The sequence below is a fragment of the Oncorhynchus gorbuscha genome, unplaced genomic scaffold, assembly GCF_021184085.1.
Source record: "Oncorhynchus gorbuscha isolate QuinsamMale2020 ecotype Even-year unplaced genomic scaffold, OgorEven_v1.0 Un_scaffold_1476, whole genome shotgun sequence".
In the NCBI taxonomy this organism is placed as follows: domain Eukaryota; kingdom Metazoa; phylum Chordata; class Actinopteri; order Salmoniformes; family Salmonidae; genus Oncorhynchus; species Oncorhynchus gorbuscha.
Genome location: NW_025746245.1, coordinates 81,579 through 142,654, shown reverse-complemented (window position 1 = coordinate 142,654; position 61,076 = coordinate 81,579). Strand labels below are relative to the sequence as shown.

Here is a 61,076-nt window from a genome sequence, read left to right as displayed (position 1 = left end):
CGATGCACCGGCAGGATAGAACAGAGGCTGGTTATACGATGCACCGGCAGGACAGAACAGAGGCTGGTTATACGCTGCACCGGCAGGACAGAACAGAGCCTGGTTATACGCTGCACCGGCAGGACAGAACAGAGGCTGGTTATACGCTGCACCGGCAGGACAGAACAGAGGCTGGTTATACGAAGCACCGGCAGGACAGAACAGAGGCTGGTTATACGAAGCACCGGCAGGACAGAACAGAGGCTGGTTATAACGGGCACCGGCAGGACAGAACAGAGGCTGGTTATACGAAGCACCGGCAGGACAGAACAGAGGCTGGTTATACGAAGCACCGGCAGGACAGAACAGAGGCTGGTTATGCGAAGCACCGGCAGGACAGAACAGAGGCTGGTTATGCGAAGCACCGGCAGGACAGAACAGAGGCTGGTTATACGAAGCACCGGCAGGACAGAACAGAGGCTGGTTATACGCTGCACCGGCAGGACAGAACAGAGGCTGGTTATACGCTGCACCGGCAGGACAGAACAGAGGCTGGTTATACGAAGCACCGGCAGGACAGAACAGAGGCTGGTTATACGCTGCACCGGCAGGACAGAACAGAGGCTGGTTATACGAAGCACCGGCAGGCCAGAACAGAGGCTGGTTATACGAAGCACCGGCAGGCCAGAACAGAGGCTGGTTATACGAAGCACCGGCAGGACAGAACAGAGGCTGGTTATACGATGCACCGGCAGGACAGAACAGAGGCTGGTTATACGAAGCACCGGCAGGACAGAACAGAGGCTGGTTATACGAAGCACCGGCAGGACAGAACAGAGGCTGGTTATACGAAGCACCGGCAGGACAGAACAGAGGCTGGTTATACGAAGCACCGGCAGGACAGAACAGAGGCTGGTTATACGATGCACCGGCAGGATAGAACAGAGGCTGGTTATACGATGCACCGGCAGGACAGAACAGAGGCTGGTTATACGATGCACCGGCAGGATAGAACAGAGGCTGGTTATACGATGCACCGGCAGGACAGAACAGAGGCTGGTTATACGATGCACCGGCAGGACAGAACAGAGGCTGGTTATACGATGCACCGGCAGGGAACGGGGCGTCTGGAATAAATAAATACACATTAAACTCCGGACCGGACCGCCTGTACTCCACACACAGAAACACATACAGCTCTCCCTAGCCCTCCATTTGGCAAATCTGACCATAATTATATTCTCCTGATTCTTGCTAAAATTAAAACAGTAAGCACCAGTAACTAGATCAATAAAATAAAAAGTGGTCAGATGACGCAGAGGCTGCAGGACTGTTTTGCTACCAGACTGGAATATGTTCTGGGATTCCTCCGATGGCATTGAGGAGTACACCACATCAGTCATTGGCTTCATCAACAAGTGCATTGATGTCGATGTCCCCACAGTGACCGTATGTACATACCCCAACCAGAAGCCATGGATTACAGGTAACATCCGCACTGAGCTAAAGAGCTAACACTTTCAAGGAGCAGGACTCTAACCCGGAAGCTTATAAGAAATTCCGCTATGCCCTCCGACGAACCATCAAAATAGGCAAATCTTCAATACAGGACTAAGATCAAATCATACTACACTGGCTCTGACACTCGTCAGATGTGGCCATTACAGACTACAAAAGGGAGCACAGCCCGAGACCTGCCCAGTGACATGAGCTGAACTAGTTCTATGCTCGCTTCGAGGCAAATAAGACCGAAACATGCATGAGAACACCAGCTGTTCTGGAAGACTGATCACGCTCTCCGCAGCCGATGTGAGTCAGACCTTAAAACAGGTCAACATTCATTCACAAGGCCGCAGGGCCAGACGGATTACCAGGATGTGTGCTGCGAGCATGCGCTGGCCAACTGAAAAGTAACTTCCTCACCATTCTAGATAAGCATGCTCCGTTCAAAAAATGCAGAACTATGAACAGATACAGCCCTTGGTTCACTCCAGACCTGACTGCCCTCGACCAGCACAAAAACATCCTGTGGCGGACTGCAATAGCATCGAATAGCCCCGTGATATGCAACTGTTCAGGGAAGTCAGGAACCAATACACGCAGTCAGTCAGGAAAGCTAAGGCCAGCTTCTTCAGGCAGAAGTTTGCATCCTGTAGCTCCAACTCCAAAAGTTCTGGGACACTGTGAAGTCCATGGAGAACAAGAGCACCTCCTCCCAGCTGCCCACTGCACTGAGGCTAGGAAACACGGTCTCCACCGATAAATCCATGATTATCGAAAACTTCAATAAGCACTTCTCAACGGCTGGCCATGCCTTCCGCCTGGCTACTCCAACCTCGGCCAACAGCTCCGCCCCCGTAGCTCCTCACCCAAGCCTCTCCAGGTTCTCCTTTACCCAAATCCAGATAGCAGATGTTCTGAAAGAGCTGCAAAACCTGGACCCGTACAAATCAGCTGGGCTTGACAATCTGGACCCGCTATTTCTGAAACTATCTGCCGCCATTGTCGCAACCCCTATTTACCAGCCTGTTCAACCTCTCTTTCATATCGTCTGAGATCCCCAAGGATTGGAAAGCTGCCGCAGTCATCCCCCTCTTCAAAGGGGAGACACCCTGGACCCAAACTGTTACAGACCTATATCCATCCTGCCCTGCCTATCTAAGGTCTTCGAAAGCCAAGTCAACAAACAGGTCACTGACCATCTCGAATCCCACAGTACCTTCTCCGCTGTGCAATCTGGTTTCCGAGCCGGTCACGGGTGCACCTCAGCCACACTCAAGGTACTAAACGATATCATAACCGCCATCGATAAAAGACAGTACTGTGCAGCCGTCTTCATCGACCTCGCCAAGGCTTTCGACTGTCAATCACCATATTCTTATCGGCAGACTCAACAGCCTCGGTTTTCGGATGACTGCCTTGCCTGGTTCACCAATTACTTTGCAGACAGAGTTCAGTGTGTCAAATCGGAGGGCATGCTGTCCGGTCCTCTGGCAGTCTCTATGGGGGTGCCACAGGGTTCAATTCTCGGGCCGACTCTTTTCTCTGTGTATATCAATGATGTTGCTCTTGCTGCGGGCGATTCCCTGATCCACCTCTACGCAGACGACACCATTCTATATACTTTCGGCCCGTCATTGGACACTGTGCTATCTAACCTCCAAACGAGCTTCATTGCCATACAGCACTCCTTCCGTGGCCTCCAACTGCTCTTGAACGCGAGTAAAACCAAATGCATGCTTTTCAACCGATCGCTGCCTGCACCCGCATGCCCGACTAGCATCACCACCCTGGATGGTTCCGACCTTGAATATGTGGACATCTATAAGTACCTAGGTGTCTGGCTAGACTGCAAACTCTCCTTCCAGACCCACATCAAACATCTCCAATCGAAAATCAAATCAAGAGTCGGCTTTCTATTCCGCAACAAAGCCTCCTTCACTCACGCTGCCAAGCTTACCCTAGTAAAACTGACTATCCTACCGATCCTCGACTTCGGCGATGTCATCTACAAAATGGCTTCCAACACTCTACTCAGCAAACTGGATGCAGTCTATCACAGTGCCATCCATTTTGTCACTAAAGCACCTTATACCACCCACCACTGCGACTTGTATGCTCTAGTCGGCTGGCCCTCGCTACATATTCGTCGCCAGACCCACTGGCTCCAGGTCATCTACAAGTCCATGCTAGGTAAAGCTCCGCCTTATCTCAGTTCACTGGTCACGATGGCAACACCCATCCGTAGCACGCGCTCCAGCAGGTGTATCTCACTGATCATCCCTAAAGCCAACACCTCATTTGGCCGCCTTTCGTTCCAGTTCTCTGCTGCCTGTGACTGGAACGAATTGCAAAAATCGCTGAAGTTGGAGACTTATCTCCCTCACCAACTTCAAACATCTGCTATCTGAGCAGCTAACCGATCGCTGCAGCTGTACATAGTCTATCGGTAAATAGCCCACCCATTTTTACCTACCTCATCCCCATACTGTTTTTATTTATTTACTTTTCTGCTCTTTTGCACACCAATATCTCTACCTGTACATGACCATCTGATCATTTATCACTCCAGTGTTAATCTGCAAAACTGTATTATTCGCCTACCTCCTCATGCCTTTTGCACACATTGTATATAGACTGCCCATTTTTTTCTACTGTGTTATTGATTTGTTAATTGTTTATTCCATGTGTAACTCTGTGTTGTCTGTTCACACTGCTATGCTTTATCTTGGCCAGGTCGCAGTTGCAAATGAGAACTTGTTCTCAACTAGCCTACCTGGTTAAATAAAGGTGAAATAAAAATAAAAACTGGCAAGTGTCTTCACAGACATTTTCAAGCTCTCCTGTCCGAGTCTGTAATACCAACATGTTTCAAGCAGACCACCATAGAACCTGTGCCCAAGAACACTAAGGTAACCTCCTAAATGACTACCGACCCGTAGCAGTCACGTCTGTAGCCATGAAATGCTTTGAAAGGCTGGTCATGAATCACATCAACACCATTATCCTAGAAACCCTAGACCCACTCCAATTTGCAGACCACCCCAACAGATCCACAGATGATGCAATCTCTTTTGCACTCCACATTGCCCTTGTGAGAATGCTATTCATTGACTACAGCTCAGCGTTCAACACCATAGTGCCCTCAAAACTCATCACTAAGCTAAGGACCCTGGGACTAAACACCTCCCTCTGCAACTGGATCCTGGACTTCCTGACGGGCCACCCCAGGTGGTAAGAGTAGGTAACAACACATCTGCCACGCTGACCCTCAACACAGGGGACCCTAAGGGGTGCGTGCTCGGTCCCCTCCTGTACTCTCTGTTCACTCATGACTGCACAGCCAGGCACGACTCAAACACCATCATTACATTTGCAGATGACACAACAGTGGGAGGCCGGATCACCGACAATGACGAGACAGCCTATAGGAGGTCAGAGACCTGGCCGTGTGGTGCCAGGACAACAACGTCTCTCTCAACATGATCAAGACAACAGAGATTATTGTGGACTACAGGAAAAAGAGGACCGAGCACACCCCCATTCTCATCGATGGGGCTGCAGTGGAACAGGTTGAGAACTTCAAGTTCCTTGGTGTCCACATCACCAAAAAAATAACATGGTCCAAGCACACCAAGACAGTCATGAAGAGGGCACGACAAAACCTATTCCCCATCAGGAGACAAAGGATTTGGCATGGGTCCTCAGATCCTCAAGAGGTTATTCAGCTGCAACATCGAGAGCATCCTGACTGGCTGAATCACTGCCTGGTATGGCCTCCGACCGCAACGCACTACAGAGGGTTGTGAGTACGGCTCAGTACATCACCGAGGCCAAGCTCCCTGCCATCCAGGACCTCTATACCAGACGGTGTCAGAGGAAGGCCCTACAAATTGTCAAAGACTCCAGCCACCCTAGTCATAGCCTGTTCTCACTGATACCGCACGGCCAGCGGTACCAGAGCACCAAGTCTAGGTCCAAGAAGTTTCTAAACTGCTTCTACCCCCAAGCCATAAGACTCCTGAACACCTAATCAAATGGCTACCCAGACATTTGCATTGCCCCCCCCCTCTCTCCTTTATACAACTGCTACTCTGTTATCATCTATGCATAGTCACTTTAATAACTTTACCTACACGTACATATTACCTCAACTAACCAGTGCCCCCGCACATTGACTGTCCCGGTACCCCCCTGTATATAGTCTCTATTGTTATTTTACTCCTCTGCTCTTTAATTACTTGTTACTTATATTTCTTATTTGTATTTTTTTTAACTGCATCGTTGGTTAGGGGCTCTTAAGTAAGCATTTCACTGTAAGGTATTGTAAAGTACTGTTGTATTAGGCTCATGTGACTAATACAATTTGATTTGAAGCTTGGAACCCTGATGACCTAGTATGATGTCATTACATTCGGTTCATCACCTCAGGTCAAATCAGAATCATTTGATCATGAGAATCAGTTACCTTGACATGTTCAGAGACATGTTGGTCATACTTGTCTTGGTTTTTGAAGCCTCGGTCACACGGGTCACAGAAATGTGAAAACTCGGGTTCTTTTTTATTTTTCTGCTGGAAAAGAAAAGAAAACATTTGAACCCATTACAGTCAAACCAGTCAGTCACCCTATTGGAGTGTTACACTGTCTAAGACGGGGATGGCCAACTGATGGGGGACACAACAAATCACCATGAGGGGCCACAGTGTGTCTGTGTACCACCATCCATGAGGGGCCACAGTGTGTCTGTGTACCACCATCCATGAGGGGCCACAGTGTGTCTGTGTACCACCATCCATGAGGGGCCACAGTGTGTCTGTGTACCACCATCCATAAATGGCATATATTATGAGGGGCCACAGTGTGTCTGTGTACCACCATCCATGAGGGTACCACCATCCATGAGGGGCCACAGTGTGTCTGTGTACCACCATCCATGAAGGGGCCACAGTGTGTCTGTGTACCACCATCCATGAAGGGGCCACAGTGTGTCTGTGTACCACCACCATCCAGTGTCTGTGTACCACCAAGGGGCCACAGTGTGTCTGTGTACCACCATCCATGAAGGGTACCACCATCCATGAGGGGAAGGTACCACCATCCATGTGCCACAGTGTGTGTACCACCATCCATGAAGGGGCCACAGTGTGTCTGTGTACCACCATCCATGAGGGCCACAGTGTGTGTACCACCATCCATGAAGGGGAGGTTGATGAGTTAAAGGGGAGGATTTTAAGCCTTGAGACATGGATTGTGTCTGTGTGCTTTTCAGAGGGTGAACGGGCAAGACAAAATAGTCAGTGCCAGGCGCACAGGTTGGTGTCAAGAACTGCAACGCTGCCGGGTTTTCACACTCAACCGTTTCCTGTGTATTTAAAGAACTGTCCACCACCCAACTTGACATCTATGGGTAGCATTGGAGTCAACATGGGTCAGCATCCCTGTGGAATGCTTTTGACCAACTGAGGCTGTTCTGAGGGGGGGGGGGTTGCAACTCAATATTAGAGAAGGGTTCTTCATGTTTTATACACTCTAGTGTTAGCATTATTTTTGCAGTTACCTGTGTTAATGGTTTGTTTATTGTTTACTCCATGTGTAACTCTCTGTTGTTGTTTGTGTCACACTGCTATGCTTTATCTTGGCCAGGTCTTAGTTGCAAATGAGAACTTGTTCTCAACTGGCCTAGCTGGTTAAATAAAGGTGCAATAAAATAAAGAATATATATCAGAGACCTGGCTTTTGGTTTGATGGTGGATTTACTACCTTTTTCCCAAGGTTGTTGGGACGACCATAGTCCTGCCTTCCGCGTCCACGATGGAAGTTCTGGCCTGTGGGTCAAAGGTCAAAACAACAATATTATGACTTGCCGACCTACTGCTGGGTGCAGTTCAGTCATCACCAATCTGACACTTCTGTTCTGTTAATAATGATGCAGGATCTCCTCTGCCCAGATACTGGTTCAACCCAGACGTGAACCAGCATCTCCTCTGCCCAAATGATATGTACATTACTAGGTAAAGCTCCGCCTTATCTCAGTTCACTGGTCACGATGGCAACACCCATCCGTAGCACGCGCTCCAGCAGGTGTATCTCACTGATCATCCCTAAAGCCAACACCTCATTTGGCCGCCTTTCGTTCCAGTTCTCTGCTGCCTGTGACTGGAACGAATTGCAAAAATCGCTGAAGTTGGAGACTTTTATCTCCCTCACCAACTTCAAACATCAGCTAGCTGAGCAGCTAACCAATCGCTGCAGCTGTACATAGTCTATCGGTAAATAGCCCACCCATTTTTACCTACCTCATCCCCATACTGTTTTTATTTATTTACTTTTCTGCTCTTTTGCACACCAATATCTCTACCTGTACATGACCATCTGATCATTTATCACTCCAGTGTTAATCTGCAAAATTGTAATTATTCGCCTACCTCCTCATGCCTTTTGCACACAATGTATATAGACTCCACTTTTTCTCTACTGTGTTATTGACTTGTTAATCGTTTACTCCATGTGTAACTCTGTGTTGTCTGTTCACACTGCTATGCTTTATCTTGGCCAGGTCGCAGTTGCAAATGAGAACCTGTTCTCAACTAGCCTACCTGGTTAAATGAAGGTGAAATAAAAATGAATAAATAAATTACACGGGGCCAAGCTTGGTCAGCCCTACTGACCTACCCCACTAACTGGCGTCATGAGGGTTTACTTCAACAGACCTGATTGGTATAGGTCATAGTAGACCACCAGGGGCTCTCAGCCAGGCACGTGTCAACCTAGGGACCGTGCAAAGAAGCCTCTTTACCAGGCCGCTGCTAGAACCATAACTCTCCTAGTTAGTATAATACCCACCATATGAGCCTCTGGGTCGACCTGGTCCGGGGCCGCAGTTCCAGTGTTCTCCCTGGCCGTTGTATCTCCACGGCTCGGACGGTGGCTCGTACCAGTTCCACATACCGGGCTGGAAGTTGCTCGGAGGTGGAAGGAACGTTGGCGGACTCACCATCGAACCCGGAGGAGAGACAAAGTTCGGCGGAGGGTAGCTTCCAAAATCATTCATGATGTAGCTGGCGCCTCTTCTTCAATGTTATGTGGATTCAGTTCGTTTGTATAAATGTTTGTCCAGCTACGACCTCGGAGGTATAATAAGAACCGCTACAACACATGTGTGTTTCTGCTTCCGTTGCCGCGTTCACGTGATAGTCGTACTTATGTACACGTGCCGCTTTCAACCAGTCAGCAAGTCGGACATTTCTGAGTTTCCTAGTTCCGACTGGCACATGAACGCCACAAATTTACATCCGCAAAGGGTGTTCACCAGACTGAACGTCATATCCGCTCGTTTACAAAAACCAAAAACAATTCAATAATATCATTATTTGAAGTAACAACGATTTAGGCATAATGAAAATATACCATAACTCGTGTAGTTTATGAAAACTAACTCATGTAGAATTATATCTGCCCTATGTACATAGTGATTGTACACTGGTCTAATAAGATTTACATACCGTTTTACCCACTTTTTATTTTATTTCGTCTTTATTTAACCAGGTAGGCTAGTTGAGAACAAGTTCTCATTTGCAACTGCGACCTGGCCAAGATAAAGCAAAGCAGTGTGAACAGACAACACAGAGTTACACATGGAGTAAACAATTAACAAGTTAATAACACAGTAGAAAAAAAATAATCTTTATACATTGTGTGCAAAAGGCATGAGGAGGTAGGCAATAAATAGGCCATAGGAGTGAATAATTACAATTTATCAGATTAACACTGGAGTGATAAATGATCAGATGGTCATATACAGGTAGAGATATTGGTGTTTAAAAGAGCAGAAAAGTAAATAAATAAAAACAGTACGGGGATGAGGTAGGTAAATTGGGTGGGCTATATACCGATGGACTATGTACAGCGGCAGCGATCGGTTAGCTGCTCAGATAGCAGATGTTTAAAGTTGGTGAGGGAGATAAAAGTCTCCAACTTCAGAGATTTTTGCAATTCGTTCCAGTCGCAGGCAGCAGAGAACTGAAAGGAAAGGTGGCCAAATTAGGTTTTGGCTTTAGGGATGATCAGTGAGATACACCTGCTGGAGCGCGTGCTACGGGTGGGTGTTGCCATCGTGACCAGTGAACTGAGAAGGCAGAGCTTTACCTAGCATGGACTTGTAGATGACCTGGAGCCAGTGGGTCTGGCGACCAACATGTAGCGAGGGCCAGCCGACTAGAGCATACAAGTCGCAGTGGTGGGTGGTATAAGGTGCTTTAGCACCAACAATATGGATGGCACTGTGATAAACTGCATCCAGTTTGCTGAGTAGAGTATTGGAAGCTATTTTGTAGATGACATCGCCGAAGTCGAGGATCGGTAAGATAGTCAGTTTTACAAGGGTAAGTTTGGCGGCGTGAGTGAAGGAGGCTTTGTTACGGAATAGAAAGCCGACTCTAGATTTGATTTTGGATTGGAGATGTTTGATATGAGTCTGGAAGGAGAGTTTACAGTCTAGCCAAACACTGTTAGGGTTGCGTAAATTCAAATCTGGTATCAGGATAAATATAAAAATGAGTCACCGATTTTATACTATGTATTTTAATAATAAATGGCAAATGCAACTTTCGTATATACGGGCTCACTGTAATACCACGCAGGGCAGAACAGAGAACTGACAGGATGTATGTAAACAGTATTCTTTATACTGTGATAGACAGTTCCAACCCGTCTGTTGGCCTATCACAGTAGAGACTGGGCGTGCTTTAAACTTGCTCAGCCTATTGCAGGCGCTCAGGCGGGTCCCCGCCTCTTGGCGCTTCTGTTGATAGATGTAACTTGCTTGTGAAGAACATCCAGGCTCTCATGCTCCATACCGTTATCTCGCACCTGGCTCCTGTTATTTTACAAAAGACCGCTTGTTCTCGCAACACCCCGCTCTGAATGTGCCCCCCTCCCAACTCATTGAACAGTTCCTGTCTTCATGCTACTTTTCCATCAGGAGAAAGGCCCATGGCCTTGAAACTGTTAACAATGTTTCATGTCAGCTATGTTGCATAACACATACATATATCCACACAAGCCAACAGCAGATAATATTCAATCATATATATGGTAATGGCTATAATGTAAAATACAGGATCCAACAACACCTAGGTACTTAGAGATGTCCACATATTCTAGGTCGGAACCATCCAGGGTGGTGATGCTAGTCGGGCTTGCGGGTGCAGGCAGCGAACGGTTGAAAAGCATGCATTTGGTCTTACTAGCGTTTAAGAGCAGTTGGAGTCCAAGGAAGGGCCGGAAGTATACAGAATGGTGTCGTCTGCGTAGAGGTGGATCAGGGAATCGCCCGCAGCAAGAGCAACATCATTGATATATACAGAGAAAAGAGTCGGCCCGAGAATTGAACCCTGTGGTACCCCCATAGAGACTGCCAGAGGACCGGACAAAATGCCCTCCGATTTGACACATTGAATTCTGTCTGCAAAGTAGTTGGTGAACCAGGCAGGGCAGTCATTAGAAAAACCGAGGCTACTGAGTCTAACGATAAGAATATGGTGATTGACAGAGTCGAAAGCCTTGGCCAGGTCGATGAAGACGGCTACACAGTACTGTCTTTTATCGATGGCGGTTATGATGTCGTTTAGGACCTTGAGCGTGGCTGAGGTGCACCCGTGACCGGCTCGGAAACCGGATTGCACAGCGGAGAGGTACGGTGGGATTCGAGATGGTCAGTGACCTGTTTGTTGACTTGGCTTTCGAAGACCTTAGATAGGCAGGGCAGGATGGATATAGGTCTGTAACAGTTTGGGTCTAGTGGCAGGGCAGGATGGATATAGGTCTGTAGCAGTTTGGGTCTAGAGGCAGGGCAGGATGGATATAGGTCTGTAGCAGTTTGGGTCCAGGGTGTCTCCCCCTTTGAAGAGGGGAATGACCGCGGCAGCTTTCCAATCATTGGGGATCTCAGATGATACAAAAGAGAGGTTGAACAGGCTGGTAATAGGGGTTGAACAGGCTGGTAATGGGGGTTGAACAGGCAGGTAATGGGGGTCGAAAAGGCTGGTAATAGGGGTTGAACAGGCTGGTAATAGGGGTTGAACAGGCTGGTAATAGGGGTTGAACAGCCTGATAATAGGGGTTGAACAGGCTGATAATAGGGGTTGAACAGGCTGGTAATAGGGTTGAACAGGCTGGTAATAGGGGTTGAACAGGCTGGTAATAGGGGTTGAACAGGCTGGTAATAGGGGTTGAACAGGCTGGTAATGGGGGTTGAACAGGCTGGTAATAGGGGTTGAACAGGCTGGTAATAGGGGTTGAACAGGCTGGTAATAGGGGTTGAACAGGCTGGTAATAGGGGTTGAACAGGCTGGTAATAGAGGTTGAAACAAAGGTGGCGGACAGTTTCAGAAATAGAGGGTCCAGATTGTCAAGCCCAGCTGATTTGTATGGGTCCAGGTTTTGCAGCTCTTTCAGAACATCTGCTATCTGGATTTGTGTAAAGGAGTAGCTGGGGAGGCGTGGGCGAGTAGCTGTGGCGGGGCGAGGGGGGCGGAGCTGTTTGCCGAGGTTGGAGTAGCCAGGAGGAAGGCATGGCCAGCCGTTGAGAAGTTTCATATGTAAATACTGTAATCTAGTCCTGGTTCATCCCATAGAGCCCCACTGTAGAGGTGTCATTATACCCATAAAACCTAACGGTCAAAGAGGGAAATGGTTCCAATGGAACGCTTACCCTGGCATTACGTTTTCATAACCATCTAAGTCTCTCTCAGACAAGGTGATTTTTATCAATATATTAGTCTCAATTTACTCTCAGATTCGAAAATACTAATTATCATCAAAACAGACATCATGCAACACTGCAAATGCCTGGAAGCTCCTGCATGTCATCTCTCGCTGAAAACTTTGCTAACAGGTATTGTGTCAATTTAAAATTGTACAAGACAGTTCACAGAATGGTCCATTTAAAAAATGTGGCCAAATTATTATATACTACATTTAGCTAACATTATATAGTTAATCCAGAGATTCTTACCTTTGCCTTGATTCTGCAGTCTGGTCCAGATCATCATGATATTTGGGGGGACGACGACTACAGGCGAATATATTGATAAAATTAATATTTTCCGAGAGAGATTTAGATGGTAATCAAAACGTCACACTAGGGTAAGCGTACAGGAAACACAGCCCTGATTTGAAGTGTTTCGAAAATCCCTATGGGAAAAATGAATGGTGGAAAAAACTATTGGAACCATTTCCATGTTTGACCACTAGGTTTCATGGGTATTATGACTCAGACTGTGGTACTTTATACAACTACTGCTGTACACACCTTTTCTATTTATATACTGTCCATAATGTATATATATATTTCGGTCTAGGTAGCCTAGTGGTTAATGTTGGGCCAGTAACAGAAATTTCCCTGTTTTGAATACCCAAGCCTCCAAGGTAAAAAAAAGTATGTGCCCTTGAGCAAGGCATTTAAACCTTAATTTGCTCAAGGGGCTCCGTACTACCATAGCTGACCCTGTAGAACAACTAACTGGTGTGTGACAGTAAACTTTTATATATACGTTTTTTATTTTGGATTCATTCCTGGTTTATTTTGGGGGGATTTGCGTGTATCGTTTTGTACTGCAAGGTTTTACTGTATGGAAGGAACATGCACTGTTGGCGCTAGGAACATAAGCGCGATAACAACTGCAAAATACGTGTACGCGGTTCGCGACCAAAATGTTCTCGTCGGATTTGTTTGTCTCCAAATAGTTCTCTCTGCCACTTCTCGCGATGTTAGAGAGAGGACGTACTTCCGGGTGAGGCACACAGATCACCTCGTGGAACACCTCGTGGAACAGATCACCTCGGTTGGAACTGCGTCTAGCGAAGCCTTTCTAGGAGATACGTTTGTTTCGGGTTTAAACGTGGTGAAAAAGCGTCAGAGATGCTTGTTTTATTTGAAACCGCTGCTGGTTATGCAATATTTAAAGTGAGTATTTGCTAAAGTTATATTCTACATTCTAATGATGTTAGATGGGTGCATGACAATTTTCAATCATTGAACCGGGTTCGCGGTGTAGCTAGCTAAATACGTTGTTTTATATTGTATTAAAATACAAAGTAGTTCCATGTCAAGACCTGTTTAACATTGTTTATAGTACACATGGCTTCTCTATTTAGGTCGTCGTGGTAGTTCTCGCATGCAAACCTTTACCGCAACGAGGCCTTCTCATTCAACACGCTGCAGTTAAGCAACCACGTTGTATGTTGCCTAGATCTGCTGGATATACAGATACTCTGCTACCTTGGACTTGGCTTTAGTTACCTAGATCTGCTGGATATACAGATACTCTGCTACCTTGGACTTGGCTTTAGTTACCTAGATCTGCTGGATATACAGATACTCTGCTACCTTGGACTTGGCTTTAGTTACCTAGATCTGCTGGATATACAGATACTCTGCTACCTTGGACTTGGCTTTAGTTACCTAGATCTGCTGGATATACAGATACTCTGCTACCTTGGACTTGGCTTTAGTTACCTAGATCTGCTGGATATACAGATACTCTGCTACCTTGGACTTGGCTTTAGTAATTATGCAACTATTTGAACCCGTTCTAGTTTCGAAGTTAAATAATTTATTTGTTGCCAATGTTTACCCAACATTTCAAATAGGCTTCTCTTCCAAGTTAGCATAACTGGTGCGTGGTACTTTGGAGGGACCGCGTGCTGGCTTTCTTGTCACACATTACTGACGGGTTATAATGACAACACATGTAAACCGAGTTGAGTTAATGCAATTAATGTATGGTATGCCCGTGTACTTGATAGAACTTTAAACCTTTTTTGTTTCAGGTCCTCGATGAGTCAAAGCTCCAAGAGGTGGACAGTTTATGGAAGGAGTTCGAAACTCCGGAGAAGGCCAACAAAGTGTGAGTTATGGCCCCATGTCTGGAGAGAGGAGTGTTTAGATTCGAGGGGAATACGTTGTCAATGAACAGTAGTATTACACATTATCAGCATAAGGAACATGTTTCTGGAGTTGACAAATAACATGTCGCCACCATTTCTCCTTCCAGAGTGAAGTTGAAGCACTTTGAGAAATTCCAGGACACAACAGAGGCCTTGGCAGGTAGACAGAATACTTTCACCTCTCCTGTTGTCGCTCACTATAGTTTACCAGTTCGTGCACACGGGCTGTCAGTCGAGGCTTCTGCACGCTTCAGCTAGGTGAACCAACAGCGTGTTCGCATACTCCCTTGATTAAAAGACCATTACTTGAAAAATGAGAAAAGCAGCAATAGTAGTGTTTGTCCAACTTGAGAAACCATAGCCGGTATACACTTCCTCAAACTAGTCAGAAATAATTGAAGATGGCTCAAGAAATGTAATTTTTATTTTATTTTTTTACATCTACGTCAGATGTTTGGTGCAGTATTTATGAAGTTTGAAAATGTGCATGGAAAATAAGTATCGTTTAAGTTTTTATTTCATTTTTTAAGAACATTCTTATAAATGTCGGCCTAGGAACAGTGGGTTAACTGCCTGTTCAGGGGGCAGAACGACAGATTTGTACAGTGTCAGTTCGGGGGTTTGAACTGCAACCTTCCGGTTACTAGTCCAACGCTCTAACCGCTAGGCTACCCTGCCGCCCCAAACATCTGGAGAAAACACCTGACCGAACACCAAACAAACGCGTTTCTTTTTTCTTAAGCACTAACTATTCCCAACTGTTTGGGATGGGAAGCATGCAGAAGCCTTTAGGTGTTCAGCAGTATTCCTCACTACAGCTGAGACCACAGCTAACCTTAACCATCATAACAAACACTGACAGCAGCCGGTTGTTGAACTCACCCCCTAACAATGTTGAGTCTATGAATAAATACATATTACTAATGTCCCGTGTCTAAATGTTGGAACTATAACAGTCCTTTGTATATGTAGTGTATGTGGACACCCTGTCAAATTAGTGGATTTGGCTATTTTAGCCACATCAGTTGCTGACAGGTTTATAAAATCGAGCACACAACCATGCAATCTTCATAGACAAACATTGCCGTCAGAGCAGCTCACAGATCACTGCACCTGAACATAGCCTATCTGTAAACAGCTACCTACCTCATCCCCATACTGTATTTATTTATCTTGCTCCTTTGCACCCCAGTATCTCTACTTGCACATTCATCTTCTGCACATCCACCATTCCAGTGTTTAATCGCTATATTGTAATTGCTTTGCCACCATGACCCATTTATTGCCGTACCTCCCTTATCTTACCTCATTGCACTCACTGTATATATATACTTTTCCTATTGACTGGTTTGTTTATTCCATGTGTAACTCTGTATGTGTCTAATTGCTATGCTTTATCTTGACCAGGTCACAGTTGCAAATGAGAACTTGTTCTCAACTGGCCTACCTGGTTTAATAGAAGGGAAATATATATATTATTTATATTGGCAATAGAATGGCCTTACTGAAGAGCTCAGTCACTTCCAATGTGGCACCGTCATAGGATGCCACCATTCCAACAAGTGTGTTAGCCAAATTTCTGCCTTACTAGAGTTGTCCCTGTTAACTAAGCTCTGTTATTGTGAAGTGGAAACGTCTAGGAGCAACAACGGCTCAGCCGCAATGTGGTAGACCACACGAGCTCACAGAACTAGACTCCCGAGTGCTGTAGCGTGTACATGTCTCTCCTGTCCTCATGTTGTAACCACGTCTCTCCTGTGTCCAGCGGCCACGGCCATGACGGAAGGGAAGATGGGGAAGAGTCTGAAGAAGGTCCTAAAGAAAGTGGTGGCTAAAGAAGCTCATGAACAGCTGGCCATCAGCGACGCTAAGCTGGGGGGCGTCATCAAGGAGAAGTTGAACCTGAGCTGTGTCCACAGCCCTGCGGTGGCAGAGCTGATGAGAGGCATCAGGACACAGATGGAGTCCCTGATCACTGGGCTGCCCCCCCGGGAGATCAGCGCCATGTCTCTGGGACTGGCTCACAGGTAGGGTGGAACACAGACAACGCTTGGTGTTTTGGATTTATTAGGATCTCATTAAATGACGCCAACTAGTCTTATAACAAAAGACATTACAAACACTTTATAATTTACTCACATCAATATGTAGTGTGTGTTCCCGATGATTATATCATGCTGTCTGAAACCTGGTGTGGATTTCCTCAGCATTCGTCACTACCCCTGAGGCAGCACCTCCCTCTGTCGTATTCATAGAAGACCTGAAAGGCTGCTATGGCAGATCCTGACCTATTTCTGTTTCCTCAGTTTGTCCCGCTACAAGCTGAAGTTCAGCCCTGACAAAGTGGATACCATGATCGTTCAAGCTATCTGTAAGTACCTCCTCTTAGACCAGGGATGAGCATCTTTGATGGGGGTGGGGGCCACAAAAACCTCACGCGGGGCCGCAACACATCTCACATCATTACCCCCCCACTTTGCAATAACACAACAAAATGCTGACAGGCCAATGAGATGAGTTCTCTCCCCAGTACAGGGATGTGTTCTCTCCCCAGTACAGGGATGTGGGTCCGCGGGCCTACAGGAGGTGGGCCAGTGGAAGCCTGTTGCTCATCCCTGTCTTACTCTATCCATGTAAAGGGACAACATAAAACAAGGATACTTTTATACAGACAAAGGAAACGCATAAAACACTTGATTATCTGTAGACAGGTGTGACTAGTATTATGGTCTGTAGACAGGTGACTAGTATTATGGTCTGTAGACAGGTGTGACTAGTATTATGGTCTGTAGACAGGTGTGACTAGTATTATGGTCTGTAAGACAGGTGACTAGTATTATGGTCTGTAGACAGGTGTGACTAGTATTATGGTCTGTAGACAGGTGTGACTAGTATTATGGTCTGTAGACAGGTGTGACTAGTATTATGGTCTGTAGACAGGTGTGACTAGTATTATGGTCTGTGGACAGGTGTGACTAGTATTATGGTCTGTGGACAGGTGTGACTAGTATTATGGTCTGTGGACAGGTGTGACTAGTATTATGGTCTGTGGACAGGTGTGACTAGTATTATGGTCTGTGGACAGGTGTGACTAGTATTATGGTCTGTGGACAGGTGTGACTAGTATTATGGTCTGTGGACAGGTGTGACTAGTATTATGGTCTGTGGACAGGTGTGACTAGTATTATGGTCTGTGGACAGGTGTGACTAGTATTATGGTCTGTGGACAGGTGTGACTAGTATTATGGTCTGTGGACAGGTGTGACTAGTATTATGGTCTGTGGACAGGTGAGACTAGTATTATGGTCTGTGGACAGGTGAGACTAGTATTATGGTCTGTGGACAGGTGTGACTAGTATTATGGTCTGTGGACAGGTGACTAGTATTATGGTCTGTAGACAGGTGTGACTAGTATTATGGGCTGTAGCTCAGTAACAGGTGTGACTAGTATTATGGTCTGTAGACAGGTGACTAGTATTATGGTCTGTAGACAGGTGTGACTAGTATTATGGGCTGTAGCTCAGTAACAGGTGTGACTCATGTTTTGATCTGTGCAGCTCTGCTGGATGACCTGGACAAGGAGCTCAACAACTACATCATGCGCTGTAGGGAGTGGTACGGCTGGCACTTCCCTGAGGTGGGGAAGATCATCACTGACAACCTGGCCTACTGCAAGAGTGTCCGGAAGATAGGCGCTCGTACCAACGTGGCAACCACCGACCTGTCTGAGCATCTCCCCGAGGAGGTGGAGGCAGAGGTCAAACTGGCTGCCGAGATCTCCATGGGAACGGAGGTGTCAGAGGAGGACATCGGCAACATCATGCACCTGTGTGACCAGGTGATAGAGATTACAGAGTACCGCACCCAACTGTACGACTATCTGAAGAACAGGATGATGGCTATCGCTCCCAACCTGACTGTCATGGTGGGGGAACTGGTAGGGGCACGGCTCATCTCACACGCTGGTGAGTCATGATCTAACGGCCAATCACACAGCAGGAATCATTCACAACACAAAACAAGCAGTGATTATGATGACTATATGTCACAATCCTGATACCTGATGCTTTTCAGTCACTACCTCATCTGAGCTTGAATTAAAACCTTTTACCTAGACACCTGTAATAGGCAGCTGGAAACGCCCAAACTGCTCCTAAATTCTCTGGTTCTCTCTGACAGGGTCCCTGTTGAACCTGGCCAAGCACCCGGCCTCCACAGTCCAGATCCTGGGAGCAGAGAAGGCCCTGTTCAGAGCCCTGAAGACGCGCAGAGACACGCCCAAATATGGTCTCATCTACCACGCCTCTCTGGTGGGACAGACCTCAGCCAAGAACAAGGGCAAGGTGAGGCTTTCGTTCCAGCCATCACTAGAAGTAGAATGTCTCTCCACACTACAGTACTGCTGTCATGTTCCAGGTGTGATCTAGTTCTAATCAGAATGTCTCTCCACTCTACAGTACTGCTGTCGTGTTCCAGGTGTGATCTAGTTCTAATCAGAATGTCTCTCCACTCTACAGTACTGCTGTCATGTTCCAGGTGTGATCTAGTTCTAATCAGAATGTCTCTCCACTCTACAGTACTGCTGTCGTGTTCCAGGTGTGATCTAGTTCTAATCAGAATGTCTCCACTCTACTGTTGTCATGTTCCAAGTGTGATCTAGTTCTAATCTGAATGTCTCTTCACACTACAGTACTGCTGTCATGTTCCAGGTGTGATCTAGTTCTAATCAGAATGTCTCTCCACTCTACAGTACTGCTGTCGTGTTCCAGGTGTGATCTAGTTCTAATCAGAATGTCTCCACTCTACAGTACTGCTGTCATGTTCCAGGTGTGATCTAGTTCTAATCAGAATGTCTCTCCACTCTACAGTACTGCTGTCGTGTTCCAGGTGTGATCTAGTTCTAATCAGAATGTCTCTCCACTCTACAGTACTGCTGTCGTGTTCCAGGTGTGATCTAGTTCTAATCAGAATGTCTCTCCACTCTACAGTACTGCTGTCATGTTCCAGGTGTGAGCTAGTTCTAATCAGAATGTCTCTCCACTCTACAGTACTGCTGTCGTGTTCCAGGTGTGATCTAGTTCTAATCAGAATGTCTCTCCACTCTACAGTACTGCTGTCATGTTCCAGGTGTGATCTAGTTCTAATCAGAATGTCTCTCCACTCTACAGTACTGCTGTCGTGTTCCAGGTGTGATCTAGTTCTAATCAGAATGTCTCTCCACTCTACAGTACTGCTGTCATGTTCCAGGTGTGATCTAGTTCTAATCTGAATGTCTCTCCACTCTACAGTACTGCTGTCATGTTCCAGGTGTGATCTAGTTCTAATCAGAATGTCTCTCCACTCTACAGTACTGTTGTCGTGTTCCAGGTGTGATCTAGTTCTAATCAGAATGTCTCTCCACTCTACAGTACTGCTGTCATGTTCCAGGTGTGATCTAGTTCTAATCAGAATGTCTCTCCACACTACAGTACTGCTGTCGTGTTCCAGGTGTGATCTAGTTCTAATCAGAATGTCTCTCCACACTACAGTACTGCTGTCGTGTTCCAGGTGTGATCTAGTTCTAATCAGAATGTCTCTCCACTCTACAGTACTGCTGTCGTGTTCCAGGTGTGATCTAGTTCTAATCAGAATGTCTCTCCACTCTACAGTACTGCTGTCGTGTTCCAGGTGTGATCTAGTTCTAATCAGAATGTCTCTCCACACTACAGTACTGTTGTCATGTTCCAGGTGTGATCTAGTTCTAATCAGAATGTCTCTCCACTCTACAGTACTGCTGTCGTGTTCCAGGTGTGATCTAGTTCTAATCAGAATGTCTCTCCACACTACAGTACTGCTGTCGTGTTCCAGGTGTGATCTAGTTCTAATCTGAATGGCTCTCCACTCTACAGTACTGCTGTCATGTTCCAGGTGTGATCTAGTTCTAATCAGAATGTCTCTCCACACCACAGTACTGCTGTCATGTTCCAGGTGTGATCTAGTTCTAATCAGAATGTCTCTCCACTCTACAGTACTGCTGTCATGTTCCAGGTGTGATCTAGTTCTAATCAGAATGTCTCTCCACTCTACAGTACTGCTGTCATGTTCCAGGTGTGATCTAGTTCTAATCAGAATGTCTCTCCACAGTACTGCTGTCATGTTCCAGGTGTGATCTAGTTCTAATCAGAATGTCTCTCCACAGTACTGCTGTCGTGTTCCAGGTGTGATCTAGTTCTAATCAGAATGTCTCTCCACTCTACAGTACTGCTGTCATGTTCCAGGTGTGATCTAGTTCTAATCAGAATGTCTCTCCACTCTACAGTACTGCTGTCGTGTTCCAGGTGTGATCTAGTTCTAATCAGAATGTCTCCACTCTACAGTACTGCTGTCATGTTCCAGGTGTGATCTAGTTCTAATCAGAATGTCTCCACTCTACAGTACTGCTGTCGTGTTCCAGGTGTGATCTAGTTCTAATCAGAATGTCTCTCCACTCTACAGTACTGCTGTCGTGTTCCAGGTGTGATCTAGTTCTAATCTGAATGTCTCTCCACAGTACTGCTGTCGTGTTCCAGGTGTGATCTAGTTCTAATCAGAATGTCTCTCCACTCTACAGTACTGCTGTCGTGTTCCAGGTGTGATCTAGTTCTAATCAGAATGTCTCTCCACTCTACAGTACTGCTGTCATGTTCCAGGTGTGATCTAGTTCTAATCAGAATGTCTCTCCACTCTACAGTACTGCTGTCGTGTTCCAGGTGTGATCTAGTTCTAATCAGAATGTCTCTCCACTCTACAGTACTGCTGTCGTGTTCCAGGTGTGATCTAGTTCTAATCAGAATGTCTCTCCACTCTACAGTACTGCTGTCATGTTCCAGGTGTGATCTAGTTCTAATCAGAATGTCTCTCCACTCTACAGTACTGCTGTCGTGTTCCAGGTGTGATCTAGTTCTAATCAGAATGTCTCTCCACTCTACAGTACTGCTGTCGTGTTCCAGGTGTGATCTAGTTCTAATCAGAATGTCTCTCCACTCTACAGTACTGCTGTCATGTTCCAGGTGTGATCTAGTTCTAATCAGAATGTCTCTCCACTCTACAGTACTGCTGTCGTGTTCCAGGTGTGATCTAGTTCTAATCAGAATGTCTCTCCACTCTACAGTACTGCTGTCGTGTTCCAGGTGTGATCTAGTTCTAATCAGAATGTCTCTCCACACTACAGTACTGCTGTCGTGTTCCAGGTGTGATCTAGTTCTAATCTGAATGGCTCTCCACTCTACAGTACTGCTGTCATGTTCCAGGTGTGATCTAGTTCTAATCAGAATGTCTCTCCACACCACAGTACTGCTGTCATGTTCCAGGTGTGATCTAGTTCTAATCAGAATGTCTCTCCACTCTACAGTACTGCTGTCATGTTCCAGGTGTGATCTAGTTCTAATCAGAATGTCTCTCCACTCTACAGTACTGCTGTCATGTTCCAGGTGTGATCTAGTTCTAATCAGAATGTCTCTCCACTCTACAGTACTGCTGTCATGTTCCAGGTGTGATCTAGTTCTAATCAGAATGTCTCTCCACAGTACTGCTGTCATGTTCCAGGTGTGATCTAGTTCTAATCAGAATGTCTCTCCACAGTACTGCTGTCGTGTTCCAGGTGTGATCTAGTTCTAATCAGAATGTCTCTCCACTCTACAGTACTGCTGTCATGTTCCAGGTGTGATCTAGTTCTAATCAGAATGTCTCCACTCTACAGTACTGCTGTCATGTTCCAGGTGTGATCTAGTTCTAATCAGAATGTCTCCACTCTACAGTACTGCTGTCGTGTTCCAGGTGTGATCTAGTTCTAATCAGAATGTCTCTCCACTCTACAGTACTGCTGTCATGTTCCAGGTGTGATCTAGTTCTAATCAGAATGTCTCTCCACTCTACAGTACTGCTGTCGTGTTCCAGGTGTGATCTAGTTCTAATCAGAATGTCTCTCCACTCTACAGTACTGCTGTCATGTTCCAGGTGTGATCTAGTTCTAATCTGAATGTCTCTCCACTCTACAGTACTGCTGTCATGTTCCAGGTGTGATCTAGTTCTAATCAGAATGTCTCTCCACTCTACAGTACTGTTGTCGTGTTCCAGGTGTGATCTAGTTCTAATCAGAATGTCTCTCCACTCTACAGTACTGCTGTCATGTTCCAGGTGTGATCTAGTTCTAATCAGAATGTCTCTCCACACTACAGTACTGCTGTCGTGTTCCAGGTGTGATCTAGTTCTAATCAGAATGTCTCTCCACACTACAGTACTGCTGTCGTGTTCCAGGTGTGATCTAGTTCTAATCAGAATGTCTCTCCACTCTACAGTACTGCTGTCGTGTTCCAGGTGTGATCTAGTTCTAATCAGAATGTCTCTCCACTCTACAGTACTGCTGTCGTGTTCCAGGTGTGATCTAGTTCTAATCAGAATGTCTCTCCACACTACAGTACTGTTGTCATGTTCCAGGTGTGATCTAGTTCTAATCAGAATGTCTCTCCACTCTACAGTACTGCTGTCGTGTTCCAGGTGTGATCTAGTTCTAATCAGAATGTCTCTCCACACTACAGTACTGCTGTCGTGTTCCAGGTGTGATCTAGTTCTAATCTGAATGGCTCTCCACTCTACAGTACTGCTGTCATGTTCCAGGTGTGATCTAGTTCTAATCAGAATGTCTCTCCACACCACAGTACTGCTGTCATGTTCCAGGTGTGATCTAGTTCTAATCAGAATGTCTCTCCACTCTACAGTACTGCTGTCATGTTCCAGGTGTGATCTAGTTCTAATCAGAATGTCTCTCCACTCTACAGTACTGCTGTCATGTTCCAGGTGTGATCTAGTTCTAATCAGAATGTCTCTCCACAGTACTGCTGTCATGTTCCAGGTGTGATCTAGTTCTAATCAGAATGTCTCTCCACAGTACTGCTGTCGTGTTCCAGGTGTGATCTAGTTCTAATCAGAATGTCTCTCCACTCTACAGTACTGCTGTCATGTTCCAGGTGTGATCTAGTTCTAATCAGAATGTCTCTCCACTCTACAGTACTGCTGTCGTGTTCCAGGTGTGATCTAGTTCTAATCAGAATGTCTCCACTCTACAGTACTGCTGTCATGTTCCAGGTGTGATCTAGTTCTAATCAGAATGTCTCCACTCTACAGTACTGCTGTCGTGTTCCAGGTGTGATCTAGTTCTAATCAGAATGTCTCTCCACTCTACAGTACTGCTGTCGTGTTCCAGGTGTGATCTAGTTCTAATCTGAATGTCTCTCCACAGTACTGCTGTCGTGTTCCAGGTGTGATCTAGTTCTAATCAGAATGTCTCTCCACTCTACAGTACTGCTGTCGTGTTCCAGGTGTGATCTAGTTCTAATCAGAATGTCTCTCCACTCTACAGTACTGCTGTCATGTTCCAGGTGTGATCTAGTTCTAATCAGAATGTCTCTCCACTCTACAGTACTGCTGTCGTGTTCCAGGTGTGATCTAGTTCTAATCAGAATGTCTCTCCACTCTACAGTACTGCTGTCGTGTTCCAGGTGTGATCTAGTTCTAATCAGAATGTCTCTCCACTCTACAGTACTGCTGTCATGTTCCAGGTGTGATCTAGTTCTAATCAGAATGTCTCTCCACTCTACAGTACTGCTGTCGTGTTCCAGGTGTGATCTAGTTCTAATCAGAATGTCTCTCCACTCTACAGTACTGCTGTCGTGTTCCAGGTGTGATCTAGTTCTAATCAGAATGTCTCTCCACTCTACAGTACTGCTGTCATGTTCCAGGTGTGATCTAGTTCTAATCAGAATGTCTCTCCACTCTACAGTACTGCTGTCGTGTTCCAGGTGTGATCTAGTTCTAATCAGAATGTCTCTCCACTCTACAGTACTGCTGTCGTGTTCCAGGTGTGATCTAGTTCTAATCAGAATGTCTCTCCACACTACAGTACTGCTGTCGTGTTCCAGGTGTGATCTAGTTCTAATCTGAATGGCTCTCCACTCTACAGTACTGCTGTCATGTTCCAGGTGTGATCTAGTTCTAATCAGAATGTCTCTCCACACCACAGTACTGCTGTCATGTTCCAGGTGTGATCTAGTTCTAATCAGAATGTCTCTCCACTCTACAGTACTGCTGTCATGTTCCAGGTGTGATCTAGTTCTAATCAGAATGTCTCTCCACTCTACAGTACTGCTGTCATGTTCCAGGTGTGATCTAGTTCTAATCAGAATGTCTCTCCACTCTACAGTACTGCTGTCATGTTCCAGGTGTGATCTAGTTCTAATCAGAATGTCTCTCCACAGTACTGCTGTCATGTTCCAGGTGTGATCTAGTTCTAATCAGAATGTCTCTCCACAGTACTGCTGTCGTGTTCCAGGTGTGATCTAGTTCTAATCAGAATGTCTCTCCACTCTACAGTACTGCTGTCATGTTCCAGGTGTGATCTAGTTCTAATCAGAATGTCTCCACTCTACAGTACTGCTGTCATGTTCCAGGTGTGATCTAGTTCTAATCAGAATGTCTCCACTCTACAGTACTGCTGTCGTGTTCCAGGTGTGATCTAGTTCTAATCAGAATGTCTCTCCACTCTACAGTACTGCTGTCGTGTTCCAGGTGTGATCTAGTTCTAATCTGAATGTCTCTCCACAGTACTGCTGTCGTGTTCCAGGTGTGATCTAGTTCTAATCAGAATGTCTCTCCACTCTACAGTACTGCTGTCGTGTTCCAGGTGTGATCTAGTTCTAATCAGAATGTCTCTCCACTCTACAGTACTGCTGTCGTGTTCCAGGTGTGATCTAGTTCTAATCAGAATGTCTCTCCACTCTACAGTACTGCTGTCGTGTTCCAGGTGTGATCTAGTTCTAATCAGAATGTCTCTCCACTCTACAGTACTGCTGTCATGTTCCAGGTGTGATCTAGTTCTAATCAGAATGTCTCTCCACTCTACAGTACTGCTGTCGTGTTCCAGGTGTGATCTAGTTCTAATCAGAATGTCTCTCCACTCTACAGTACTGCTGTCGTGTTCCAGGTGTGATCTAGTTCTAATCAGAATGTCTCCACTCTACAGTACTGCTGTCATGTTCCAGGTGTGATCTAGTTCTAATCAGAATGTCTCCACTCTACAGTACTGCTGTCGTGTTCCAGGTGTGATCTAGTTCTAATCAGAATGTCTCTCCACTCTACAGTACTGCTGTCGTGTTCCAGGTGTGATCTAGTTCTAATCTGAATGTCTCTCCACTCTACAGTACTGCTGTCGTGTTCCAGGTGTGATCTAGTTCTAATCAGAATGTCTCTCCACTCTACAGTACTGCTGTCGTGTTCCAGGTGTGATCTAGTTCTAATCAGAATGTCTCTCCACTCTACAGTACTGCTGTCGTGTTCCAGGTGTGATCTAGTTCTAATCAGAATGTCTCTCCACTCTACAGTACTGCTGTCATGTTCCAGGTGTGATCTAGTTCTAATCAGAATGTCTCTCCACTCTACAGTACTGCTGTCGTGTTCCAGGTGTGATCTAGTTCTAATCAGAATGTCTCTCCACTCTACAGTACTGCTGTCGTGTTCCAGGTGTGATCTAGTTCTAATCAGAATGTCTCTCCACTCTACAGTACTGCTGTCATGTTCCAGGTGTGATCTAGTTCTAATCAGAATGTCTCTCCACTCTACAGTACTGCTGTCGTGTTCCAGGTGTGATCTAGTTCTAATCAGAATGTCTCTCCACTCTACAGTACTGCTGTCGTGTTCCAGGTGTGATCTAGTTCTAATCAGAATGTCTCTCCACTCTACAGTACTGCTGTCATGTTCCAGGTGTGATCTAGTTCTAATCAGAATGTCTCTCCACTCTACAGTACTGCTGTCATGTTCCAGGTGTGATCTAGTTCTAATCTGAATGTCTCTCCACTCTACAGTACTGCTGTCATGTTCCAGGTGTGATCTAGTTCTAATCTGAATGTCTCTCCACTCTACAGTACTGCTGTCGTGTTCCAGGTGTGATCTAGTTCTAATCAGAATGTCTCTCCACTCTACAGTACTGCTGTCATGTTCCAGGTGTGATCTAGTTCTAATCAGAATGTCTCTCCACTCTACAGTACTGCTGTCGTGTTCCAGGTGTGATCTAGTTCTAATCAGAATGTCTCTCCACTCTACAGTACTGCTGTCGTGTTCCAGGTGTGATCTAGTTCTAATCAGAATGTCTCTCCACTCTACAGTACTGCTGTCGTGTTCCAGGTGTGATCTAGTTCTAATCAGAATGTCTCTCCACTCTACAGTACTGCTGTCATGTTCCAGGTGTGATCTAGTTCTAATCAGAATGTCTCTCCACTCTACAGTACTGCTGTCATGTTCCAGGTGTGATCTAGTTCTAATCTGAATGTCTCTCCACTCTACAGTACTGCTGTCATGTTCCAGGTGTGATCTAGTTCTAATCTGAATGTCTCTCCACTCTACAGTACTGCTGTCGTGTTCCAGGTGTGATCTAGTTCTAATCAGAATGTCTCTCCACTCTACAGTACTGCTGTCATGTTCCAGGTGTGATCTAGTTCTAATCTGAATGTCTCTCCACTCTACAGTACTGCTGTCATGTTCCAGGTGTGATCTAGTTCTAATCTGAATGTCTCTCCACTCTACAGTACTGCTGTCGTGTTCCAGGTGTGATCTAGTTCTAATCAGAATGTCTCTCCACAGTACTGCTGTCATGTTCCAGGTGTGATCTAGTTCTAATCAGAATGTCTCTCCACTCTACAGTACTGCTGTCATGTTCCAGGTGTGATCTAGTTCTAATCAGAATGTCTCTCCACTCTACAGTACTGCTGTCGTGTTCCAGGTGTGATCTAGTTCTAATCTGAATGTCTCTCCACTCTACAGTACTGCTGTCATGTTCCAGGTGTGATCTAGTTCTAATCAGAATGTCTCTCCACTCTACAGTACTGCTGTCATGTTCCAGGTGTGATCTAGTTCTAATCAGAATGTCTCTCCACTCTACAGTACTGCTGTCATGTTCCAGGTGTGATCTAGTTCTAATCTGAATGTCTCTCCACTCTACAGTACTGCTGTCATGTTCCAGGTGTGATCTAGTTCTAATCAGAATGTCTCTCCACTCTACAGTACTGCTGTCATGTTCCAGGTGTGATCTAGTTCTAATCAGAATGTCTCTCCACTCTACAGTACTGCTGTCATGTTCCAGGTGTGATCTAGTTCTAATCTGAATGTCTCTCCACTCTACAGTACTGCTGTCATGTTCCAGGTGTGATCTAGTTCTAATCAGAATGTCTCTCCACTCTACAGTACTGCTGTCGTGTTCCAGGTGTGATCTAGTTCTAATCAGAATGTCTCTCCACACTACAGTACTGCTGTCATGTTCCAGGTGTGATCTAGTTCTAATCAGAATGTCTCTCCACTCTACAGTACTGCTGTCATGTTCCAGGTGTGATCTAGTTCTAATCAGAATGTCTCTCCACTCTACAGTACTGCTGTCATGTTCCAGGTGTGATCTAGTTCTAATCAGAATGTCTCTCCACTCTACAGTACTGCTGTCATGTTCCAGGTGTGATCTAGTTCTAATCTGAATGTCTCTCCACTCTACAGTACTGCTGTCATGTTCCAGGTGTGATCTAGTTCTAATCAGAATGTCTCTCCACTCTACAGTACTGCTGTCGTGTTCCAGGTGTGATCTAGTTCTAATCAGAATGTCTCTCCACTCTACAGTACTGCTGTCGTGTTCCAGGTGTGATCTAGTTCTAATCAGAATGTCTCTCCACTCTACAGTACTGCTGTCGTGTTCCAGGTGTGATCTAGTTCTAATCAGAATGTCTCTCCACTCTACAGTACTGCTGTCGTGTTCCAGGTGTGATCTAGTTCTAATCAGAATGTCTCTCCACTCTACAGTACTGCTGTCGTGTTCCAGGTGTGATCTAGTTCTAATCAGAATGTCTCTCCACTCTACAGTACTGCTGTCATGTTCCAGGTGTGATCTAGTTCTAATCAGAATGTCTCTCCACTCTACAGTACTGCTGTCGTGTTCCAGGTGTGATCTAGTTCTAATCAGAATGTCTCTCCACTCTACAGTACTGCTGTCGTGTTCCAGGTGTGATCTAGTTCTAATCAGAATGTCTCTCCACACTACAGTACTGCTGTCGTGTTCCAGGTGTGATCTAGTTCTAATCTGAATGGCTCTCCACTCTACAGTACTGCTGTCATGTTCCAGGTGTGATCTAGTTCTAATCAGAATGTCTCTCCACACCACAGTACTGCTGTCATGTTCCAGGTGTGATCTAGTTCTAATCAGAATGTCTCTCCACTCTACAGTACTGCTGTCATGTTCCAGGTGTGATCTAGTTCTAATCAGAATGTCTCTCCACTCTACAGTACTGCTGTCATGTTCCAGGTGTGATCTAGTTCTAATCAGAATGTCTCTCCACTCTACAGTACTGCTGTCATGTTCCAGGTGTGATCTAGTTCTAATCAGAATGTCTCTCCACAGTACTGCTGTCATGTTCCAGGTGTGATCTAGTTCTAATCAGAATGTCTCTCCACAGTACTGCTGTCGTGTTCCAGGTGTGATCTAGTTCTAATCAGAATGTCTCTCCACTCTACAGTACTGCTGTCATGTTCCAGGTGTGATCTAGTTCTAATCAGAATGTCTCTCCACTCTACAGTACTGCTGTCGTGTTCCAGGTGTGATCTAGTTCTAATCAGAATGTCTCCACTCTACAGTACTGCTGTCATGTTCCAGGTGTGATCTAGTTCTAATCAGAATGTCTCCACTCTACAGTACTGCTGTCGTGTTCCAGGTGTGATCTAGTTCTAATCAGAATGTCTCTCCACTCTACAGTACTGCTGTCGTGTTCCAGGTGTGATCTAGTTCTAATCTGAATGTCTCTCCACAGTACTGCTGTCGTGTTCCAGGTGTGATCTAGTTCTAATCAGAATGTCTCTCCACTCTACAGTACTGCTGTCGTGTTCCAGGTGTGATCTAGTTCTAATCAGAATGTCTCTCCACTCTACAGTACTGCTGTCGTGTTCCAGGTGTGATCTAGTTCTAATCAGAATGTCTCTCCACTCTACAGTACTGCTGTCGTGTTCCAGGTGTGATCTAGTTCTAATCAGAATGTCTCTCCACTCTACAGTACTGCTGTCATGTTCCAGGTGTGATCTAGTTCTAATCAGAATGTCTCTCCACTCTACAGTACTGCTGTCGTGTTCCAGGTGTGATCTAGTTCTAATCAGAATGTCTCTCCACTCTACAGTACTGCTGTCGTGTTCCAGGTGTGATCTAGTTCTAATCAGAATGTCTCCACTCTACAGTACTGCTGTCATGTTCCAGGTGTGATCTAGTTCTAATCAGAATGTCTCCACTCTACAGTACTGCTGTCGTGTTCCAGGTGTGATCTAGTTCTAATCAGAATGTCTCTCCACTCTACAGTACTGCTGTCGTGTTCCAGGTGTGATCTAGTTCTAATCTGAATGTCTCTCCACTCTACAGTACTGCTGTCGTGTTCCAGGTGTGATCTAGTTCTAATCAGAATGTCTCTCCACTCTACAGTACTGCTGTCGTGTTCCAGGTGTGATCTAGTTCTAATCAGAATGTCTCTCCACTCTACAGTACTGCTGTCGTGTTCCAGGTGTGATCTAGTTCTAATCAGAATGTCTCTCCACTCTACAGTACTGCTGTCATGTTCCAGGTGTGATCTAGTTTTCTAATCAGAATGTCTCTCCACTCTACAGTACTGCTGTCGTGTTCCAGGTGTGATCTAGTTCTAATCAGAATGTCTCTCCACTCTACAGTACTGCTGTCGTGTTCCAGGTGTGATCTAGTTCTAATCAGAATGTCTCTCCACTCTACAGTACTGCTGTCATGTTCCAGGTGTGATCTAGTTCTAATCAGAATGTCTCTCCACTCTACAGTACTGCTGTCGTGTTCCAGGTGTGATCTAGTTCTAATCAGAATGTCTCTCCACTCTACAGTACTGCTGTCGTGTTCCAGGTGTGATCTAGTTCTAATCAGAATGTCTCTCCACTCTACAGTACTGCTGTCATGTTCCAGGTGTGATCTAGTTCTAATCAGAATGTCTCTCCACTCTACAGTACTGCTGTCATGTTCCAGGTGTGATCTAGTTCTAATCTGAATGTCTCTCCACTCTACAGTACTGCTGTCATGTTCCAGGTGTGATCTAGTTCTAATCTGAATGTCTCTCCACTCTACAGTACTGCTGTCGTGTTCCAGGTGTGATCTAGTTCTAATCAGAATGTCTCTCCACTCTACAGTACTGCTGTCATGTTCCAGGTGTGATCTAGTTCTAATCAGAATGTCTCTCCACTCTACAGTACTGCTGTCGTGTTCCAGGTGTGATCTAGTTCTAATCAGAATGTCTCTCCACTCTACAGTACTGCTGTCGTGTTCCAGGTGTGATCTAGTTCTAATCAGAATGTCTCTCCACTCTACAGTACTGCTGTCGTGTTCCAGGTGTGATCTAGTTCTAATCAGAATGTCTCTCCACTCTACAGTACTGCTGTCATGTTCCAGGTGTGATCTAGTTCTAATCAGAATGTCTCTCCACTCTACAGTACTGCTGTCATGTTCCAGGTGTGATCTAGTTCTAATCTGAATGTCTCTCCACTCTACAGTACTGCTGTCATGTTCCAGGTGTGATCTAGTTCTAATCTGAATGTCTCTCCACTCTACAGTACTGCTGTCGTGTTCCAGGTGTGATCTAGTTCTAATCAGAATGTCTCTCCACTCTACAGTACTGCTGTCATGTTCCAGGTGTGATCTAGTTCTAATCTGAATGTCTCTCCACTCTACAGTACTGCTGTCATGTTCCAGGTGTGATCTAGTTCTAATCTGAATGTCTCTCCACTCTACAGTACTGCTGTCGTGTTCCAGGTGTGATCTAGTTCTAATCAGAATGTCTCTCCACAGTACTGCTGTCATGTTCCAGGTGTGATCTAGTTCTAATCAGAATGTCTCTCCACTCTACAGTACTGCTGTCATGTTCCAGGTGTGATCTAGTTCTAATCAGAATGTCTCTCCACTCTACAGTACTGCTGTCGTGTTCCAGGTGTGATCTAGTTCTAATCTGAATGTCTCTCCACTCTACAGTACTGCTGTCATGTTCCAGGTGTGATCTAGTTCTAATCAGAATGTCTCTCCACTCTACAGTACTGCTGTCATGTTCCAGGTGTGATCTAGTTCTAATCAGAATGTCTCTCCACTCTACAGTACTGCTGTCATGTTCCAGGTGTGATCTAGTTCTAATCTGAATGTCTCTCCACTCTACAGTACTGCTGTCATGTTCCAGGTGTGATCTAGTTCTAATCAGAATGTCTCTCCACTCTACAGTACTGCTGTCATGTTCCAGGTGTGATCTAGTTCTAATCAGAATGTCTCTCCACTCTACAGTACTGCTGTCATGTTCCAGGTGTGATCTAGTTCTAATCTGAATGTCTCTCCACTCTACAGTACTGCTGTCATGTTCCAGGTGTGATCTAGTTCTAATCAGAATGTCTCTCCACTCTACAGTACTGCTGTCGTGTTCCAGGTGTGATCTAGTTCTAATCAGAATGTCTCTCCACACTACAGTACTGCTGTCATGTTCCAGGTGTGATCTAGTTCTAATCAGAATGTCTCTCCACTCTACAGTACTGCTGTCATGTTCCAGGTGTGATCTAGTTCTAATCAGAATGTCTCTCCACTCTACAGTACTGCTGTCATGTTCCAGGTGTGATCTAGTTCTAATCAGAATGTCTCTCCACTCTACAGTACTGCTGTCATGTTCCAGGTGTGATCTAGTTCTAATCTGAATGTCTCTCCACTCTACAGTACTGCTGTCATGTTCCAGGTGTGATCTAGTTCTAATCAGAATGTCTCTCCACTCTACAGTACTGCTGTCGTGTTCCAGGTGTGATCTAGTTCTAATCAGAATGTCTCTCCACTCTACAGTACTGCTGTCGTGTTCCAGGTGTGATCTAGTTCTAATCAGAATGTCTCTCCACTCTACAGTACTGCTGTCGTGTTCCAGGTGTGATCTAGTTCTAATCAGAATGTCTCTCCACTCTACAGTACTGTTGTCGTGTTCCAGGTGTGATCTAGTTCTAATCAGAATGTCTCTCCACTCTACAGTACTGCTGTCATGTTCCAGGTGTGATCTAGTTCTAATCAGAATGTCTCTCCACTCTACAGTACTGCTGTCATGTTCCAGGTGTGATCTAGTTCTAATCTGAATGTCTCTCCACTCCACAGTACTGTTGTCATGTTCTAGTCAAGCTTCTTTCTCTCCTCTCAGATCTCCAGGATGCTGGCAGCCAAAGCATCTCTGGCGATCCGCTACGATGCCCTGGGAGAGGACACAAACGCTGAGATGGGAGTTGAGAACCGTGCCAAGCTGGAGGCCAGACTACGCCACCTAGAGGAGAAGGGAGTAAGTAGCTCTCCCTCTGCCCCTTACTGCTAGAGGCCCAAAACAACCAGCCCACATGAGATGCCAATCAGTGATGATGATGACTAATGTCAACAGTCCTGAAACTACCTGATGCTTTTCAGTCACTACCTCATCTGAGCTTGCATTAATAACCTCACTGGTGTACGTTGGACGCTAGCGTCCCACCTGGCCAACATCCAGGGAAATTGCAGAGCGCCAAATTCAAAAACAGAAATACTAATTATTTTAAAAATCTGAAAACATACAAGTGTTATACATAGTTTTAAATATGAACTTCTTGTGAATCCAACCACTGTCAGATTTCAAAAAGTCTTTACAGCGAAAGCATACCAATGTGATTAGTTGAGAACATCGCCCAGCAGACAAATCATTACAAAACAGTAACCAGCTAAGCAGAGTTACACAAGTCAGAAATAGAGAGAAAATGAATCCCTTACCTTTGATGATCTTCATATGGTTTCACGAAGACTTTAATTTATTCAATAAATGTTCCTTTTGTTCGATAGTGTCTACATCCAAAAACCTCCGTTTTGTTTTCTTCAGTAATCCACGGCTCAGTTACAACAGGCAGACAAAATATCCCAATTGTATCCGTCAAGTTCATAGAAACATGTCAAACAATGTTTTATATTCAAGCCTCAGGTTGTTTTTAGCCTGAATAATCGATAATATTTCAACCGGACAATAACGTTGTCAATATAAAAGGTTAACAAGAAAGGCACGCTCTCGTGATTGAGCATGAAAAAGCTCTTGACACTGTAGGGTCCAGTCATTCAGACTACTCCCGCATTTTTCAGAATAACAAACCTGAAACCATTTATAAATACTGCTGACATCTCGTGGAAGGCATAGGAACTGCATAGCAACAGTCATAAGTCAACGGATACTGTAATGGCATTGTATAGAGAACTATACAACCAACAACCAAAAATCTACTTCCTGGATGGACTTTTCTCAGGTTTTCGCCTGCCAAATCAGTTCTGCTATACTCAGACATTATTTGAACCACTTTGGAAACTTTTGAGGGTTTTCTATCCAAATCTGTGCATATCCTAGCTTCTGGGACTGAGTAGCAGGCAGTTTAGTTTGGGCACGCTTTTCATCCAAAATTCCCGAATGTTGCCCCCTACCCTAGTGAAGTTAAACAGTGATATCCTGCTTGTCCCCTACTCATCTCCTACTCTACCGATCCCCTAATATTGTGCTGACCCTTGTTTATCCCTTCAGATCAGAAGAATCAGTGGAACAGGCAAAGCCATGGCGAAGTCTGACAAATACCAACACAAGAGGTGAGTTAACCCTGGAGACTACTGTATTGGGTAACTGACCTTCTGTCGCGTCTCTCTGGTAACTGACCTTCTGTCGCGTCTCTCTGGTAACTGACCTTCTGTCGCGTCTCTCTGGTAACTGACCTTCTGTCGCGTCTCTCTGGTAACTGACCTTCTGTCGCGTCTCTCTGGTAACTAACCTTCTGTCGCGTCTCTCTGGTAACAGACCTTCTGTCGCGTCTCTCTGGTAACAGACCTTCTGTCGCGTCTCTCTGGTAACAACCTTCTGTCGCGTCTCTCTGGTAACTAACCTTCTGTCGCGTCTCTCTGGTAACTGACCTTCTGTCGCGTCTCTCTGGTAACTGACCTTCTGTCGCGTCTCTCTGGTAACTGACCTTCTGTCGCGTCTCTCTGGTAACTAACCTTCTGTCGCGTCTCTGGTAACGTCGCCGTCTGTCGCGTCTCTCTGGTAACGTCGCCGTCTGTCGCGTCTCTCTGGTAACTGACCTTCTGTCGCGTCTCTCTGGTAACTGACCTTCTGTCGCGTCTCTCTGGTAACTGACCTTCTGTCGCGTCTCTCTGGTAACTGACCTTCTGTCGCGTCTCTCTGGTAACAGACCTTCTGTCGCGTCTCTCTGGTAACAGACCTTCTGTCGCGTCTCTCTGGTAACGTCGCCGTCTGTCGCGTCTCTCTGGTAACGTCGCCGTCTGTCGCGTCTCTCTGGTAACTAACCTTCTGTCGCGTCTCTCTGGTAACTGACCTTCTGTCGCGTCTCTCTGGTAACTGACCTTCTGTCGCGTCTCTCTGGTAACTGACCTTCTGTCGCGTCTCTCTGGTAACAGACCTTCTGTCGCGTCTCTCTGGTAGCGCAGTCTGTCGTCTCTCTGGTAGCGTCGCAGTCTGTCGTCTCTCTGGTAACTAACCTTCTGTCGCGTCTCTCTGGTAACTAACCTTCTGTCGCGTCTCTCTGGTAACTAACCTTCTGTCGCGTCTCTCTGGTAACTAACCTTCTGTCGCGTCTCTCTGGTAACTAACCTTCTGTCGCGTCTCTCTGGTAACTGACCTTCTGTCGCGTCTCTCTGGTAACTGACCTTCTGTCTCGTCTCTCTGGTAACTGACCTTCTGTCGTCTCTCTGGTAACTAACCTTCTGTCGCGTCTCTCTGGTAACTAACCTTCTGTCGCGTCTCTCTGGTAACTAACCTTCTGTCGCGTCTCTCTGGTAACTAACCTTCTGTCGCGTCTCTCTGGTAACTAACCTTCTGTCGCGTCTCTCTGGTAACTGACCTTCTGTCGCGTCTCTCTGGTAACTGACAGTCTGTCGCGTCTCTCTGGTAACTGACAGTCTGTCGCGTCTCTGGTAACTGACAGTCTGTCGCGTCTCTGGTAACTGACCTTCTGTCGCGTCTCTCTGGTAACTGACCTTCTGTCGCGTCTCTCTGGTAACTAACCTTCTGTCGCGTCTCTCTGGTAACTGACCTTCTGTCGCGTCTCTCTGGTAACTGACCTTCTGTCGCGTCTCTCTGGTAACTGACAGTCTGTCGCGTCTCTGGTAACAGACCTTCTGTCGCGTCTCTGGTAACTGACAGTCTGTCGCGTCTCTCTGGTAACTGACCTTCTGTCGCGTCTCTCTGGTAACTGACCTTCTGTCGCGTCTCTCTGGTAACTGACCTTCTGTCGCGTCTCTCTGGTAACGACCTTCTGTCGCGTCTCTCTGGTAACTGACCTTCTGTCGCGTCTCTCTGGTAACGACCGTCTGTCGCGTCTCTCTGGTAACTGACCTTCTGTCGCGTCTCTCTGGTAACTGACCTTCTGTCGCGTCTCTCTGGTAACTGACCTTCTGTCGCGTCTCTCTGGTAACTGACCTTCTGTCGCGTCTCTCTGGTAACTAACCTTCTGTCGCGTCTCTCTGGTAACAACCTTCTGTCGCGTCTCTCTGGTAACAACCTTCTGTCGCGTCTCTCTGGTAACTAACCTTCTGTCGCGTCTCTGGTAACTAACCTTCTGTCGCGTCTCTCTGGTAACTGACCTTCTGTCGCGTCTCTCTGGTAACTGACCTTCTGTCGCGTCTCTCTGGTAACGACCTTCTGTCGCGTCTCTCTGGTAACAGACCTTCTGTCGCGTCTCTCTGGTAACGTCGCCGTCTGTCGCGTCTCTCTGGTAACTGACCGTCTGTCGCGTCTCTCTGGTAACTAACCTTCTGTCGCGTCTCTCTGGTAACTAACCTTCTGTCGCGTCTCTCTGGTAACTAACCTTCTGTCGCGTCTCTCTGGTAACTAACCTTCTGTCGCGTCTCTCTGGTAACTAACCTTCTGTCGCGTCTCTCTGGTAACTAACCTTCTGTCGCGTCTCTCTGGTAACTGACCTTCTGTCGCGTCTCTCTGGTAACTGACCTTCTGTCGCGTCTCTCTGGTAACTGACCTTCTGTCTGGCGTCTGTCGCGTCTCTCTCTGGTAACTGACCTTCTGTCGCGTCTCTCTGGTAACAGACCTTCTGTCGCGTCTCTCTGGTAACAACCTTCTGTCGCGTCTCTCTGGTAGCGTCGCAGTCTGTCGTCTCTCTGGTAACTAACCTTCTGTCGCGTCTCTCTGGTAACTAACCTTCTGTCGCGTCTCTCTGGTAACAGACCTTCTGTCGCGTCTCTCTGGTAACTAACCTTCTGTCGCGTCTCTCTGGTAACTAACAGTCTGTCGTCTCTCTGGTAACTAACCTTCTGTCGCGTCTCTCTGGTAACTAACCTTCTGTCGCGTCTCTCTGGTAACTAACCTTCTGTCGCGTCTCTCTGGTAACTAACCTTCTGTCGCGTCTCTCTGGTAACAACCTTCTGTCGCGTCTCTCTGGTAACTAACCTTCTGTCGCGTCTCTCTGGTAACTAACCTTCTGTCGTCTCTCTGGTAACTTAACCTTCTGTCGCGTCTCTCTGGTAACTTAACCTTCTGTCGCGTCTCTCTGGTAACTGACCTTCTGTCGCGTCTCTCTGGTAACTAACCTTCTGTCGCGTCTCTCTGGTAACGTCGCCGTCTGTCGCGTCTCTGGTAACGTCGCCGTCTGTCGCGTCTCTCTGGTAACTGACCTTCTGTCGCGTCTCTCTGGTAACTAACCGTCTGTCGCGTCTCTCTGGTAACTAACCTTCTGTCGCGTCTCTCTGGTAACTAACCTTCTGTCGCGTCTCTCTGGTAACTAACCTTCTGTCGCGTCTCTCTGGTAACGTCGCCGTCTGTCGCGTCTCTCTGGTAACTAACCTTCTGTCGCGTCTCTCTGGTAACTAACCTTCTGTCGCGTCTCTCTGGTAACTAACCTTCTGTCGCGTCTCTCTGGTAACTAACCTTCTGTCGCGTCTCTCTGGTAACTGACCTTCTGTCGCGTCTCTCTGGTAACTGACCTTCTGTCGCGTCTCTCTGGTAACTAACCTTCTGTCGCGTCTCTCTGGTAACTAACCTTCTGTCGCGTCTCTCTGGTAACTAACCTTCTGTCGCGTCTCTCTGGTAACTGAACCTTCTGTCGCGACTCTCTGGTAACTAACCTTCTGTCGTCTCTCTGGTAACTGACCTTCTGTCGTCTCTCTGGTAACTGACCTTCTGTCGCGTCTCTCTGGTAACTGACCTTCTGTCGCGTCTCTGGTAACGCCGACCTTCTGTCGCGTCTCTCTGGTAACTGACCTTCTGTCGCGTCTCTCTGGTAACTAACCTTCTGTCGCGTCTCTCTGGTAACTAACCTTCTGTCGCGTCTCTCTGGTAACGTCGCAGTCTGTCGCGTCTCTCTGGTAACGTCGCCGTCTGTCGCGTCTCTCTGGTAACTAACCTTCTGTCGCGTCTCTCTGGTAACGTCGCCGTCTGTCGCGTCTCTCTGGTAACTAACCTTCTGTCGCGTCTCTCTGGTAACTAACCTTCTGTCGCGTCTCTCTGGTAACTAACCTTCTGTCGCGTCTCTCTGGTAACTAACCTTCTGTCGCGTCTCTCTGGTAACTAACCTTCTGTCGCGTCTCTCTGGTAACTAACCTTCTGTCGCGTCTCTCTGGTAACTCGCCGTCTGTCGCATCTCTGGTAACTAACCTTCTGTCGCGTCTCTCTGGTAACTAACCTTCTGTCGCGACTCTCTGGTAACTAACCTTCTGTCGCGTCTCTCTGGTAACTGACCTTCTGTCGTCTCTGGTAACTGACCTTCTGTCGCGTCTCTGGTAACTGACAGTCTGTCTCGTCTCTGGTAACTGACAGTCTGTCGCGTCTCTCTGGTAACTGACCTTCTGTCGCGTCTCTCTGGTAACTGACCTTCTGTCGCGTCTCTCTGGTAACGTCGCCGTCTGTCGCGTCTCTCTGGTAACTAACCTTCTGTCGCGTCTCTCTGGTAACTAACCTTCTGTCGCGTCTCTCTGGTAACTAACCTTCTGTCGCGTCTCTCTGGTAACTTAACCTTCTGTCGCGTCTCTCTGGTAACTGACCTTCTGTCGCGTCTCTCTGGTAACTGACCTTCTGTCGCGTCTCTCTGGTAACTGACCTTCTGTCGCGTCTCTCTGGTAACGTCGCCGTCTGTCGCGTCTCTCTGGTAACTAACCTTCTGTCGCGTCTCTCTGGTAACTAACCTTCTGTCGCGTCTCTCTGGTAACTGACAGTCTGTCGCGTCTCTCTGGTAACTGACAGTCTGTCGCGTCTCTCTGGTAACTGACAGTCTGTCGCGTCTCTGGTAACTGACAGTCTGTCGCGTCTCTGGTAACTGACAGTCTGTCGCGTCTCTCTGGTAACTGACCTTCTGTCGCGTCTCTCTGGTAACTGACCTTCTGTCGCGTCTCTCTGGTAACTGACCTTCTGTCGCGTCTCTCTGGTAACTGACCTTCTGTCGCGTCTCTCTGGTAACTGACCTTCTGTCGCGTCTCTCTGGTAACTGACCTTCTGTCGCGTCTCTCTGGTAACTGACCTTCTGTCGCGTCTCTCTGGTAACTAACCTTCTGTCTCGTCTCTCTGGTAACGTCGCAGTCTGTCCCCGACAACAAGTCTTGGTCGTGTCTTTGGCATAATTAAAACTGATGACTTTGAGGTGACAAAGCATTACTTTGAGAAGCTCCACAGGTCATTAGTAGTGGTGCGTTAAGCCCATCAGAAATACTATGATGGGCACATTTGTACGCCTACATTGGCGCGCAGGCGAGGCAGCATATAGGTCTACTTCTATGCGTTTGCGTTCTTACTCAACATTGACAGGAGCGCTGCCAAACAAAATAAGGACTAAATGAACTGGTAAATGAAATGCTAGAAACACAGTTTCTCTCACAAGTGTAGCATAGGTTGTGCACTCTGCAAACAATGTGTCCACTCCAACAATGAGTGCTGAAAGACTAATATATTGAATGCATTAACTGAAATTACCATAACCAAACAAGCATTGTAGATTGTAAATGATAGGAATGAAGGGTAAATGTAGTACTGGTGATATATGTAATGGGGAATTGATATACACTTAACAGTCAAACGCAAACAATTCACTGAGATGGTCGTGAATCAGAAAGGTGTCTCGTGTGCCATAAATTGACTTGCTACTGATCGACTAAAACATCTTGGTCGACCAACAGCCTTTAAACCAATCAATCGACCGTCGGCTAATTACCAACTGTGCTGTTAACTAACGTTCTGTCATGTCTCCGTAGTGACGTGAAGGTGTACGACCCCTCAGGAGACTCCACCCTCCCTCTGTTTCCAAGAAGAGGAAGTTTGAGGAGGTGGAGGAGGAAGAGGTGGCCACACCGGTGACAGTCAAAACCAAGAAACCCAAGAAAGAACCTGTGGAAGGTCAGTTGAGGAACTCTTAGCCAGAATCCTGTTGTATAACACAACCCATAACATGATACCATAATACACCATCCATCCTGTTCTATAACACAACCCATAACATGATACCATAATACACCATCCATCCTGTTCTATAACACAACCCATAACATGAGACCATAATACACCATCCATCCTGTTATATAATACACCATCCATCCTGTTATATAACACAACCCATAATACACCATCCATCCTGTTCTATAACACAACCCATAACATGATACCATAATACACCATCCATCCTGTTCTATAACACAACCCATAACATGAGACCATAAACACCATCCATCCTGTTATATAATACACCATCCATCCTGTTATATAACACAACCCATAATACACCATCCATCCTGTTCTATAACACAACCCATAATACACCATCAATCCTGTTATATAACACAACCCATAATACACCATCAATCCTGTTATATAACACAACCCATAATACACCATCCATCCTGTTATATAACACAACCCATAATACACCATCCATCCTGTTATATAACAACCCATACACCATCCATCAATATATAATACACCATCAATCCTGTTATATAACACAACCCATAATACACCATCAATCCTGTTATATAACACAACCCATAATACACCATCCATCCTGTTATATAACACAACCCATAATACACCATCCATCCTGTTATAGAACACAACCCATAATACACCATCCATCCTGTTATATAACACAACCCATAATACACCATCCATCCTGTTCTATAACACAACCCATAATACACCATCCATCCTGTTATATAATACACCATCCATCCTGTTATATAATACACCATCCATCCTGTTATATAATACACCATCCATCCTGTTATATAATACACCATCCATCCTGTTCTATAACACAACCCATAATACACCATCCATCCTGTTCTATAACACAACCCATATCATGAGACCGGTTCTCAGCCGTCTTAAGTGCTATTGTCTCACGGTGGTTTCTGTTTTCATTCAGAACCAGAGGCTTCAACGGCAGCAGAAGAAACTCCCAAGAAGAAGAAAAAGAAGTCTAAGAAAGCCGAGGAGGAGGCGATGGACGTAAAGGAAGAGGAGGCGACCATCTCTCCCACAGAGGAAGTACGTAGATGATGGGGACATGCCTCCAGAATATATATTCCTGCTCATCTAAGCCGTTCTGCCTGAACAAACATACTAATTTGTTATTTCTTGTGATTTACAGTCGTCAAAGAAGAAGAAAAAGAAGAAAAAGGTCAAGGAGGAAGAGGGAGATTAATCTGGCTGGGGAGAAACTGTATTATATTAGAACTTTTAGTTGTCGTTGTATCTACCAGGGCCAGACTGACTCGTATCTGACCGTTTAAAGACTAGAGAACTGGAGACGGAGGTTATTTCAGAATGACCAGCAGCTGATCTGTTATGAGACTTGATGATGGTGTATAAATCCTCCTGTGGATTTGAGTTTGAACCTTTAGTTTACTGTAACCTCGTATTACTAATCAACTAAAGACCCAATAGACTGTCTACAATATCAATGTCCATGTTAAAACACTTCATTCCTCCACTGGTTTAACGATGTGCCTTTTTTAAAAGATGGGTTTTTCTGCTGTGTTTGTCCATAAGTGATTAAATCCATTTTCTCAGTCAGCGGTATTTCCTTTCATTCCAGCTATGGTGGATTCAGACCCCTTGACTTTGTCCACCTTTTGTTACGTTACAGCCTTATTCTAACATGATTCAATAGTTTTTTCCCATCAATTTACACACGATACCCCAATGACAAAGCTAAATAAGTTTAGAAATGTGTGTACATTTATTCAAAATACAAAACTAACATATCGCATTTAGTCACTTCACCCCTTCCTACATGTGCAAATTACCGCAACTAACCTGTACCCCTGTATATAGACTCCACACCTACCAGTACCCCTGTATATAGACTCACACACTGACCAGTACCCCTGTATATAGACTCCACATTGACTCTGTACCCCCCTGTATATAGACTCCACACTGACTCAGTACCAGTACCCCCTGTATATAGACTCCACACTGACTCTGTACCGGTACCCCCTGTATATAGACTCCACACTGACTCTGTACCAGTACCCCCTGTATATAGACTCCACACTGACTCAGTACCAGTACCCCCTGTGTATAGCCTCCACACTGACTCTGTACCGGTACCCTCTGTATATAGACTCCACACTGACTCTGTACCAGTACCCCCTGTATATAGCCTCCACATTGACTCAGTACCTGTACCCCCTGTATATAGACTCCACACTGACTCAGTACCTGTACCCCCTGTATATAGACTCCACACTGACTCAGTACCAGTACCCCCTGTATATAGACTCCACACTGACTCTATACTGGTACCCCCTGTATATAGACTCCACACTGACTCAGTACCAGTACCCCCTGTATATAGACTCCACACTGACTCTGTACCAGTACCCCCTGTATATAGACTCCACACTGACTCAGTACCTGTACCCCCTGTATATAGACTCCACACTGACTCGGTACCGGTACCCCTGGTATATAGACTCGGTACTGGTACCCCCGGTATATAGACTCCACACTGACTCTGTACCGGTACCCCCGGTATATAGACTCCACACTGACTCTGTACCGGTACCCCCGGTATATAGACTCCACACTGACTCTGTACCGGTACCCCCGGTATATAGACTCCACACTGACTCTGTACCGGTACCCCCTGTATATAGCCTCCACACTGACTCGGTACCCCGGTATATAGACTCACACTGACTGTACCGGTACCCCGGTATATAGACTCCACACTGACTCAGTACCTGTACCCCCTGTATATAGACTCCACTGACTCGGTACCCCTGTATATAGACTCCACACTGACTCGGTACCCCTGTATATAGACTTGTTAGTGTTACATTTTATACTTCAATATTTTATTACTGTCATTGAACTGCACTGTTGGTTAAGGGCTTGTCAGTCAGCATTTCACAGTAAGGTCTACACTTGTATTTGGTGCATGTGACAAAGTTTGATATAAGTATTCAGACCCTCTACTCAGTACTTTGTTGAAGCACCTTTGGCAGCGATTACAGCCTTGAGTCTTCTTGGGTATGATGCTACAAGCTTGGCTCACCTGTATTTGGGTAGTTTCTGTGTACAGCTTCAAGGCCTCTCCATCCTCCTGCTGGTTCCAGCTCCGTCACAATGCAGTTGGACAGTGAAGATGAAGAGGATTTCCTTGCCAATCTATGATTCATCATATGTACAGTACGTACGCAAGGAGTGGACTTTCTGGAACTGGTGGAGAGACAGCTGATGGTGGCAGTGTGAGTGAGAACAGTGGCAATATCTGGAGGAAACCATGGAGCAGCTAGCCTGCCAAGCAGCACAACAATCTAGAGAGAGATGCCTAGCACACACATTTGAGTTAAGCTGCTTGCTTGTTCAATAAGATAGCATATATACCTTGTTATTAGCTTGTATCTATAATTGTTGATCAGTTAGGAAGCATGTTTACTACCAATGCACTGCTTAAAACTATAATTGTTCAGAATGTGTTGGTTTACTAGTTAAGAAAATAAATAAAATCAAATTGTTCAATAATGTGTAAATGTATAATAAACACAGAAATCCCAAAACCTAGAAAAAGGAACATAGACAACCCACCCAACTCACGCCCTGACCATACTAAAACAAAGACATAACAAATGATCTCAGGTCAGAAGGTGACACATGCAGGACAAGCGAACGGGGGAGCACTTTGATGTGTTGTTCACAAAAGCAGCTGCTATGGCAACAAAGTTGGACCAACAACCTATTCAGATGCCTCACATCCGCAAACTTTCAAAGCGTTACACCGGTCAGGCTGCAGCCCAGTGAATACTCAGCCCACATCCATCCTGATGCCCAGTCTTTGTACAGAGCCCAGTTCTACAACACCTTGGACACAGTGAATACTCAGCCCATATCCATCCAGAATTGAATTCAAGACTTCTGCAGGTGCAGCTGGCCATGTTTGGGACTAATTATACATATCAAACGAGCTCAGATGTTGCTGGCATTATTGGGGAAATGGTGCCAGAGGTGAAAGGTCTCTTCAGTCAGGTGGAAGCTTTAGTAAGGCGTCTGCTGGTAATGTAGGGTCCCTGCCTCCTCTGTCGAGGCTGAGAGGAGTTTTAGTGCCCCGGGAGGCTTAAGACATGGCTTAGATCATCCATGAGTCAAACAAGGCTGAATAATGTGGCCATGTGGTAAACGTGCACTAGCAGAAACTGGACAGACTGGACCTGGACAGGTTTAATGGAAGCCTTCACTTAGATCCAGTGGTGAACCGTGACTATAGGACCTGGGCTTTCAGAGGGACCAAAAATCTTCCAATCGTTGTGTCAAACTATAAAATCATAAAAATAACAGAAAACATAGCATCAATTAATGCACCCGACATTATATAGTCTGTAGTCGGGCCGTTTAGTGAAGGAGGAGCTTTTTGATGACATTGTGAACGATGACATTCACTCCAGTCGGCCCCATGAAGTCAGAACAATACAATAGCACAACTATTTCATTAACAAAATTAAATGAACAAACCAGCTATTACTTCCCATTGCAAAAATATATCACCGATTAGTGTGGTGAACGTCATAAATTATAGTTTCAACACAACAATGTTTCATTGTCATGTGAGGTCCTGGTGGACCTAAATGGATAACAGTACAATAATTTGTGCTTCGGCTCATTAAATGTGGTTAATGTAGGGCTCATTAAATGTGGTTAATGTAGGGCTCATTAAATGTGGTTAATGTAGAGCTCATTAAATGTGGTTAATGTAGGGCTCATTAAAAATGTAGGGTTAATGTAGGGCTCATTAAATGTGGTTAATGTAGGGTTCATTAAATGTGGTTAATGTAGGGCTCATTAAATGTGGTTAATGTAGGGCTCATTAAATGTGGTTAATGTAGGGCTCATTAAATGTGGTTAATGTAGGGCTCATTAAATGTGGTTAATGTAGGGCTCATTAAATGTGGTTAATGTAGGGCTCATTAAATGTGGTTAATGTAGGGCTCATTAAATGTGGTTAATGTAGGGCTCATTAAATGTGGTTAATGTAGGGTTCATTAAATGTGGTTAATGTAGGGCTCATTAAATGTGGTTAATGTAGGGTTGGTTAAATGTAGGGCTCATTTAAATGTAGGGCTCATTAATGTAGGGCTCATTAAATGTGGTTAATGTAGGGCTCATTAAATGTGGTTAATGTAGGGCTCATTAAATGTGGTTAATGTAGGGCTCATTAAATGTGGTTAATGTAGGGCTCATTAAATGTGGTTAATGTAGGGTTCATTAAATGTGGTTAATGTAGGGTTCATTAAATGTGGTTAATGTAGGGCTCATTAAATGTGGTTAATGTAGGGCTCATTAAAAATGTGGTTAATGTAGGGCTCATTAAATGTGGTTAATGTAGGGCTCATTAAATGTGGTTAATGTAGGGCTCATTAAATGTGGTTAATGTAGGGCTCATTAAATGTGGTTAATGTAGGGCTCATTAAATGTGGTTAATGTAGGGCATTAAATTAAATGGTTAATGTAGGGCTCATTAAATGTGGTTAATGTTAATGTAGGGCTCATTAAATGTGGTTAATGTAGGGCTCATTAAATGTGGTTAATGTAGGGTTCATTAAATGGTTAATGTAGGGTTCATTAAATGTGGTTAATGTAGGGCTCATTAAATGTGGTTAATGTAGGGCTCATTAAATGTGGTTAATGTAGGGCTCATTAAATGTGGTTAATGTAGGGCTCATTAAATGTGGTTAATGTAGGGCTCATTAAATGTGGTTAATGTAGGGCTCATTAAAATGCTCATTAAATGGTTAATGTAGGGCTCATTAAATGTGGTTAATGTAGGGCTCATTAAATGTGGTTAATGTAGGGCTCATTAAATGTGGTTAATGTAGGGCTCATCAGGCTCAGGTAGCATCAGATTAGAATGTTCATGCTGAATCAAAGCTCATCAAATCCAGACATTTATATGCGTTATAATGCTTTTCAATGACACTTCCAAGTTCTGGTGGAAACTACCAGGTGACCCGGGAGAAAAGTGATTTATTATCGTATAATACCGGGGAAATATTCAACCTTAATGCGCATACAGGTGGATTCACAAGACACCAATCAAGTAACTTACATTTATAGTATCTTCATTAGGCCTAATGGCATTTTATGAAGTTAGTTATAGTGACTGAGTAAGTCAAATTATAAAGTAAGCTTTTATCTCCAAAGTGCCATGTTTCTTAGTTTATTATGTGGAGGCTACAAAAACAGTTTTTAGGAAACATTTAGGCAGCCAGGACCATCCGCTCCTTAGCTCTCTTACTGCAGTCCAGTGCCATAGACATCTTTGAAGTTTGGCCTCGTAATTTAGGAGGGACACTTTATGAAGGCCTTCTCACAATGGACTTATCATACAAGGCTCTACAGACAGATACTAAAAAAAAGACAGGCTATTTTTATTGTTCACGTTATTTTCGTTGACGATGTCTTGAAGTCAAGTCGTTCAACATTGAAATGCAGTTTTCTGTACCACACAGGACAACCAGGAAAAAGTGACGGTCGGTGGAACTCTGGCGCCACCAAGTGGACAATTGCTTCAGTTCGTTTGTGGCAGCAATGCTACCAGATATACTTGATACAAGATCAAATGTTATGTCAATATTATTATCTCCAAATTGCCCGCCCCCCTCCCAAACACGTAATATATTATTATTCCAATTTAGCTGTTGATCAGGTTAACGTGTTCTCTCATTTCTGATTGGAGGGCGGATGACCACATGATCTTAGAACCTACAAATGTGTTACTTTGTAACAGTCAAACGTGGTTCTTCCTGGCGTTGATCAACTCCCCATCGATGCCACCATTTATTTAAAGCATTATATGTTTTATGGAAAACAAAAAGCATACAGTGCTCATTTTGGTGTAACAATAATCGAATTTGACGTGTCGGAGAACGGCCACTTCGTTCCGAAATCATTGCAGGTATCGCTTCTCGGCCTTTTGGCTAAGATCAAGAGGAAGATCGACTGCATTTTCGCGCGGGATCCACAAGGTGGTGCGATGTCGTCGTCGGCCACGTCACAGTCAGCGGCTGCTGGACTGAAGAACACGCTTCGTTTCAATTGGACAGGAAAGGAAAATTTGATGGAGAGAGTTCGTTTTGGAAAGGAGGTTCTGTTTGGACCTCTACGCCTGACAGCAGACGATGTGCACTGCCTGCAACAGAACACACCTGAGAAGTTCTATGATGTGTCTCTCTACACCATCACACGGCTGGAGGAAGTAAGGGGGCTCTTCCGTGCTAACGCGACAGCACCCGCCCTCGTGGATTTTAACGTTGAGTCCATGTGCAGGCACAATATGAGGGTGCTAACGGTGCACATGTTTAACCCATGGGTCACTGAAGAAACGTTAGTGTGCTACCTCAGCCGGTATGTGACCATCTTGCCTGGAGTGAGAGACATTAAGGACGCCCTAGGCATCTGGACAGGGAAGAGGCAGTTTCGTGTGCTGCTAAGGGAGGACGAGACCGGCTATGATGGTTACCGCCATCCTCCCGCTTCTTTTTCCATCGGCGCGGACAGGGGCTACCTCATGTATGCTGGACAGCCTCGTTTCTGCAGGAAGTGTAGCACGTACGGGCACCTCGCGGATGCCTGCTCGCAGACAAGGTGCAGAAACTGTGGGATTATTGGTCATACAATGAGGGATTGCACCGTGCCCAAGCGCTGCAGTTTGTGCAACTCGGAGGACCACCTGTTCCGTCACTGCCCGAAGGCAGTCCCCTCTTACGCCAGAGCGGTGAGCGGGAAAAGAGCGCAGAGCGGGAAAAGACCAGATGAGGGAGAAGGCATGGAACTACGCGCTATTGATGAGGTTGTGGATGAGCTAGTGATGGAGAGAGAACTGCGAGAGTCCGAGGAGAGCGGGAGTGAGACGCCATCATCATCTCACGAGGAGAGAGGAGAAGCGGGCAGCAGTTGGAATAAGCAAGTGGAGGAGGAGAAGGGGGAGCCCACCGCGCCCGCGGCAACCGAGAGCTGGACAACGGTGAGAGAGAGGAGAAAGTGCTCGGTGAAAAGGAAGCAGATGAGCCCTGTTTCCCCACTCATCAGCATGGAGGCGACGGAGAAGTCCGCTTTGGGGGGGAATCGCTTCAGCTGTTTTGAAAGCGGGAAGTCTGAGGAGAAAAGCGAGGGAAACCTGGGCAGCGCAGAGGAGACTCCGCCATCCCTGTCAGGCGCGGCCTCCATCGAGAGCAGCGGTCTGGCACCCAGTGGGGTTCCTGCACCCACGCAGATGGAGGGGGAGCATGGGGAGGAGGACAGTGTTTTCCCGACCCCTGTCTTGGTGGACAGTCCTCCGACTGGTGACCATCGTTTCCCAGACAGGCCGCCAAATGAGTTAATGTACTTAAAGTGAGTTTGGAAAATAATGTCATTTTTAGATAGTTGTCTTTTTCCCTCTTTACCTCATGTCGTCTATTAACCTAGCTAGCATCAATGTTAGAGGGCTTAGGAACCCAGTTAAAAGGGCGACTGTTTTTTCCCATTTGTCCTCCATTCGCTTCTCTGTGTGTTTTTTACAAGAAGTACATTTAAAAGATCAAAATGACGTGGAGAGGTTTACGCGGGAATGGGTGCAGGGAGAGTCGAGGTGGAGTGTCGGAGGGGTGCATTCTACAGGGGTTGGTGTTATATGTGGGAATAGGGATTTAAAAATAGTAGGAAGTTTTTCGGCAGTACACGGGAGGGTTTTAATAGTAGATATCGATTGGAAGGGTAAATGTTTTAGATTTATTAATGTATATGCACCATCGGCACCCAAGGAAAGGAGGGAAATGCTTAACGACCTAGACGCTATTTTCATGACAAACAGACAGGTGTTTATGGGGGGGAGATTTTAATGTGTCATATGACCGAGGTAATCTCGGCGGGCATCTTGTAAAAAAATCTTATAGGTAAATATAATTTGGTTGATACTTATAGAATAGCGCATGCGGATGATCCCGGTTTCACTTGGGGAAACAGCAGGGGCTCGAGGAGCCGAATAGATTATCTGTTTGTTCCGCGTGAACTCCGTGTGTCCTCCGCGTGCGTTACACCGGTTTTTTATTCGGACCACAGTTGCCTGTCTGTGACAGTAGATTTAAAAACGACTGAATTTGGAAAAGGCTATTGGAAAATTAATAACGGCATTTTACATGACAAAACTTTTGGGACAAGATTCAGGTATTTTTTCCAGGGCTGTGTAGCTATGAAACCTTTTTATTCCACAGTCATAGAGTGGTGGGAGAGCACAAAATTAAGAATCAAGATTTTTATTCAGAATTTTTGCAAAGACAAAGTACGTAATAACCACACAGAATTTTATAAATTGCAGAATGAACTAAAAGATCTACACATCCAAGGAAATGTAAATGGTGGCGGATTAGATAAAGACAAATTGGGCATCCTGCTGAAAAAGCAACACACATTATTTGAAAAGAAAGCTCGAGACTTCATTTTTAAAAGTCAGCAAGATAAATGGGAAAATGATGAGAAGTGCTCTGCATATTTTTTCAAGCAAATTAAATCACGGGGAAAGAGGAGGACTATTTCGGCTTTATTGGACCAAGATGGGGAGATGGTTGAGGATGGAGATGGCATGCTTGGTGTCGCTACACACCATTTTTCTCAACTATTTCAAAAACAAACAATTGATTATGAGAAAGGGACCACATTTTTAAAATGCGTGGATGTGCAGATACCTTTAGATATTAGAGACCAATTAGAAGGGGAATTGAAATTAGATGAAATTCATAGGGCGCTGAAGAGCATGAAAGATAACAAAGTACCAGGAGTGGATGGGCTCTCTAAAGAGTTTTACATCGTTTTTTGGGATATAATTGGATGTCATCTTTTGGAAGTGTTTAGAGGTATATTTGGTTTAGAGCATATGGGAGTTTCGATGTGTGAGGGGGTAATCTCTCTACTGTATAAAAAGGGAGACCCCAAGACATTAGCAAATTGGAGACCTTTAACAATGTTGTGTGTTGACTATAAATTATTAAGCAAAGCTGTAACTAATCGCCTATCTTCTGCCATGGCATATGTTGTTGGTTTAGACCAAACATGTGGTGTGGTGGGGAGAAGATTAACCTGGAACTTGCAATTGCACAGAGACGTTCAAGCCTATTTAGAGGAAAGGCACCTGCCGGCCATTACTGTGAATTTGGACCAGGAAAAAGCCTTTGACATGGTAAACCATGAGTTTTTGTTTAGAATTATGGAAAAATTTGGGTTCGGAAATAATTTTATGAAATGGGTAAAAATTCTGTATAGTAATGTGGGTAGCAGGGTAAATATTAATGGGAATATTGGAAATGTTATCAAGCAATTACGAGGTGTCAGACAGGGTGACCCTCTATCTGCTCTATTGTATGTGTTATATATTGAACCTTTCGCATGCGCAATTAGGACCAATTATAACATCAAAGGCATCATTTTACCTGGAGGGGATATGCTAAAAATATCGCAATATGCCGACGACACAGTTTTATATTTACAAGACGACCTGAGCTTGAAAGAGTCTATCAAAATCATTGATGAATTCTCTGTTGCGTCAGGGTCGAAGATAAACAAGAATAAAACAGAAATAAAATATTTGGGACAGTGGAAATGGAGAACGGATCAGTTATGTGGTTTGACTGTGTGCACAGGACCAATGGTAGTGCTCGGTATATCTTTTGGAAATGAAATTAAAGATGACATGTTTAATTGGAAAGAAAAACTATTAACAATTAATAAAAGATTGGGACTGTGGAAAGTAAGGAGACTATCGTTTAGTGGGAAGGTGTTAGTGCTGAAGGCGGACATTCTGCCTTCATTACTTCACCTTGCCTATGTGTTTCCCATGCCGGTGTCCCTAAGAAAAACTTTCATAAGGGTTCTGTTTAATTTCTTTTGGGGGGGATATGAGTACATCCGTAGAGATCGGATGTACCAGCCTATAGAGGCTGGTGGAAGGGATTTCCCTCATATTCCTCTCAAGCTAGATGCATTATTCTACTCAAACATTTGTTGTCTTTTGTCGTCTGCTGTACACAAATGTCACATTTTAATCAAATTCTGGCTGTCTGTACCGTTAAGATTCATGGTGAAGTGGGATAATAGTAAGCCAAAAGCTGAAATTATCCCGTTACATTTTAAGAAAATAGTGGAATGGGCAAGGAAAACCCCTGTCTGCAAAGTAAAAGAAAATGTAATCAACCACAGATTGCTATACGCAAAATTAATAGAAAATTGTCGTCCAAGAGACAGGTTACCAATATCGCCTTCCACCTGGATACGGACACAATTAAAAGGGTTAGATAACAGACTGAAAGATTTTAATTGGCTTGTTTTACACAGACGTCTTCCGGTCCGTTCAACTTTATACGATCATAATTTGACCCTAAATAAATTTTGTCCCAGGCACAATTGTTTCGCAATCGAAACAATTCCACATGTTTTATGGGAATGTTCTTTTGCCCAATCAGTTTGGGGAAAAAGTCAACAATTTTTTGAGATTTTAAAAAACATAGATTATGAAGGTGTTGCCAAACTTGAAATAAAAAAACGTGGAAAGGGTGCAATTATTAGCATTAGTGACTCTGGTGTCCCTTATCAAGACCAAACTTTGGGAGGCCAGATGTGGTGCAGTTAATGACACCCTCAAGTGGTCACCGACGGGATTGGTTCAATTTATAAAACAGGAAGTTTGGAAAAGAATACAATTCGAAATAGATAAGGGGGGCATTGCATCAGTAAAACAGAGATGGAAAGGGATTTACCCGTCATTGTAAATGTGTGTATAACCGATATAAGTGTATTACATAGGTACATTTGGAATGTAAACTAAGCCATTGTAGATATTTTATATACACTGAGGTTTATCCAGAGTGCATTTTGGCATATGTATATATTTGTATTTATAGAATTGTTTGTATTGTTTTTGGAGATTGTTAGAGGCATGTTAATCTCGAATATAGGCCAATAATACTGGTCAGGTTCTGCTGAACAGCACTTTTTTTTTAAGGAGTTTTGGTATTCTGATATTGTTATGGTACTTTTTGATACTGTTTGTAAGTATCCATGTTATGTACAACGTTATGCACTAAATTTGTAATTGTATTTGAATATGAAACGAAAATAAAAATTATTTTTCAAAAAAAAAAAAAAAAAAAAAAAAAAATCTGTTCTTATCAGTTTAATATCTGATACGTCCCCTATCTGGGGACCATATATTAAATTGATTTTTGGAATAGGGAGATGGAATAGGGGCTTGCTCCGTCCACTCCACGCATCGACCTGGTATTGCAGTACCTCCAGGAACGGTGCACCCCCTTTCATTGTAAAGAGAAATGAGACAGAGGAAGCAGAGTTGCTTCGTTGGTCTATATTGTATTTTCAGATTGAGCAACTGTTTGAACGTTAAATGACGAGATATAGGCATTGATGCGAGTGACCAGTCTTGTTCAGTACATCACAACACATCCGGGTATCTCAAGCACCCCGGTAAAACACAAAGAGTTGCAGTAATGAACATTTACCAACAGATGGCATCACTGTGCCATCTTACACCCATAACATCTTTCATTTAATAAAATAGGACAGGAGGTGTCAATTCACTAACAAAACAATCCTAGTAACAATTTCCAACATTAACAGTTTAGTATCATTTATTTATTTTTCTCAGGTAACAATAACACATTTTGATATTCTCTTCACTTGTATCTCTGTCAACAATCCCTGATGGGAAACCTACAGATTAAGTCTTTTTGGTGGCTGGCCTAGACGCCCGCAGCGTGAAAAGACAGGGGGCTTGTCTGCGAGGACTGCGGGTTCCCGCACAGGCGTGTCACCTGAACGTCTAAGGGGAGAATTGATGGGCGAGGGAGCGGCCGACCTGTGATCCCCTGGCTCTTCGCCCAGTGCCTCAGGCCACATGTGACTTGCTGGGGTTCTGTCTTTTGTTATGCGACCCCTTTGGCCATCAGGGTTCGGAATAGGTGCTGGCTCAGCAATCCGAAGGTCAACCCTGTTACGACGGTACATTGATCCATTCACTTCGACCAAGTAGGAGCGTGGTGCAACTTTCTGGCTGGCCATATAGGCAAACTGAGCCTTGCAGCGTTTGATCGTTGTCTCTGCTGAGAGGTCGGGGAGGAGGTCAATCTCCCAAAAGTCTGAGTAATGATCGACTACCAGCAGAAAGTCTTTGCCACTGTGCTGGAAGAGATCGAGACTTACTATCTGCCAGGGGCACATCAGTAGCTCGTGGGACATAGTCTCTCTCTGTTGCTCAATGGCATATTCAAATCTAATTTTATTTGTCACATACACATGGTTAGCAGATGTTAATGCGAGTGTAGCGAAATGCTTGTGCTTCTAGTTCCGACAATGCAGTGATAACCAACAAGTAATCTAACTAACAATTCCAAAACTATTGTCTTATACACTGTGTAAGGGGATAAAGAATATGTACATAAAGATATATGAATGAGTGATGGTACAGAGCAGCATAGGCAAGATACAGTAGATGGTATCGAGTACAGTATATACATATGAGATGAGTATGTAAACAAAGTGGCATAGTTAAAGTGGCTAGTGATACATGTATTACATAAGGATGCAGTCGATGATATAGAGTACAGTATATACGTATGCATCTGAGATGAATAATGTAGGGTAAGTAACATTATATAAGGTAGCATTGTTTAAAGTGGCTAGTGATACATTTACATAATTTCCCATCAATTCCCATTATTAAAGTGGCTGGAGTTGAGTCAGTGTCAGTGTGTTGGCAGCAGCCACTCAATGTTATTGGTGGCTGTTTAACAGTCTGATGGCCTTGAGATAGAAGCTGTTTTTCAGTCTCTCGGTCCCAGCTTTGATGCACCTGTACTGACCTCGCCTTCTGGATGATAGCGGGGTGAACAGGCAGTGGCTCGGGTGGTTGATGTCCTTGATGATCTTTATGGCCTTCCTGTAACATCAGGTGGTGTAGGTGTCCTGGAGGGCAGGTAGTTTGCCCCCGGTGATGCGTTGTGCAGACCTCACTACCCTCTGGAGAGCCTTACGGTTGAGGGTGGAGCAATTGCCGTACCAGGCGGTGATACAGCCCGCCAGGATGCTCTCGATTGTGCATCTGTAGACGTTTGTGAGTGCTTTTGGTGACAAGCCGAATTTCTTCAGCCTCCTGAGGTTGAAGACGCGCTGCTGCGCCTTCTTCACGATGCTGTCTGTGTGAGTGGACCAATTCAGTTGTCTGTGATGTGTATGCCGAGGAACTTAAAACTTGCTACCCTCTCCACTACTGTTCCATCGATGTGGATAGGGGGGTGTTCCCTCTGCTGTTTCCTGAAGTCCACAATCATCTCCTTAGTTTTGTTGACGTTGAGTGTGAGGTTATTTTCCTGAAACCACCTCTGAGAGCCCTCACCTCCTCCCTGTAGGCAGTCTCGTCGTTGTTGGTAATCAAGCCTACCACTGTTGTGTCGTCCGCAAACTTGATGATTGAGTTGGAGGCGTGCGGGGCCACGCAGTCGTGGGTGAACAGGGAGTACAGGAGAGGGCTCAGAACGCACCCTTGTGGGGCCCCAATGTTGAGGATCAGCGGGGTGGAGATGTTGTTGCCTACCCTCACCACCTGGGGGCGGCCCGTCAGGAAGTCCAGTACCCAGTTGCACAGGGCGGGGTCGAGACCCAGGGTCTCGAGCTTGATGAAGAGCTTGGAGGATACTATGGTGTTGAATGCAGAGCTGTAGTCGATGAACAGCATTCTCACATAGGTATTCCTCTTGTCCAGATGGGTTAGGGCAGTGTGCAGTGTGGTTGAGATTGCATCGTCTGTGGACCTAGTTGGGCGGTAAGCAAATTGGAGTGGGTCTAGGGTGTCAGGTAGGGTGGAGGTGATATGGTCCTTGACTAGTCTCTCAAAGCACTTCATGACGGAAGTGAGTGCTACGGGGCGGTAGTCGTTTAGCTCAGTTACCTTTGCTTTCTTGGGAACAGGAACAATGGTGGCCCTCTTGAAGCATGTGGGAACAGCAGACTGGTATAGGGATTGATTGAATATGTCCGAAAACACACCGGCCAGCTGGTCTGCGCATGCTCTGAGGGCGCGGCTGGGGATGCCGTCTGGGCCTGCAGCCTTGCGAGGGTTAACACGTTTAAATGTCTTACTCACCTCTGCTGCAGTGAAGGAGAGTCCACATGTTTTCGTTGCAGGCCGTGTCAGTGGCACTGTATTGTCCTCAAAGCGGGCAAAAAAGTTATTTAGTCTGCCTGGGAGCAAGACATCCTGGTCCGTGACTAGGCTGGGTTCCTTCTTGTAGTCCTTGAATGACTGTAGACCCTGCCACATGCCTCTTGTGTCTGAGCCGTTGAATTGAGATTCCACTTTGTCTCTGTACTGACGCTTAGCTTGTTTGATAGCCTTGCGGAGGGAATAGCTGGACTGTTTGTATTCGGTCATGTTACCAGTCACCTTGCCCTGATTAAAAGCAGTGGTTCGCGCTTTCAGTTTCACGCGAATGCTGCCATCAATCCACGGTTTCTGGTTAGGGAATGTTTTAATCGTTGCTATGGGAACGACATCTTCAACGCACGTTCTAATGAACTCGCACTCCGAATCAGCGTGTTCGTCAATTTTGTTATCTGACGCAATAGGAAACATGTCCCAGTCCACATGATGGAAGCAGTCTTGGAGTGTGGAGTCAGCTTGGTCGGACCGGCGTTGGACAGACCTCAGCGTGGGAGCCTCTTGTTTTAGTTTCTGCCTGTAGGCAGGGATCAACAAAATGGAGTCGTGGTCAGCTTTTCTGAAAGGAGGGCGGGGCAGGGCCTTATATGCGTCGCGGAAGTTAGAGTAACAATGATCCAAGGTTTCCACCCCTGGTTGCGCAATCGATATGCTGATAAAATTTAGGGAGTCTTGTTTTCAGATTTGCCTTGTTAAAATCCCCAACTACAATTAATGCAGCCTCCGGGTAAATGGATTCCAGTTTGCAAAGAGTCAAATAAAGTTAATTCAGAGCCATCGATGTGTCTGCTTGGGGGGGGGGATATATACGGCTGTGATTATAATCGAAGAGAATTCTCTTGGTCGATAATGTGGTCGACATTTGATTGTGAGGAATTCTAAAATCAGGTGAACAGAAGGATTTGAGTTCCTGTATGTTTCTTTCATCACACCATGTCTCGTTAGCCATAAGGCATACGCCCCCGCCCCACTTCTTACCAGAAGATGTTTGTTTCTGTCAGCGCGATGCGTGGAGAAACCCGCTGGCTGCACCGCCTCCGATAGCCTCTCTCCAGTGAGCCATGTTTCCGTGAAGCAAGGAATGCTACCCTTGCTCGGATTTCATCAACCTTGTTGGCAAGAGACTGGACATTGCTGAGAAGAATGCTAGGGAGTGGTGCACGATGTAGGGTTAGGGGGTTAGAGTTAGGGTCAGGGTCAATAAGTGACAGACGAATCTGGTGTGCACTGGCACAGGCAACCACTTTAGGATAAATAGGTAAGACGTATGTATAATATACATTAAATGACTTAAAAAAAATACAAAATAAAATAAAAACTATAAAAGGAGGACCAGAGTCCGACATTTAAACTGGGGCTTAGGTTAAAAGACAGAAATTCTAAACTAAGAATAAAGACCAAGTGCCAAGTTCAGAGCGGTGGTCTAGGAGAAAAAGTTCGATATGAAAATCTAGAGATTAAAATAGATATAGAGAGTGTAGAGATTGAAATTAGATATGGGGGTGTAGGGACATAAGGTTAGGGTTAGAAATTAAGCTGAAGATTTAAAAGCTATAGGTTAAGGTCAAAATTCAGATTGGGGTTACCATAAGGGTCAGAGTTAAAATACAGGTCCAGGTTGAAATTAAAATCAGATATGAGGGTTTAAAGGTTTAAGGTTCAGGCATGGGGGTCCCAGGGTTAGGAATTAGGGTAACTTGGGGTCAGGGTTAGAATTAGGTTCAATAAGTAAGGTTAGTTATGAGGGTCTCAGGGTTAGGGTGAGGGATTGGGGTAACTAGGGGTTAAGGTTAGAATTCAGGTACGGGTTAGGGTCTACAAGGTGAACCACCCAATGAGTACAATAATAACATTGTGTTTTTAAAGGTCCATAGTGCCATCAAACAAAGGCAAAACTAGTGTTAGGGTTAGGGTCTACAAGGTGAACCACCCCATGAGTACAATAATAACATTGTTTTTTAAAGGTCCATAGTGCCATCAAACAAAGGGTTAGGGTTAGGGTCTACAAGGTGAACCACCCCATGAGTACAATAATAACATTGTTTTTTTAAAGGTCCATAGTGCCATCAAACAAAGGCAAAACTCAGTGCTATAAAAGTATCCAATCAAATAAAACCAGGCCACACTAAAAGATCAAGGATATGATCAAAAATAAGTGCCATCGTTTTTATGGTCCGTGAATAGATCCCTAAATAAAGAATTAAATAAGAAATAAACAATCATAAGTGCTATCAGACAATGGCAAATCTACCATGGACCAGTCCAAAATAAATAATACAATAAACAAACATTTATAATGAGTGGCTCTCCACCGGCCCCCACCACCTCCCCTCTTCCCTCCCCCACCCCAAATAAACAAACATTTATAATGAGTGGCTCTCCACCGGCCCTCACCACCTCCCCTCTTCCCTCCCCCACCCCAAATAAACAAACATTTATAATGAGTGGCTCTCCACCGGCCCCCACCACCTCCACCACCCCAAATAGCCCATGTCACTACACCGAAGATGACCCCTTCCATCAGTTAGGTAAGCCAAAGTAAATCAATATTTTTCATTCAGGCCCTTAGGGTCTACCGTATTGAGACGCCCAATCCAAGTTCTTTCCATCCCCTGTCGTTATGCCCTGGACCAAATCCCATTTGTCTCCGGACCAAAAATACTCAAACGGTCCACTGCATGTATGCCAAATTGCCAATACAATACCGTAGTCCTTCTACCTTTAGCTATCTGGTATAAGTGTTATTTCAGTCTGACCTGTAGTGCATTCTTTGTTTCTCCTATGTAAGTCTTTTGGCACAATTTACCCTTAATTAGCCTAGGTAAGTGTGAAAGATTAGTGATATTTAAATGTGGAGCTATATCAGGGCACTGTTCTCCCCCTACATGTTTAAATTATCCAACCAATAGTTAAAAATGGTACTTCCTGTTTCAGATGTCCAGTGTACTGGGTCACGTGGCAGTGTATGGAACCTAAGTTTGCTAATCTCAGGTAAGTAGTTACATTGCTCTAGGATCTTTTGATTAAGTTGCTCCAAGAGTATCTGTTGCTGTTTTTCCAATCTATCTGAGTAGTTGATAATTGGCACGTAGAGTATTGCATTGGGAAATTTACTTTCCGCCATTTTCAAAAGTTGTTGTAGTTGTTTCCAAGAGGTCAACGCCAGCTGTTTCAAAAGGCAGTTGTTTAAACCCCCCGATAGAACCACCTTCTCCACTATTGGGTGTTTAGGGGAAAAAAAACAAGTGGATATAAGCTTCCTGACAGGTAGAACAATCACTGGGGTGGGAGAAGGGACCCCCGGGTGCACCTCAGTTTGGGCTAATCCCACTGTTCCACTCTTACCTTGACCAAGAGGCGGAGTCCCCGAAGAGAGAAGCAGCGGGAGAACTGGAGCAGCAGCACCGCGGGACCCCCCAGGGGGCTCAGACAAGGGCGTAATCAGGGAACATTCAGTTTTGTTGCCACTTATCATCATATGTTCATCCCCCCCCTCAGGTCCCAAGGGGAGCCCCCCACAGCCCCCACTCCCCCCCCCTCGGGTCCCAAGGGGAGCCCCCCACGGCCCCCGCTGCCCTCCAACTCCGGGGTCCTCCTGGCCAGAGTCAGATAAAGAGGTAATTGTATTACAACATTACTGTATAAAAACCTCTTGGGACTATGAACAAGAGCAGACCTCACCTGTCTTTGCTTCCAAATATCCACCCCCCCTGGCACCAACTCTGTGGTCAATGGATCTCCAACAGGTACATGGGGTCTAGGGGAATATATTTCAGCCGTAACTGAAAGAGTTTTCCCCACCCGTTTCACTGGATCCAGCTCTAGCGCTGGTAGGCCGGGAGACCTCCTAAGGGAGCTCCCCCCAGGTCCATGTTTAGGGCCACTGTGGACTAACCCACCTGCCGGACTGCTATTAATTTCAACCTGGATCAAATCTCCCCACCTCCAGTAACCCCGCTGCCAGGGCTGAATCATAATGCTCTACCAAGATGCCCATATTGGTGTCCATCCAGTGGTCCGTATTTTCCTTCACCAATGCCAGAGTGCTTGAGTTAGGTGAGGAAGGCTTGATAAAAGCTGTAAGTCTAACTACCTGTTTCATCATGCCAGGTGGGAAAGACCCAGTCCTTTGTAGTTCTGCTAGAATTTCTGCATGATTGATGGCTTGTAATAGTTTAAAGTACTGTTTAGTCAATTTAGGGTCGAAAGAGGTTTTAAGAGTATCTGAGCTTAAGGTGGGTATATTCTCCCCCCAAAGTTATAGAATGAGCCAGAGGCCCAAACCTGTTGCTTCTGGGAAGCATCATCTTCAGCCACCCCAAACAATGACCGCAATCAGAAATGTTATCCCAGCTGTGTCTCTACTACACCCTAGGCTGTTTAAAAAAAGTTTTATAAATTAATTATTTTTTTTTAAAAATCAGGACATAGGGGAAGGGAACATTTTCATAAAAAGACAAGATTTAAAACTAAGAAACAACAAAACATAAAAACAATGAAGATTCTGAAGTTCCCTTGAGTTTATCCTACACAAACATTCTCTGGTAATGATCCACTTAACCAGAGGAGATTGTCCATGGACCTAGCAATGTTCAAAAGGTTAGAAAATAAATTTTTCACCTTAGTCCTTTTCCAGGCATTTGTTCTCACTGGAGCTTCCTTTCGAGTGGATTTGCAGTCCAAGAGGCCTTCATGTGCTAGATTCCATAGTACTGCCGTTTGTATAGCTTGTTAAAGGAAAACATCTGTTAAGGGAACTTACAGAAATTAAAACAAACAGGGACCTGACATTTCAGCATCATAGCTTTCTTCAGAGGTAAAGAGTAGTCACCAACACCTGTGCTGATATGGGGAATTGAGGGGGCGGATCCCTTCTTGCTGAGACATATGTATGGCTTAGTCCTCTGTCCATCCCCCCCATTCTCCTCCCATCAACCGTCCCAATTTGGGTAGGTGTATAATCATTGTGGCCTACTAGACCAACAAATTAAAACAATGAACATACTAAAACAATCTAGTCAAAGAAGTCTTTTAAAACCCAAGTAATGTATAATATGCCAGGCGCGGGCTAGGTTCAATGAGTAACAGACGAATCTGGTGTGCACTGGCACAGGCAAACCCTTTAGGATAAATGGTGAGACTTATGTATGATATACTTTAAATGACTAAGAAAAGCTATAAAAGGAAGACCAGAGTCAGACATTAAAATAAGGCTTAGGTTAAAAGCAAGAAATTCTAAACTAAGAAGGCCAAGTGCCAAATTCAGAGCGGTGGTCTAGGAGAAAAAGTTCGGTATAAAAATCTAGAGATTAAAATAGATATAGAGAGTGTAGAGATTGAAATTAGATATGGGGGTGTAGGGACCTAAGGTTAGGGTTAGAAATTAAGCTGAAGATTTAAAAGCTATAGGAGTCTGACCAGAAGACGGCCTCGTTTCTGACCAGAAGACGGCCTCGTTTCCCTCTTTATCGGAGTCGTTTTTTTGGGTCGCTGCATGGGATCTATTCCGTTGTCCTGTTTGAAAGGCAGAACACAGGATCCGCGTCGCGAAAAACATATTCTTGGTTGTACTGATGGTGAGTTGACGCTGATCTTATATTCAGTAGTTCTTCTCGACTGTATGTAATGAAACCTAAGATGACCTGGGGTACCAATGTAAGAAATAACACATAAAAAAAACAAAAAATTGCATAGTTTCCTAGGAACGCGAAGCGAGGCGGCCATCTCTGTCATTGCAGACTGTGCATTTACTGACATAGTCTTTGATTTCACTCTGCATTCCTGGCCAATACAGTGTGTCACGTGCTTGTCTGTAACAGGCCTCACCTCCTATGTGAC

General features: G+C 45.2%; 2 protein-coding genes and 2 non-coding genes across 4 annotated transcripts; 3 read left to right on the top strand and 1 right to left on the bottom strand.

Annotated features, from left to right (window-relative positions):
• Window positions 1–5,947: 5,947 nt before the first annotated feature.
• LOC124022896 (nuclear fragile X mental retardation-interacting protein 1-like) lies at window positions 5,948–8,679 on the bottom strand (the record flags this gene model as incomplete). Its single annotated transcript, XM_046337588.1, has 3 exons — window positions 8,325–8,679; window positions 7,242–7,306; window positions 5,948–6,052 (listed from the first exon to the last, which is right to left on the bottom strand). Coding segments are annotated over exons 1-3 (378 nt in total), but the record flags the coding sequence as incomplete, so codon positions are not given.
• A 4,588-nt stretch (window positions 8,680–13,267) lies between these two features.
• Window positions 13,268–41,551, top strand: LOC124022899 (nucleolar protein 58-like). The gene is given in 13 exon segments (XM_046337592.1): window positions 13,268–13,446; window positions 14,313–14,389; window positions 14,537–14,589; window positions 16,195–16,456; window positions 16,736–16,800; window positions 17,987–18,394; window positions 18,609–18,772; window positions 32,675–32,809; window positions 34,058–34,119; window positions 39,736–39,776; window positions 39,779–39,877; window positions 40,902–41,023; window positions 41,127–41,551. Coding segments are annotated over 13 exon segments (1,587 nt in total). The 5' UTR covers window positions 13,268–13,401; the 3' UTR covers window positions 41,181–41,551.
• Window positions 18,447–18,526, top strand: LOC124022902. The gene has a single exon (XR_006836647.1). It is a non-coding gene; the product is annotated as a small nucleolar RNA SNORD11B (small nucleolar RNA).
• A 10,578-nt stretch (window positions 41,552–52,129) lies between the features above and the next one.
• Window positions 52,130–52,319, top strand: LOC124022901. The gene has a single exon (XR_006836646.1). It is a non-coding gene; the product is annotated as a U2 spliceosomal RNA (small nuclear RNA).
• The last annotated feature ends 8,757 nt before the right edge of the window (window positions 52,320–61,076 follow it).